This window comes from Tachypleus tridentatus, chromosome 13 (genome assembly GCF_004210375.1).
Source record: "Tachypleus tridentatus isolate NWPU-2018 chromosome 13, ASM421037v1, whole genome shotgun sequence".
NCBI lineage: Eukaryota > Metazoa > Arthropoda > Merostomata > Xiphosura > Limulidae > Tachypleus > Tachypleus tridentatus.
The window spans coordinates 166,198,892-166,270,980 of NC_134837.1; the positions used below are offsets into that span (position 1 = coordinate 166,198,892).

Sequence of the window (72,089 nt, forward strand, 5' to 3'; positions counted from 1 at the left end):
GTGATCAATACCTATCAACAATTTAAACTGGCAGTTATTTTATAGTAATAACTCTATGGTGGATTGCTTCTGATCCAACATCTACCCTACTTCATAGAAGTATTATAACATTAAAAGAATTGGTTTGGTTTGTTTCAATTAAGCACAGAGCTGGACAATGAACAAAATTTGCTCTGCCACCACAGTGTGAGTCCGCAAACATATCGCTGTGCCACTGAGGGATCGTTATACTAAGATATTTTCTGTTTTAAAATTGATATTGCGGTTTATTTGTTATTCCACAACTTACAGTTAAGACTATAGATATGCCACCGAAACACAGTAAACTTACAATAGTAAACTAGGTAGTCAAAGAGAGCTAGTGACATAATGGAATCTATGCCTAAAACAAAATCATATAAAATGGGAAGAATAAACACTAAAAAAATCATGAATTTTATAATATTTCACATGGTTAACCAGCTCAAAAAAATCATGATTTTTATTCTACATGGTTAACCAGCTTAAAGCTGGAAGAAAAAATATATTCAAAGTTTTCTTTGCTGAAAATAATTTGAATTTTTTAAACAATGTCTCTTATCTTTAGTCTCCTTCTTTCAAGATGCTACTCATGATTAGACGGACAATTATCTTTTGTTGCTCATGCAGTTCGTTTAGTGGTAACGTTAAACTAGACTAGGAAAAGCCACGGGCGATCTAAAGGAAGAAGGACCACTTAGTAAATTATGAAGAAAACAATGATTGTTCCACAAAAGCTTAGCTCCAGAGAGATCGATACAACACTCTTTCGGATTAAGTTAATCAAGACACAAGAGGAAGGAGAAACTGACAGACTATAGAAAAGTGCGACGTCAGCAACATCCTATCGCATCATTTTGTACCTTCCGGCAGGCGTCAATAAATTTCTGTCCTTGATGCCAGAACTGGGTAATGAACAACCCTTGAAACTAAGTTTTATAAAACGTTTAACGAATTTCATTGCTTCATTGTGTTATATAATATTTTTATTAACAAGTTTTGATTTTAATTCCCATTTGTTGTTATGAAACGGATTTTGTTAGTTCAGCAAGGTAATAGTAAGATTCGTTCCTAGGACTACAACAGAAATGTTGAAAGCAATCATTGCATGACGTTAAATAAACAAATATAAGCATGCAAGTCTTTACATAATACAACCAACACTTTGTTGATTTTAATTCTAAAAATCAAAAGCCAAGCATATTTCAACCTTTACAAATTCATATTTGACTATTTAACACCAAAAGTTAAGATCTGTATCGGTTTCATGGTTAATAACAATTGTGGACTGTCTCTGTATACTAACTGGTCTGTTTGACTATAAAAGTTTGTAAGCTGACTTTTGATTTGTTTGTTTTAAATTTTCGCGCAAAGCAACACAAGGGTTATCTGCGCTAACCATCCCTAATTTAGCAGTATAAGACTAGAGGGAAAGCATCTAGTCATCACCACCCTCCACCAACTCTTGGGCTACTCTTTTATCAACGAATAATGGAATTCATCGTCACGTTATAATGCCCCCACGGCTGAAAGGGCGACTATGTTTGGTGTGACGAGGATTCGAACCCGCGACCCTCGAATTGAAGACCTTCGAGAAGCTGACTTTTTAGGTTACTGACATGGAACTCTTCAAGAGGATAAAGTGATGATCTGACAATAAGTTTCATTTGATTAGTGGAGGCTAAGAAGGACAGTGGTTTTATTTTGTTTTTAATTTATTTTTTTTGTATTTTATCAATTGGCTTTCAGTTGTACGGGAGTGAATTGAGTTCCCTTATTCAGGCAGTGTGCTATGTGTGTCCTTTGTGTACTCAGTAAAGATGATTAAAAAATAAATTTAGTCATCAATGTTGAGACAAGTTGTGTGTGTTAGTGTTTAGTGTACATCTTAACTGCATTTGTGGTTCATTTGAACTTTTGTATATAAAGATATTAGTGCATTATTTAAGAATCTGAGATATGTATATACGTTTCTGGTTTGCACTTATTCAAACGCCTTTCTCGGTTCGTGAGTGTATCTAAATATGTGTCTGAATATCTGTGTTTGTTATTTATCGATCACGTAATCATTACATAACCGTTTTCAATTCATAGAAAACGACATCAGTGCTTTAGTACTCTCTACTAGGAGCATTAAAATCATAAGATTAGTGCTTAAGTATTCCATGCTCGGAAAAACATCCTAAACATCTTTAAAATTATTAAAAATAAAAATTGTGGATTTCAAAAAACTATAGTGGTTTATTGTTCCCATCTAATTTTTGATACGATAAAACATCTAGGTGAGAGATGTATTTGCAACAACGTTAGCTAAACCATAACAACAATGAAGTTTTTGATTGTTTGTAGTTAAGCACAAGGCTACACAATAGGCTCTCTGTGCTCTGCCCACCAATGTATTGAAACCAGGTTTCTAGCGGTGTAAGTCCGTAGACACGCCACTGTGCTACAAGGAGTAACAACAATGAAGAAAAAACACAAATAATTTGGAAGAAAATCATCACTTAATTATTTTATCAATGCATTCTTTATTATCTCAGTCCTCCCCTCCATTCTAGTATATTGACTAACCATAAGAATGAGGCAGAAAGTTATTTACATGAATAAATTGACTCGCTTATCAAAACAATGGGGTAAATTGTTGACGGTCACCTTTCGGCCCTTCTTGAAGAAAAAAAATCTACTCATTTCACGAGTAAACAAGATAAAGTTTCATACAGATCTGCCCACCAGCGGTATGTCTACGGACTCGCACAGTTAAAACCGAGTTTCGATACCCGTGTTAAGCACAACATAGATCGCCCATTGTGTAGCTTTGTGTTTAATTTCGAAAACAAACACACACATCCAAATACAGAGATTTACTTCATGTCCCTCGAAGGACATCTGTAAGTCTACCTGAGTTGCATCGAGAAATCCGAGGTTAAATCCCTGACGGTGGACGGAATGCAATAACATGAATACTTTTGTTTTTTCTATAATTTGCAAAGTTCGTAGATTTATTTCACGAGAGGTAGACTTTATTTTCACAATTAATCGACGTCTACATAATTCAGCTTGGTTCATTTCTTGTAACTGAACAAAATATCAAGCTGGTTCATAATGCTTTCGTTCACAGCACTAATAAATTACACAGTTCTGTTGTTACATTTGTTTATTTTAATTTGATATTTGCTATATAATATATTAAAAATATCATCATAAGTCGTGTTACAGTGTTACGGAATGTTGTGAATAAAATACTAATTTCCGTTGAATAAAATCATTAATACGTTGAAGATATGTTACTAAATTACATCACTTATACGTTGTTATTACATTTTCTGACGAGGTTATCATTAATTCTATTAATCTCAGCTTATTTGAAACGACGTTATAGGAAGGCTGAATACAAAACACATGATTATCAACACATCAACCAAAGACATTAAGAAACAATAGAGATAAACACACAGACATTACACCTTATTAAATAAATAATGTCACATACTGTAATCATTGCTTTTACTTTTAGCGACTGAATTCACATCAATTATTTCTTTTTCCTATATAAAATGAATTTTCATTGAGAATGTCCCTAATTTAAGTCGGTTCGCAATCAGCAGAAAAGTAAACAAAGGATCATTGTTATTTCAAAATCTCATTTGGAGATTTTCTGCTTTTCGTTTGGATACCGTTACAACGTTTCTATATTTAACAAAATGAATATTAATAATAAATCCCAAGACAATAAAATATATAACCTTTTGAAACTAAAACATATTACATATGTAAAATTATAACTAGCTACTTGAAATAATGGTCTAGGGTTTACAACGGGCAACGCTCTTTTCATGCAAATGACTGGAAATTTTCAGAATTGTAAGAATACATAAAAATTCTAATTTTTTTCTTTCATCAAAACATAGTATATTTAATAAAGAGAACAGTATCTTTGTTTGTTTCTTTAATTTCAAAAAAAGCTACACAAGTTTTACTTGCACTAGCCCTTCCTAACTCTTAAATGATTGGTTAGAGGGAAAACAGCTATTCGTTTAGCTAAACTTGTGAGACCGAAATAGTGGGGTTTGACCGTCATTCTTATAACGCATCTACGGCTTCAAAGTGTGGAGCGCGATTTATTTTTTATATTAACGAGACAAGTGCCACGGATTCTGAGATTCAATGGGCCGCGCTCAGTCTGAACTGCTGATCTAGTAAACCTGTAATCAGGCATCACGGATAAACGCGAATGTATCGAAACATCTTACACAGAAGTAACCCGAAGGTTATTCCATTCAACATCTTTCACCAGTACACTAATTACCGTCTTTCAACATTTCAGAATTAAAATTCTTTAATGAAATGTCTATGTGAGAAACAGGTAACATGTAGAACGTGTTAGGTATTATTTGATTCAGATGTTTGAAACATGAATGGGATGCAGAAACAAAAACAAATATGTTTACTGTATTACGATTCTACTTCTAAACAATTTAAAAAGGTGAAAAAAATGATTCACAACATTTAACTATGAATATGTTATCGTAACAGCATGCTCGTATTTGACAAATGAAAATATTTATGAACTATGTTGAAAGAATAATTCTGTGGCCTGTGTATTTCAAAAAAGTATTGGTTTCAAATCAGTATGTTTGACATATTCACCTATGTTTATCATCTTTACTGTAACTTTTAGTGTTCCTTTACTTTCAAAGTATTTTTTTTTTTGTTGGAGCATGATGCACCTCTGTGTCAAAGAAGTGCATATTCTTCAGTAAAAGAAAAACAAATTGCCCATAACAGGTTCAAGTAGGAATACAAATTAATCTGGCAAACACGATTCAGAAAAATAAAACAAGTGGGCAAAGCCATTATAGTAACGATCGAATTAATCCATAAATAACGAAGAGTTCACCAGCGGCAGTGGGATAAATTCCACTTACAAGTTCACAGTCTTAGTGTGTTAAATATAACCAATGCTAATCTTACAAAAAAGGCAGGGTTTATTGTCCCATTAGCAAGCCCAGTCATTTACAAATAGAAAAAAAATGCAAATGATTTTATAAGACAAATCAGACTCAAAGAGTTTTATTCACAACGAGATCAAATTCATGACCAAGATGAAGTCATTTAAAAAAACAAATCAGCTTGACACCAGTAATTAGTGCCAGTGTTTCAAGAAAAAATATAACTCATATAACTCTTGTGAACAGTGATTACGATAAAGATGTTTCATAAAACATTAATTATTTTATTCAGAAATACAAGAAAAACTTAATGAATTGGAAATATTTTATTTAATTAACTTTACTCCTACCACAGTGTATTTTGTTATTTACCAAATTATATAGCTGACAAGATATAACACCTATTTGTTTTAATTATAATGATTACGTACAATTTGCTGAGCCTTCTTGCTGCCATAGTCCACCTATTGTTGCAGAATAACAATGCTAAACTTATTGTGTTCGTTCTTTTGTGAACGAATTATTAAAACCATCTAATGTTATAGTTAAAAGTTGTGTGAAAGTTTATTTATATTTAACTTACTTAGTGAAATTGGTTACAACATCGGTTTAATTACACTTGATGTAATATTCTCATACACAAATCTTGAATAAGGACTTCGTATTACAGCAGTAATTATTTTTTTGCAACGTTAACTAGAATTACTAAGTAACTTTAATTAAAGCTATATAATTAGCAGTGATTAATAAGTATATTATCTTTAATGATTATTTCTATTCTGAGACACCAGGAAGTGAAGTGTCACATGCACAAACATGGCACTTACCTATATTATTTTAATAATGGATTACTTAGAAGAAAAGATCTGTACTATTATTGATCAAAGAGTGAAGTCATATTTTTACTTTTGCATTACATTTCATTGGCTCAGACAGATTAATGACTGATGATTGTTTTATTATTCGGAATAAAGATTTAAAGTGTTTTAATTTTATTCAAGTTTCAAGTGATATAGATCCAAATATTGAATTCGCTGTTGAAAGGGCTCAAAAGACTACACATTTCTTGAATATATTAATTGAAATATTTGATAATGGCTATTGAGAAAATGATACCTATTTTAAACTGACCAATTATCATGCTTATTTAGATTTTGGAAGTAACCACATTAGTGACGTTTAAAAAAAAACCTCAAGTATTTTAATAATGAGAATTGTACAGATTATGAACAGTAAAGAAAAATTAATATTAACTTAAATCAAGTTGAAAAATAAATAAATAAATAGGAAATATCCAGACCATTTTAAATTTCTTGCCATATTATATGGTCCAAAATCTGACTATGAGACCTAAGTGTTGTCAGTAGTTAATAAATACATCCTAAGGGTACCATGTTAATATAAAAAAACGTAAGAATCTGGTTGCTTCTCGTACATAGAGGGCTATCTGCGCTAGTCGTCCCTAATTTAGCATTGTAAGACTATTGGGTAGGCAGCTAGTCATCACCACTCACTGCCAACTCTTGGACTACTCTTACCAACAAATAGTGGGATTGACTGTCACATTATAACGCCCCCACAGCTGAAAGGGAGAGCATGTAGTCAAACGCCTTAACCACAAATAATGTTAGTGTTGTTGTGACTTAAAGGTAACATAAAAATGTGACCTGTATCTTAAGTTATAAACAAAATACTGAAAATAGACAACAGGATATTACTTAGTGCAAGACTTGTTATCTCCGTAACTTCGGTTATACTATAAACATTGTTGGAAACAAAACTGGAACTTTTGTGTTTCATCATCAAAATTCTCTCAAAAAGACAAAGCACGGTATCACGTCATCGGCGAGAATACTTCTCAAAAACCAAGATATGTGACAAAAGCCATCGATGTATCCCAGTCAACAGTGCCCAACATGATCAAGAAGAAAAAGCAAAATAAATTCCATAAATTAATCATATATATATATATATATATATAATTAATTAATTATTTGAAGCTTAAAAATCTTAAGTTGTTTTTCATTTGTTGTGAATACAATAGTATTTTTAAGATTATCATTTGGTATCACTGAATAACAGATGCTAAGAAGTTGCAGAAGTTTTAATTATTTCACCATAACCATATGTTAAATTTTTTTCAATATCTATTGAGTTACCTCATTTTATGATTAATTAAATTTTATCTTTATGATCATAGTAATAAACAAAAAAACGTTCCGTAATTTGTTTAGAAGTTATTATTAAACGAAAGACATTAAAACTATGCACGCTATTTCAAAATCCATTATCGCAGTTCGCTTATATGTTGTTTTTGTTTTAAAATAGAAAACTAAAATTACACTTATATAAGTTATTGTTATGAATAAACATGTTCTCTGAGCATTATATTATATAATAAATATACAGTGACACATGCTATATTCAAAACAAATTCCCACAACGCATCAATTGTTTTTTTTATTCGTTAATTTTCAATTGTGTCTTTTTAGTATATTATCGGAAAGAGTAGAGTGATAACCTGTAACTTACTTAAGAGTCAATTAAGTGTTAATAATTTCCCTTACTAAAGTGTGAAATTTTAAAATTAAAAAACTAGGGATGCTGAGAAACGTCAGATTTGTATTTTTATTTTTGCAATCTATTTACCTAAACATACGTTGTGTTCGAATATTTTAACTGTTTGTTTTGAATTTTGCACAAAGCTACTCGAAGTCTATCTGTGCTAGCCGTCCCTAATTTAGCAGTGTAAGACTAGAGGGAAGGCAACTAGTCATCATCACCCACCGCCAACTCTTGGGCTACTCTTTTAACAACGAATAGTGGGATTGACCGTCACATTATAACACCTCCACCTCCTAGTCATCATCACCCACCGCCAACTCTTGGGCTACTCTTTTAACAACGAATAGTGGGATTGACCGTCACATTATAACACCTTCACGGCTGGGAGGGCGAGCATGTTTGGTGCGACCGGGATTCGAACCCGCGACCTTCGGATTACTAGTCGAACGCCTTAACACACTTGGCCATGCCGGGCCCAATATTTTAACTTGAAATTTATACACAAATGTGTGGAAGGAACAAACAAAGCTATTGGCAGTTTGTGTCAAATAATACTGACACCTCAAATATATTTTCTATAAATAACGCGGGTACTTACAAATTAATTTGTTGGTTTTTGAAGCGAAGGAATTGACTTTATTTATATTTAGTCTCCCTTCTTCAGATTGACAACGTTAAAATCAGAGTTCTATTCCTCTCCGTGGACACAACAAATAGCTCTATGTTGCTCTGCTCTAACAATACACAAACACTTTGAAATTAATCATAACAATACGCTCTCCAGTAGCTTAAAAATAAGTCTGATACCTTTAATCGGGTTTCGATACCCGGGGAAGACACACCACGGATAGCCCATTGTGTAGCTTTGTGCTCAGCTGAAACAAACAAAACTCAACAGTGCAATGAGAAAATATATCATTTCGAATTCTTAAGCGCTCGTTCATGTGATGTTATGGTCTGTTAAACAGGTTTAATATCGACTTTATATGAAAGTAAAATAATAACGTTATACGTTGAAGAACTAAAAATTTTGAAAGAGTCACATATTATAAACTATATCCTTAATACAAAGTTAATAAATTACTAATAATATGGAATATTTCAAGAACAGCCTTGGTTAAATAGTGAATGCAATTGTCCTTCGTGAATCAATGTAAAAGAGCTTATGCAAACCTGCACATTTTTAATCAACGCTTTCAAAGGTCTGATATTATATATATCATGAGAATCTGTAGGATATGAAGATATAAAGTACACACCTGTTAAAGAAAAGCTCAGTTTTTTGACTACTATGTTAGACCATAGCCAGATTTTTTTTTTGTTCTTTAACTGATTTTTCTCAACCTAATGAAATAATTTACAGGTAAATTCTACTCTACACCATCACGCACTAATGCAATTTTAATAGCTTTTCAGCTTGGCATTGCCTAGTGGTGAGAGCATTCGAATCGTAATCTCAGGGTCGTGTTGTTCGAATCCACGTCACACCAAGCATGCTCAGCCTTTCAACCGTGGAGGCGTTATAATATATCAGTCAATCCCACTACTCATCGATAAAAAGAGTAGCCCAAGAGTTGGCGATGGGTGGTGTCTTCCCTCTAGTCTTACACTGCTAAATTAGGGACAGCTAGCGCAAACAGCTTTTGTGTAACTTTGTGCGAAATTTAAAACAAACAATGAAACAAACATTTGTTGCCAAGCATATAGAGACGGGGCAACTGATCAAATTTAACCTCACTCATGAAAAGCAGATTTGTAAGATATATCTACAATTGATACTTTTTGTGCCCGGCTACTTGTGTGATGTTATCTAGTCCGAGCTCATGTAAGACCCCTTGTAAGATTTACAAAATTAACAATATTGCAACACATTGTACCGTTTACTACAGTTTCAACTCATGAAGGGCTCACCTGCGGATAAGATTGGGTCGTCTATCTTTGTGGCCCTCTACTAATCAACATTTTGAAGCCGCTATATTTCCTCACAAATGTACACAAAGCGTAATATTTTACTAAACAATCGCAAAAACGTGTTCGGTTTACTTACATTATGATTTAGTGTATTCTTAGTACGGACGATCTGTGGAGAACCGAAACGGTCTTACTTCATGGTCTTCATCGGCTTATGTATGCTAGTATACTATGAAGGTACTGAACTTTAATATATACTATGAAAACATCTAGCTCTAAACAAATACAAGAAAAAAATTCAAAACGTCTGATATAATGTGTCACGCGTTGCTCTGATAAAATAAGAAACAATAAAAGCAAATGACTAAATGAGATGACATAACGTTTTGGAACAACGTGAGACCCATTGTTCCATTTCGGCTGTTCCTTCCTGTAGACTAAATTAAAAACAAAATAAATAAAAACCTTAACTCCATCCCTTCTTTTATATATTTATCAAGTTTTTACTAAATCCACTTAAATTTACTGCCTTTACAACACGCAAATGCAGTCCATTTCAAAGGCCAACATCCCTGTTAGAAAATGAAACAACTCAGCTGGAAATTACTCTTACCCATCCAAAATTTATATTTATGTCTCCTAGTCCTACTATTCTCACAGTTAAATATAAAAAAGACGATGCTTCAACACTATCAATTCCGTTTACAATCTTAAACACATCAGCCAGATCCCCCCCCCAACTATTCTCTTTTCAGGAGAAAATAATTTTAACGATTTCAACCTCTCCTCGTATGATAACCTCTCCATTCTAGGCACCATTCTAGTAACCGTTCTCTGAACCCTTTCCCACATTCCAATGTATTTAATAAGATAAGGAGTTAAAGACGATAAACATGTTCCAATTGTATCCTAACCACTGGGTGACCTGTATAATTAAATTATAACCTCTTTAAACTTGTATGCAGTGTTTTTGTAGATACAACCTAAAATTCTATTTGCTCTACCACCTGCAACATCACATTGCTTAGATGACTTTAGAGACTAGTCGACTATTACACCAAGATCCTTTTTCTTCATAACCTGTTAAAATTATCCCATTTAAAAATCATAATAACCTACATGCATTGTCTTGTATTTATTATAATCATAACCACCTGCCATTTATTTGTCCAGCTCACTAAATAAGCTAAATCCTTTTGTAAACCAGCAACATTCTCTTTACAGCTAGCAAAACTCAAGACCTTAACATCAACTGCCAATTTAAATAATTTAGTGACCATTTCTTTGTCTACATTTATTCTGGCCCTCACGATTACCTATTTCTAGTGAAAAACGTCCCTTATAGCTGCGTCCATGGCTTTAGCAAATAAGCCAGCCCCTACCAATTTAAATGTAAACTATCCATTACAAAAAGCCCTCTTCTTTCACTAAACTGATGACAAAAGTCGAACCAGCTAATCTGCTCATCCTTACATACAAGCCTAAGCCTAACATTCAGCTCAAGTGACTTACTTATATCATTACCCCCTGCATGCACCTCACAGACTCCATCTCGGCTAACCCCTTTTATTATATCTATTGCATTGTCAGTCATTTCTTCTATCTGAGCTCTTGGGTAGTATAATTTTCTTATGATCCACATCCTTCTCTGAGTTTTTTGTTTTCTTTCTCTCCAACAGTTCCTCATCTGCAGAAACCAAGGGTTGGAATCTGTTGCACAACAGCATACGGTCATTATAACTACACTCACTACTTTTTTGCTCTAATAGTACTATTTCTAACTTTCTAAAAGTCATTGTTAGCTAATCTTTCCTTTGCATGTAAAAGCTTAAGCTCCTCTTGAAATCCTGTTGTCATTTTCCACAATCTACACATCTCTTTATCTATTACCTTTAATTTAATTAAGGGTGTGTGTGTGTGTGTTTTCTTAGAGAAAAGCCACATCGGGCTATCTGCTGAGCCCACCGAGGGGAATCGAACCCCTGATTTTAGCTACTTTAATTAAGATAACCCCCAACTTCCCTACCAACTTACAAACACTACATAAAAATTTTACATCTTTATTAAAAACTTCCTTATAAGTACATACCAGTCTCGAGTTCCAAAATCAAGTCTACTCATTGCACCCATTATACCTAATAAACTACAGGTACGACAGAAAGTGTTCGTACCCCTGCGTCGGGAGTAGTTTTTTCCTCATAACTTAAAAAGTATCACGATTAAGATAATGAAAGTAGAGTATATTATAAATATTGTAATAATACGCATTTAGATAAATTTGTATGCAAATTGAACGACAAATAACTGTTTATAAACAAATAACCATAGGAGGGGCAGAAAGTGTTCGTGCGTCTACTTTAATGGTCAGTTGTGTAGCCTTTCAGGTGAATTACTTGGTGCAATCTCTTCTCATAGCCCTCCATGATCGTTTGACAGTACTCGACTGGTATTTTCTTCCATTCTTCTTTACAGAAGGCCTCCAAGGTTTTCGGATGACGCTGATGAACCCTGATCTTCAACTCATGCCAAACGTTTTCAATTGGGTTGAGATCGGGTGACTGCGATGGTCACTCCAGAACGCTTATATGTTCTTCTGAAACCAGGATTGCACATATTTCGATATGTGCTTTGGGTCATTGTCGTGCTGGAAGATCTAACAACGCCCAAGCCGCGAGTTCCGAGCATCATTCTTGATATAAGTGCCTAATATATCAACGTACTCTTCTTTTTTTCATGATTCCATTGACGCTGTGAAGGCTGCCTACACCAGAAGAGCTGAAGAAACCTCAAAGTATGATCCAGCCATCTCTGTGTTTAACTGCAAGGACGGTGTTCTTTGAAAGATTTCGTTCCCCCTTCTTACGGAAAATATTGCGAACATTACTTGGGCCGAAAAGCTCGATTTTAGTCTCGTCTGACCAAAGAATACACTTCCAATAGCTAAAGGGTTTATTTACATGCTTTCTTGCAAACCACAATCGTGCTTTTAAATGAACAGGCTTTAAATATGGAATTCTACGAAGACGGTATGCTTTGAACCCAGAAGATCGTAACATGTTCGTAACTGTAGAGGTGCTTACTTCAACCCCAGTTTCCCTTACAAGTTTTTGTATGTCATTACGTGTTAAACAAGGGTTCTTACTAACTTCTCTGAAAACCTTCCTCTTGGTTCTCTCTGGAATTTTGGTGGGGCGTCCGGAACGAGGGAGGTCAGCAGTTGATCATGTAAGCTTAAACTTGGCAATTATGCTTTGAACAGTACATTTTGGCACATTAAGTTGTGTAGCAATACCGGAAAGAGACACACGCGACTTGTATTTCACAATAATTCGGTTTTTTAAATCACTGGACAGTTGTTTTCTGTTCGCCATGATGATCAAGCAGATAATGACGGAGACGGCGCTATATTGCCGGAAGTAATTTTTTTGCTGGCTAAATTCCAATAATTATGAACCCAGTGTCTAGTTCTGGAATGGTATAATGTAGTGTATTCGCCAAACTAAACAAAATTTTTACGTGAATATCAGTTTTTTCACACGTTCTGAACTGTACGAACACTTTCTGCTCCTCCTATTTTTGGTTATTTGTTTATAGACAATTTATTTGTCGTTTACTTTACATAAAAATTTATGTAGATGTGTGTTAGTATAATATTTATAATATAGTATACGTATATTAGCCTCATAGTGATACTTATTAAGTTATGAACAAAAAACCACTCGGGACGCAAGGGTACAAACATTTTCTGTCGTAACTGTATGAAGGCTTAACTCCTACACTAGTTTTAATCAGGCCCGGCATGGCCAAGCGTGTTAAGGCGTGCGACTCGTAATTTGAGGGTCGCGGGTTCGCATCCCCGTCGCGCCAAACATACTCGCCATTTCATCCGTGGGGGCGTTATTATGCGACGGTCAATCCCACTATTCGTTGGTAAAAGAGTAGCCCAAGAGTGGGCGGTGGATGGTGATGACTAGCTGCCTTCCCTCTAGTCTTATACTGCTAAATTAGGGACGGTTAGCACGGATAGACTTCGAGTAGCTTTGTGCAAAATTCAAAAACAAAACAAAAACAAAAGTCTCAACCAATATATTTATGCTTATAATCTGAAAATAAATACTTAATACCAAATACAAGAAATTTATTGTTAACACTGCTACTATTAAGCCTAATATTTTGAAAACAAAATATTTTTTATCATTAGTTTGTATTTACGCTAAAATAATAAATGTTATCTTTAATGATAAAGAACTTAGGAAAATAACTTAATAAGTTAATTTTAAAAACAATAAAATACAATAAACTGGTATTGGATTATATCTACTTGATAAAGCAATAAATGTATCCTGTTTTACGATTTACAAGTTGAAATATGCCTGAGCCTAAAGTACCAGTACAGGCACTAAGAATATTTTAAGGCTATAGTAAGATTTGCATAACTGAATTTTGAGTTAAAACTTTGACTGTCTTACTTTTATTAATCAAAATTATCATATCTAATTATTATTGTGTTACATAACCCAAAATTGCTGCGTATTATTAATATCTATATTAACGTAATTTAATTACCTTTCAGAGATCTATAACAGCAGAAAAGTTTGACTTTTCAATGTTCTCCCTCTTCAATCGCATCCTACAATACACCACAATGGTAAAATAATAAACACCAAAAATAATATAATACACTAAACTAATAAAGTAACACACCAGAAGTAATATAATATACTGAATATATACCTTAATAAATACAATATGAAATAGCTGATTCAACACCTGTAATGTAACAATAAACACAATAGACAATACACCTTATAAAACAGATAAAGTAATAAACGATAAATTACTGTATATAATTTAAACGTCTAATAAATTATGCCATGATATACAGCAATAAGATAATAAATACAATATGTATCATACAACGCTGCATAGGTATCAGTAGATGTATTGTGCTATGTTACACAAATAACAAAATAACATATTCAATATGCTATGTCACGCAGACAACGCCCTAATATACAGCATGTGCAGTGTTACACTGCGCATTTAACAAAGTAGTATACAACGTACGCAACGTGCCACGCTACATAGATAACAAAATAATATACAACAGACTCAACGTGCCATGTTATACAAAATGACAAGTAACATACAACGGATATAAGGTATCACGTTACACAGACAACAAAGTAATATACAATACGTGCATGGACCACGTTACGCAGATAACAGTCCAATGCAACATCAGCAGTGTGCTTGCTACGTTACGCAGGTAACAAAGTAATAAACAGACACATCGTGCCAGATCAGAGTTGAACAACTATTCCAGGGCCCGGCATGGCCAAGCGTGTTAAGGCGTTCGACTCGTAATCCGAGGGTCGCGGGTTCGAATCACGGTCGCACCAAATATGTTCACCGTTTCAGCCATGGGGGCGTTATAATGTGACGGTCAATCCCACTATTTCTTGGTAAAAGAGTAGCCCAAGAGTTGGTTAGTGATGACTAGCTGCCTTCCCTCTAGTCTTACAGTGCTAAATTAGGGACGGCTAGCACATATAGCCCTCGAGTAGCTTTGTGCGAAATTCAAAACAAACTAATATTTTCTATGTTAGCCTTTTTGTTTACATAAAAGATTACGTTTTGTTTTCATATAATTTATCAATATATGACTGTGGAATATTGTTCTAAACATTTTATTACTCCCCGTATTGGGTCATTGTCTTGTTGGAAGATGAGTTTCTGCCAGACAAGTCATATTTCTGAGCAAACCAACAGTTAACATAAGCAATGTTCTACGTTACGCAGATAACAAAAGTAATAAAAAGCAGATGCAACGTGCTTCATTATGCAGATAACAAAATAATAGATGTATTATATCACCCTCCAAGGCAGCAAAGTAGTACATAACAAATGCAACGTGCTTAGTTATGCAGATAAAAAATAATAGATGTATTATATCACGCTCCAAGGCAGCAAAGTAGTACATAACAAATGCAACGTGTTTCATTATGCAGCTAATAAAATAATAGATGTATTATATCACCCTCCAAGGCAGCAAAGTAGTACATAACAAATGCAACGTGCTTAGTTATGCAGATAAAAAATAATAGATGTATTATATCACGCTCCAAGGCAGCAAAGTAGTACATAACAAATGCAACGTGTTTCATTATGCAGCTAATAAAATAATAGATGTATTATATCACCCTCAAGGCAGCAAAGTAGTACATAACAAATGCAACGTGCTTAGTTATGCAGATAAAAAATAATAGATGTATTATATCACGCTCCAAGGCAGCAAAGTAGTACATAACAAATGCAACGTGTTTCATTATGCAGATAACAAAATTAATAGATGTATTATATCACGCTCCAAGGCAGCAAAGTAGTACATAACAAATGCAACGTACACGCTTCACATGCAACAAATTGTTTGTTTGTTTTGAATTTCGAGCAAAGTTACTCGAGGGCTATCTGCGATAGCAGTACCTAATTTAGCAGTGTAAGACTAGAGGAAAGGCAGCTAGTCATCACCACCCACCGCCAACTCTTGGGCTACTCTTTTACCAACAAATAGTGGGAATGACCATCACATTATAACGCCCCCACGACTGAAAGAGCGAGCATGTTTGGTGTGACAGGGATGCGAATCCGCGACCCTCAGATTAAGAGTCGCACGCCTTAACACGCTTGGCCATGCCGAGCCATGTGTATGTCACACAAGCTACAAAGTTATGAACGACAGATGCAATGCTTCAGTTTACATAATAACAAAATATTGAACACTGGTTGCAACAAACTGTGCTAAGGAAAATAATGAATTTTGGATTCAACGTATCAAACGTAATGCCATGTTACCCAAATAACAAGGTAACAAACACTTGATGCAGTATATTGCAAAACAGGCATATAATTTAATAAACACTAGGTTAACATTACAAAGTATAGGCAACATATTTATAAACACCTGGTGCAGTATCACCAATAAAGGCAAGAATGTAATAGACAATAAATGTATTACAATGCTATAAAGGTGACGAATTAAGAAACAATTGATACAATATTACGATATATGGGCAACAACATAAAAAACACTAGACGCAGTACCACACTATACAGGCAACAACATAATAAATCCGAGATGTATTTACGAGCTATACATTAAAAAAATATGAGTTCTGGGAAAATAATTACCACGCTACATGGGCAACAATACAATACATCTCAGATGTAATTACCACGATGTTATATAAAGCTTGTCGTTTCCTTCAGGTTTGCCTTAGATGACACCATAAAAAGGTGCCGAACTCTGAGTCATACCGTCTACAACACTCGGAGTTAATATTCTTCAAGCAAACACAGAAGAATGAATAGGTCACATAGGTTTGTTTAGTTAGTTTATTTTGAATTTTGCGCAAAACTACTCGAGGGCTATCTGTGCTAGCTTTCCTTAATTCAGCAGTGTAAGACTAGAAGGAAGACAGCTAGTTATCACCTCCCACCGCCAACTCTTGGTCTACTCTTTTACCAACGAATAGTGCGATTGACCGTACCATTATAACGCCCCCACGGCTGAAAGAGCAAGCATGCCGGGCCATTTCATATAGGTAGCAATGTAATAAACAGTAGATGATGTACATTATGGGCTTAGGGTAAAAGGTAATACTGAACACTAAGACATAATTTAGAAGAAAGCCATTCTACCGTGTAAATTATCACACCATATAACATAAATACATTTCTAATTCTCAAAAGCATCTGTACACCGTGTGACCCTTTTTGCGGTAGGCTTGTTCGGTATATCAAGCGAATCGTTTCGATACGTTTAGATATAGTCGTGTTCAGACCAATTATTCAAATTCTTGCTCATAAAGATATAAAAAAGATACTGGTAACAGATATAATTTAGAAGGTTAATGTATTTTTGGAATAAATAATTAACATAGATTGTGCACATTGTATCACGCATGTGCAAGAAATTTTGAAAAGTAAAGCCATGTAAATAAAAACACATTTAAAGGTATTGTTTTTGTATTTCTGGATTGGATTAATTTACAATTATACGAAAATGCCGTTTTCATTATTTTATCATATTTTGAGTCTATGATTTTGTTTTCTTTCATTGGTATAAAAGTAATCAATTGCACTCCTTTATTCTCATTTGTCAGTGGTTTCCTGTCATGAAATATAAATCATATTTGAAACAACAAATAATGGAGCCCCTATGATTATATATATATATATATATATATATATATATGATTATTCACAATGTTCAATCGTAAAATATCAACAAAATGTTTACACGAAAATTCTAATCGTGAAGAAGTAATGATAAGAATTCTTTATTTTGTTCATTTCATCAGTGTCCATGTCCGTTTCTGCACAAAGTTAATCGTATTTGGAAAATATTTCAAAATAGTGCTCACAAAATTTTGTTACTCAACACTGTTTAAACATAAAAAGAATGTTTCATTCATGGGCTAACGTTTCACACTGATATCGGAAATATAGCCTTCAGAAACTTTGTTTTCCGCTTCCTTCTAAAACATGAAGAAAAGCAAAAACAAAATGGTTCCTCCAGCACTAGATGGACTGTAATTTTTTTCGGTCACATGACACTCTGTTTCAGCTCAGGAATGATTTTTATTTTCTAGTATGGTGATATCTACACTCTTGTCTTTGTTCTACGCTCTTCTTTCGAGTGAAAAATGAGTTTTCGAAACAAAAAGTGGAATAGGAGCAAGTAAAACGACAGATTTCACAAAAGTGTTCCTTTTATTTTCCTTTAATCGATTTTCGAACCATGAACATATTCCAGTAAGTGGGATTTACTGATTTTTCTTCGGATACTTTTATCGTTATTTGAAGACAAAAAAAAACAACTAAAAGCTGTTAATTTGCAGCTATCAGTATAAGTTTTGTGAGCTGAACTTAGAAACTGTTGGAAACACGATAACTGTTTACATTTTATAGATAAGATAACTATACAAGTGTGTATTTATAAATTATTGACGAAAAGCTAATTAATTAATGTTAAGCATGTGTTTTAATAAGTACTGTTTACCATAACATCCTTGTACAATTCACTGTTGTTTTATTCTGTTATTTACTCTGGAGATATTGAAAAACATCCACATATGTCAGAAATGTATACATACATGCAAGTACTGATTCTTGAAAACAAGCTAAAACTCAAGAACACAGTATCACACTTGTTTTAGTTGATATATTCTCTAAATTATATATGGTCAAGTGGTTAGGGTGCTCGACTCGCAATCTGAGGATCGTGAGATCGACTACTCGTTGCACCAAATATGTTTGTCCTTTTAGCCGTGGGGGCGTTATGATATGACGTTCAATCCCACCATTGTTTGGTAAAAGAAAGGTCCAAGAGTTGGCGGCGGGTGGTGATAACTTCCCGCCTTCCCTTTAATTTTACAATGCCAAATTAGGGAGGATTAACGCAGATTGCCCTCACGTAGCTTTGCGCGATATTCAAAAACAAACAAACAGTATATATATATATTCATTTTTTTGCATATTTTTCTGTTCAAAGTAGACTGTATTCAAAATAAAAGGGCCTGGCACGGCCAGATGGTGAAGGCACTCAACTCGTAATCCGATGGTTGCGGGTTTGAATCTCCGTCACGCCAAATATGCTCTCCCTTTCAGTCGTGGGGTGTTATATTGTGACGGTCAATCTCACTGTTCGTTGGTAAAAGAGTAGCTCAAGAGTTGGCGGTGTGTGGTGATGACTAGTTGCCTTCCCTCTAGTCTTACACTGCTTAATTAGGGATGACTAGCGCAGATAGCTTTGGTGTATCTTTGCGTGAAATTCTAAAAACAAACAAACAATTGAAAATAAAATAGTTCATCTCACTTCAGTCAATAACAAAATGCAAATAATATAAAAGGAAAGACCATTTGTTCAAGTCTATTCGAATTAATTTAAATATGAAAACAGCCTGGAGTAGAAGTTTTGATCTGAGTTGGATGGAGTGTTTTGCGAACTTAAGTGCATTTTGTGTGTGTTTGTTTTTCGTATAACAAAGTAACATCAGGCTATCTTCTCTGTCCACCGACTGATACCGAACTCCTGATTTTAACGTTATCCCACAGAGGGATCGAATTTAAGAGCCAATAAAATACTTTTTGGATATTCACGTAATGATCCACAAGGACTGTCTGCGCTAGCAATTTCTAGTTTGGAACTGATAGAGGGAAGGTAATAAGCCAAAAGTATCTACGATCTTGAGCTACTTTAATAGAATTATAGGATTTTATTGTCACTCGTTTTGTGCAACCAATGCTACAAAGTACGAAGCAGGATTTCTTCCATCTCTTTTTCATAGTAGGACGCGACCGATTGGCCCTCGAATCCAAAGCCCTGTATGCTAATGACTAGACCACACAAACATAAACAAATAGAACAACAACACTTTTGATCCACTTGCTGTCAAGAGATCGATTGTAAACTGAATATATTTGCATGTCAAATGGTGATCTTGTTACATAATATTCAATAGTATGAACGATTTTCAAAATGTTGCAACATTAACAATGTTTCGCTTATTCGAAAATAGCCTGCAAGATAGCACGACAGTACATATTGCTGTAAAGTATGTAACGTATAATTTAAAGAAATATAAAATATTTACAAAATCACGAACATTAAACAGCTTTGTTGTGGAACGTTGGCCGGCGCAGATAAGGTCTGAAAGGTTCATGGAATCCCTCTTAAAGATTCATTGCGACATATGATTTGATACAAGTATGGGCTAAAATAAGAAGACAACAATCATAATTATTTTCTTGTTTTATTTAGTTTTTGAGGCGAAGGTTTTAGGTTTTTCGATTCGTATATTAATTAACTCTTTCTGCAGTTTCGACACTAGCAGAACGAAACTTGTCAGATGAACACAGGATCAACACGGGTATTCTTTTACGTATTTATGTGGCGTAACTCCCCGCCAGGAGTGCCTGGAGGAGCTAAAATGCTCTGGAAAGTTACCTGGACATTATGGTGATTTATAAATAGGTTTGTAATGATTCTGAACTCGAATTTAGCATCAAAGTTTATGTTATTAGCCCTATTTGAGTCCTTGGGGATTCATTTTTCAAACTGTGTCCATCCTCTACTCACAAGTTAATGAGTCCATCACACGGACTCATTTACCACCGGTGAGACCTTAAATTTGTTTCTCTTTTTGGGGAAGTAACCTCCATTAGGATAACTACGGAAGTTAATGGGAATAATAGAGAAGTTTGTTTAGTATAGTGGGGCCTTTTTGGATCGTGAGGAGTCCTTTGAACCCCAGAAGGGATCACAAATATTTTATGCTAATTATGGGAAATCGTGGTTGGGGGAGAAACACTAGCCGTCCTACATATAGTGTATCTGATCTTGTGATGAGTTTGCGTTGGTTGAGTGAAACGTATGTACATTTTTCTTCGTGTGATATGGGAAAAGAGGGACTAGCTTGGACTTTGTATTTCAAATATTTGGGTTTTTTCTGCTAGTTCGTGAATAGCGAAAATCAGATTAGAGCCAACATCAATCGTAAATTTATGTTTTGTATAATTCTATAGAAATTCTAGATGTGTAAAATAAGTTAAGGGCTGAGATTTTCACCAGATCCCTAACTGGAACGGAAGGGGGTTTCTTTCAACATTTGAGGCGCTCGTTTTCCCTTAGTACATTAAAATCAACCCTGTTGATTCCTCTGGATAAAATATTAGATCCATCAGAGTGGCTTACTATATAAAAAGAATATTAGTACTGTTTATATCATATTCCTTATTACAGAAAGTCCTTTACGACTTCTCTTATTGTACTTTTTCTCTTAACGTTATAGACAAGATGTAAACATTGGTTTTATGCTATTTATGTTTTTGTTTTCTTGTTTAACTCTGTTTTGTTTTACCTTCATATCCTTTTATGAATTTTACTACATTTACTTTAATTTTAACTTTTTACCGGATGTTTGTCGCAGATAGCCTAGCTGCTTTGTGCCATAAAACACTAAATCAACCAACCAACCTTATTACATGTGTATTTCAGAGGAACTGAAGCAAATTAACCTTTCGTTTTCATAACTAATTGTGACAGAAACTTGACCAAATGTTTACAGTGAGCGACCATTTTACACAGAGGTCTTTCTGCTCTCTTTCATCTTCGTGGGTCAGCAACTTAAAACGCTAAAAATTTGGTTTCGATACCCGTGATGGCATAGATAGTCTATTATATAGTTTTCGAAAAACGAAAATGGTTCTTCTGAAAACAGTTTATTATTATGAATAAAAAAGAAAACTATTAACGATCTTTACAGTAAAACCAATAGCCAGTACATATGTAAAACAAATATTTTATATGAAACTCACTATGAATCAAAGTAGTAATTATTTTTTAGTATATCCACTAATTTAGTTTACGTCGGAACTACATTATGATAGAACTAGCATTCTCACTAGCAGATATCAAACTATTTTAATTTAATATTATATTTTATCAGCCAATCCGAAGTTAGTCATTGCTCAAAACTCACCGTGATGATAAACTCTGTTTTTCTCTTTCTTTTTCATGGTATATCAGTTATTATTGAAAAACTCGTGCTTGAAACTCACCGTTGCGCTCAACTTCGTTTTTCTTCTTGTTTTTTTACAAACTATCTAAATTATTATTGGAAAACACATGCAGCACAGCCTACGCAGTCATGTTACGTTAGTACTATGGTTGATCTATTAACTTCAACGTTGAAATATTTTTCTTTTTTGTTTATTTATTCAGAGTCAGTTAATAGTGATATTATCAAAAGCATATAATCAAGTTTTTCATTTAAAAATTTATTAGAGTGTTACATGTTAGTATATATAACAAAAAATTCAGTAACAGTTTAATCTTCTAAGACGTATTAGTTTAACATAAATAATTGTGACACTTTATTATTCTTCAACATTTATATAAATTTTGGATTTTTTAGTGGCCTGCCATCTGTCGACAACAAATAAAATATTATTTTATTCAATATCGGAAACCTTTCTGTAGAAATAGATTGCTAACCTCTGAACTATTATTAACTTCAGGGATGGACACAGAGGGGGGATGCATCCCCCCACTGGCCATACCAAAATTGTGTAGATTAATAGGAAATCAGAAATATAAAGTACTGATCATCTCAATTAGAATATTTTTGCTGTATGTTTACTTATAACATGTTATTTAGGAATATATGAAAGTTCATTGTCACATGCACAATGTTGTATGATTCAGTATAGTGCTGTAGGATTACTTGTAACTTGATATTTTAGAATAAAATCAACAAGAGTTCATAGTCATATACGTTTCTTTGTTTCTAAATTAATTCCATGAAATTTACGTTGCAGTAACAAGGAAAAGTTTACTTGGGGTCAGGTTTAAGTCACTGTTACTTAGTCGATCATATCCCCCACCAACAAATCCTGTATCCACCACTGATTAACTTATTAATAAAATATGTTTAGCTGCTATTCAGTAGTAGAGTCAAATAAAGAAAAGAAGAGATAAGCGAGATATAAAGGCATTAAACTCAGTATGTTTTTTTCTTCCTTTGATTCTTACAGAAAAGAAGTTTATGACAGTAATTGTATGTGATAAATAATAAGTAGAGAACGTTTCACCGTAACGCAGATAAGTTCTTCATTTACAGAATATATACATACACATATATATTCATATAATTTTGTTGTGTATGAAGTCTAACACTCAACAAGAAATAATTTTTATTCCTAAGTTTTTAGGCTTATTTTTATTATCCCTTAAGTTTAACAGTTTAAGAGCATACTGTATATCTTCTTTAAGCGTAAACTGTGATTACAGAAATAGCTTTATTTTTGTTACGTTTTTTCCACTACTAACTGCGTTTACCACAGAAATTCATTTATATCTCTGTTATTTTTAGATAGGCAGTTAAAAAAATATTGTTTACACGTTTTAACTTCAATTCACAATCAAGACGCTTGTGTAAGTGATTTACTGATGAATATTTATTTTAATATCGACATTTGTGTGAGTGAAATATATGCTTAGAAGTACATTTGTAGATTTTCGAGTATAAGAATCAACAATGTATAACGTATGTAAGGAAAATATTGTTGCCAACTTTCGAGAATCTCGATGCGACAAGAGATGGTTTTCAAAATATTGTTGGCTTGTTACAGTTAGTATATTATAAAACTCGGAAGCTATAACTGTGATAAACGCTGATTGATCGGGAAACTACAGATATTTGACCAGAAACGTTTATAGATTTCGGACATTACAAACCCTTTAACTTCAGTGAATTACCTTCAGACGCTAGTATTTCTACGAGGACATTATATATTTTCGTAAGGTACACGTGTGAAGTAGTAAGATAGAGTTCCTGTTATGTGACGTGTACCTGTCTATCAACATAGAATTAATTCGCTCATTGTGAAAAGTCAATAAAATATACAGTTCCAGACCAGATAGAAGACACAGTATTGTTTTTAACTTTGTAAAACTTGCATATAAATTAGTATTTGTAATAACCGTTATTACAAATTGTATTGTTGTTTGAATATTAAAATATATTTGTGTTAAGAAAGAAATCTGGGTGTATCAATCTTGTTGACAAATACCATAAATTTAATACATATCGAGATTCAATTAAATTCATTTTCAAATATCAGACTATTTGAAATCATAACACGTAACATGATAACTTGAAGGCTTTTCCGAAATAAATCTTAATACGTAATATTAATAAATCGGAGATCTGTCCTAGATAAATTATAATACGTAACACTTGTAACAATATATCTCAGCGTACGTTTGGTTACATGGTTATCATAATAACCGATTTTAATTACTTTAAACACCAGGTAAAATGCTGAGTACCTAACAAATCTTAAATACCTCCAAAGTAGACAAAACAATGAATACAAACACAAATCGTGTTCGTTTCGAACCTAACGGTTATAATAATAAGTTATAATAAGAAAGGTCCACCTTTTGAAAGTGCTCAGGTTATAGGGTTTTTATCTGTGATAATAATTATGTGTTAGCTACTTTCATCGATAGGAAACATAGTGATAATGTCAAGGGTTTGCGACCACCAATGTGAGTAACACAGAAACTATATATGACAAAACTATTAGCTACCTCAATTCTGTCACAGCTTCAGCTTTATAGATTGCAGTGACTGCTATACAAAATATGCGGGACTTCCAACAGTAGTCAACACTGTAACAGTTACATGTGATGAGTCTCTGGTGCTAGTTCAACACAGTTATACAAAAGTTCTGGGACGTTTGGTGTTAATAGTGCGGCTATTAATATCTCTTCATCTTTTATTATAAAATTAATTAACGACTAAGACAAAAAAAACTTAAGAACCTCTAACATTAGGCGACACATTCAGCACAACAAAAATCTTAGCTACATCTAACATGAGATTTAAACAGTGATTACGACAGAAACACTTCAAGAACCTCCAACATTAGATGAAACATTGAACACAAAAATCAAAACCACATTCAATATGTAATAAAACAGCAAGTACAGCAAAAACTTGAGAACCTAAAACATTTGAAGATACACTCTTTACAACAACAAAATTACATCCAACGTTAGATAACATATATAATACCATAAAAATATTAGCTGGAGAGGATAACTATGTCATATTAATTAAAATACTTTTTGAGATTTATTACGTAATTACGGTCTAATGCCATGTTACGCCTTGCTATATTTAACAACTGTGTAATCTGATAATCAATAGCTCTGTAGTGTAATTTCCATTGCAAAAGGCTACTTCGTGTGGCTATCATTTTCAGAATATACTTCTTCTCTTTACAATTTCCATAATAAATCTACTATACGAAGATAATAATATCCTCGTAGTCATTTCAACAACGAAATCGAAAAGAAATCGTATGGTGCTGCGTCCGTTATTTCTTCATACGGAATATCATAATACTCGGTTCATTCTCCAGCTTCTTGAGATATACAACAATTGGAGGAAGAATACTGGAAGCCTTATCCTGGTGGAGATATGTCCTGTTGGTCTCGTCTCCAAATGTAGATCCTTCTTGATTATGTTGCATACTGTTGCCTGAAGCACGTGGACGGCTTTTAACATTATCCTTTATGTTCGTTGATTGTCGCCTGTTATTATAAGACGTCTCACTTGGTTTACCAGAACTGAGATACGACTTGTTGTAAAATGTCTTTGTGAGTGGTCTCAGTACCCAAAGCTGATCCACATTCCTTTGTTTTCCAATACCATCAATTATAAAGTATATGTCTATTTTAGAAATTCTAATTCTACACTCTGAACACTCTGAGCGTATGAATATTTTGCGTCAAATATAGCTGTTACATTTCATTTTCCAAAGTCATCAATTTTTGACAGTATCATACTAGCTACGAACACTCAAACAATGCCAAATATAATTATGACAATCGCCACAGGTTTACTATCATACATCTATTTTAATATTGACGTTTGTTTAGGTTATATTTATATTTACAAATTACATAACTTATACTGTTAAATTTATATTGCAAAATTCCTGCCTATTGACTAAAGTTTTAAAAGATTCTCGAGTGTTAGAATCAACATTATGCGTGTGTATACAAACATTAATGTATGGTCAGTATTGTTGTGCAGGTTGAAGTTTCTTAAATCTCTCCTCACGCCTATTAATGTAATGAACACGGCGCGCCAAGAGACAGTAGATATAATTGGTTTGCGCTACTTAGTATACTACAAACCTAGGAGGTTATATCTGTGATTAACGCTCATTAATTTAGAACATCAGATATATGACCAGCAACGTTTGCAAATTTCAAATATACTCTTCAAAAAAAGAAACGCAAAAGGGTTATTTTAAAGAGAAATATATGTAATAACGTCACAAGCTCAGAGTATGTGATGTTACACGTGTTAAAGCACTGATTGTCAGACCAAAATGACAATAAAAATTGTGCACTTTGAAAACGGAGGAAAACATCGGATTTTTTGCCAAAACGCATTCGTGTCCAATAAATTTGTTTGAGAGATCTGCATGTTCTGCAAGTGCAACATGTGCAAAATCCCTATAAAAGTGACGGGTTCTCGGTTTCCATAGTTCAGTGTTAAACCACCGACACGCAATACAGTTACGCCAAGACTGACTGAAGCACAACGCAACAACGCCATTGGTCGCTTGAAAGCAGGGGAATCTCGATCAGATGTTGCCAGAGCTGTGAATGTCCACCCAAGCACCACCAGGCTATGGAATCGTCACCAACATGGATCAACTTGTGACTGTCCACGATTAGGCAGACCTCGTGTGACCACGCCCGCACAAGATCGCTACATTCGGTTACGTCACCTTCGGGATAGGACCAACACTGCGACGTCTACTGCCTCAACCATACCAGGGCTGCGTAGGATTTCCGATCAGACTGTACGCAACCGTCGACGAGATTTTTAGGCCCCATGTGCAACCCATCATGGTGAACGTCAATGACGTTTTTCAACATGACAACGCCCGTCTTCACACAGTTCGACTCACCACTGTCTTCTTGAGACACCACAACATCAACGTTCTTTCCTGGCCCTCCAGATCACCAGATTTAAACCCCATCGAACATCTTTGGGACGAGTTGGACCGACGTCTGCGACGGCGACAAACTCAACAGCAGACTCTACCTCAGCTTGCAGCAGCTTGCAGGAGTGGACAGCCATTCCACAGGATGTGATTCCTCATCTCATCGCTTCCATGGGCAGGAGATGCCAAGCAGTTATTGATGTTCATGGGGGGCATACTCGTTATTGACGTTGAGTGACGTTAAACTTCAACTAGTGAGCGTGGACTTCGCCTTTGCAGACTTTGGATGTTCAGCAGTAAATGTGCAAAGTTTCACACATGTCATACAGAACTACCCGGAATAAACTTGTTAACAATATGTCTCAAATTTTGCCTTTAGCGTTTCTTTTTTTGAAGAGTATATCATAAACCATTCAGCAGATTCAAATCACACATTGGTATTTTTATGAAGCCGTTATATAACTTCAGCGGTGAAAAGTTCGACGTGTGATTAACGAAAAACGCAGAGTTAGATAGCTTTCTGTTAATTGAATTGCATCTATATCAACTAAAAATTAACTCGCTCATCGTGACCCTCAATAAGATAACTAGGAAGTTCCAGACCAGATAGAAAACTCGATATTGTTTGTAAGTTTGTAACAACCGTTATTGTAAGTTTATTATTGTTTGTGTATTAAAATATATTTGTATTAAAAGAGAAACTGTGTGTATCAATCTCTTTGGCAAGTATCATAAATTAGATGCATATCGACATTAATTTGACCTTCAAAATGTAAATTACAATTTAACTCAGTTTCAGGCTACTTGAAATTGTAAGATATAACATAATAAACTGGAGAATCGTCCAGGATAAATGGTAATACATAACACAATAATACCATTCTACTGCATCTTTTTATCGGCTGTGGTTGCCATGTCGACTTTCTGATTTGTATATTGCTTTAATCTGCCGTTTCATAATTATACACGAAATACATAAAACTGCATACTGAAACAAACTAGATCTTTATAATTACAATAACGTCTTAATAGGTTTTAGTGTTATAAACACCACAAACAATCAGAACACTCTTATATATAATAATACATTTTGACAGAACTTAATACATACTGATTTAAAATATTTGTGGAGTTGGTTGGAATATAAGAAACTGTAAACAATATTGCATACTATAACATATTTACCGTTATACGTTTGTTGTAATGCCTCAACTTGTTTCTGTATAGCTTTCTTTTTTTGCCAGCGACGTATATTCTTGACTATGTATTATCTGTTCTCGAAACTTGTAGAGAATTCTTGAAAGTGTAGGAAACAATTATGCTTGTTGGACGAAAGCGTGTGAGAATTGTGTCGATAGTTCTAGAAACTTGCGTGATTCCTATAAAAAAGCGGCTAGCCACAGGAGGAGAATATTATTCGACAGTTAAGATTAGTGTCCCATAAGCGTACGAAGTTATAAGTTATGATTAAACTTTGAACAGAAACGTTATAGATTTCGAACATTACAAACAGTTCAACTTCAGTGAATTACTTCCGATGTTATTAGTTCTACAAGGACATTAAATATATTTACTGGAAGGCGTCGGCTTGCTTCTTGAGTGAGGCTAATCGAGAAAGCTGTCATTAGCTTAAGCGAGGTGCAACAGTATCAACTCAAAATTAATTTGCTTGTCGTAGACCTGGATCGTTTATAAAATATTTTGTTCTAAACCGGATATAAGACTCAGTATTTTCTGTAAGCTTGTAAATCTGTAGTATATAAACCATCATTTTTAACAACTATTAGTAGTAACAATTATTATAGATTGTATTGCTTTTTTATGTTTATACATAAAAATATATTTCCGTTAGATAAAGGAAATGCTTATATCAATATCATTGGAAAATGAAATAAATTTAATACATAGTAACATTTAATTAACTACTAAACTGAAATTTAAATTTTCGATAACGTGCATAACGTAATATGTATGGCTCGGCCCCGACATGGTCAGGTGGTTAAGGCACTCGACTCGTAATCCTAGGGTTGCGGGTTAAAATCCCAGTCACACCAAACATGCCACGGGGGAGTTATAATGTGACCATCAATGCCACTAGTTGTTGGTAAAAGAGTAGCCCAAAAGTTGGCGGTAAGTGGTGATGACACTACTAAATTAGGAACGGCTAGCGGAGGTAGCCCTCTTGTAGCTTTGCGCGAAATTCAAAACATACCAAAACCATAACATAATAAATAAGGGACTCGTCTGAATTAAAAATAATAGGACGTAACAAAACATTCTTATGTTTATTTGTCAATAAGGTAGCTCTCTTATCTTTACCTAATCGTGGTAGCAGCATCCGTTCGTATTTGAAAGGAGATGTAATTTGTGTGAACTGAAGTGAAAGTTCCCCTGACCACAGAATTTTGTAATACAGTTTCGCAAAAACGGTACATGTTCAGTCAACAGTAAACGTCACTCTAACACATGTAACAACCATAATATATTCTTAAGTAATATATATATATATATATATCATTGTATGAAACCAAACACAAAAAACGAACTACTGTTCATTAGAATGTTATGTATTTATTTTTTATGGTTACAATAGTTTTATCTAAGAAATTTTCATACTACAAATCAAGTGATTTTATTTCAGAAATTTTCAAACTTCACATTACAAATAAAGTGATTTTAAGTTAGAAATTTTTGCACTTTACACTACAAATCAGCTGATTTTAGTTTACAAACTTACACACTTCATGTTACAAATGAAGTGATGCTTTTTGAAATTTTTTACACTCTATTTCACAATTCAGTCTCATGAAAACAAAAAGTACAATACAACACATCAATCTTCTGGTAACTAACTTAAGATATTATTTACATTGTTTTTTTTATAAACAAACAAGCTTCATCTATCGAGTTCTTTAAAATAATCACAAGAAGAAAATAAAAATTATCGGGAGATTCGTATGGTTTTCTTCGAACTCAAAGTTTGAATCTAGCTGGAACTATTCCTGATTAATATAACAAAAAACTGAATGGTGGTTGCTGTTGGATACTACATTCTATTACACCATGTTAAAGGCATAAAACAAAAAGGTTAATACGTAAGATATTGATCTGAGAGTTGTTTGATACAAACTGGGAAGTTAAAACAACATCTTCAAACTCTCTCTTCTGGATGTTGTTTAGTTATCTCTTGAGGATCTTCTCAATAGTTTTTATTTGTTGCTTTAGCAAAAGACGTGCACATCCAGAAGATAATAGTGTTCATATTACTGAAAGCAAGACATGGAATAGATTTCATGATAAAGGAGGCTGGCAGATAATGGAATTCATGATATCAAAGTTATTAGTTGTTATAATACAAAAGGAATATTCGGTACCATGATATATATAGAAAGCTTGACAGATTATAATTTATTATCTATGATATAACAAGCGTACATCCTCGTGATTCAATGGTAAATATAAAAGCTTATATTGATAAACGTCGTATTTCGATACCTGTGGTGGGCTTTGTAAAAATAGCTCATTGTGTAGCATTACGCTCAATAATAAATAAAACATACAGCAGGCATAACAAACAGTGGATCTCATGACGTAAAAGGTACGACAGACATTGTGTTTTATGATATAGAAAGCATAATATGTAACAGGTATTATATAGAAGTAGACATTAACGTTTATGATAATAGAAAGCATGGCAGTTTTACATGTTATAACATAAATGAAGCGTAAGACATTTTATATTTCAAGACATAGAAAGAATGACATACATTATATTTCATTATATATAGCTCGTGACAGGTGTTAGCTTTCATGACAGACGACATGGAAGATATTGGTTTCTCTAATATAAAAGGCGTGGAAGATATTAGATTTTATGATACAAAAGGTATGACAGATATGTTTTATTAGAAAGAGATCGTAACATCTATTCGGTTTTATGATATAAAATGCATGGCAAACATTACATTTTATGATAAAATGGCATAACAAATATTTAATGTCACGATCTTTAAGAGATATGGCAGATATTAAATCTTGTGACATTGAAGGCATGAGAACGAAGCCTTTTGGAGGGCTACTGCCAAGATGAATAGTCCACAGATAAAGTTGTTCAGGTGTTTGTTTGTTTTTTATTTCGCACAAAGCTACACGAGGGCTATCTGCGCTAGCCGTCCCTAATTATGTAGAGTAAGACTAGAGAGAAGGCAGCTAGTCATCACCACCCGCCGCCAACTCTTGGGCTTCTCTTTTACCAACGAATAGTGGGATTGACCGTAACGTTATAACACCCCAACGGCTGAAAGGGCGAGCATGTTTGGTGCGACGAGGATTCGAACCCGCGATTCTCAGATAACGAGTCGAACGTCTTAACCCACTTGTCCATGCCGTGCCTGTTCAGGTGTGGCAGAATTGATTGTAATGACATGGCGAGGCTTCAAAGTTGTCGTAACATAACGTACTCAATCTTCTGCATTATTAATGACATGTTTAATAAAAGCTGGTCCTAACGTCTACTGAAATGTATGTCGTTTCATTTAAATGTAAGAATAACAGTTCATATTTTGTTTCACCCTTCAATGTCATTTGTGCTGTTCTTATTGTAATAATAGTGCAAACAGATATATTCCCTGTTAGAAGTAATTACATCATTAGACATTATTATAAATATAGGCATCAGAGAACAAGAAATTCTTTGACACCACGGTCGTAGCTGGTCTTCTTTTGGCGTTCACTTTTGGAGTTGGGAGAACCGGGCGTCCCAGTTCCTTCCATCCCCACTTGTCCAAGAGACCCATCGGGACGAACACCCGCCTCCTTCCTCATAAACCTCTCCAGTTTATCAACACAGGCGTCTTGATAGTCGTGGATCCACCTGATAGTAAACAATTCAAAGCATTTTCTAGAAATCGAATTACCTAACAAAGCAATAACTCATACATATAACTATTAAATTCTTAGGCCCGGCATGGCCAAGCGCGTAAGGCGTGCGACTCGTAATCCGAGGGTCGCGGGTTTGCGCCCGCGTCGCGCTAAACATGCTCGCCCTCCCAGCCGTGGGGGCGTTATAATGTGACGGTCAATCCTACTATTCGTTGGTAAAAGAGTAGCCCAAGAGTTGGCGGTGGATGGTGATGACTAGCTGCCTTCCCTCTAGTCTTACACTGCTAAATTAGGGACGGCTAGCACAGATAGCCCTCGAGTAGCTTTGTGCGAAATTCCAAAACAATTAAATTCTTATAAATATAAAGAAAACATTTTCTCAGAATAACAAATAAATTATGAAAGTTATCATATTTTTATATTCTGGTATTATCAACCACGTAAATTATATTCGATTTACTCATTAGTTGAAGTCAACTGTCATTGTTTTAGGAACTATGCGCGAAGCTAATCGTGGGCAAACTTCGCTAACCGTCACTAATTTTGGAGTGACAGACTAGAGAAAAGACGGCTATTCCAACAATAACTACCATCAACTCGTAGGCCATTCTAATCATCATTCCAACAGATTATTAACGCCCAACATAATTGCAAAGGGAGACGTTTTTGGCAGTAAAGGGGCGTGATCCACAGTCCTGAACTGGAATGTGGTTAGCATTTTTATATAACAGTTTTTTTATATGAATAACAATGGTTGCATCCAACAGAAGCCTCTATGGAGTCAGCAAAGGATAATATTTAATTGAAAACCAAGTATTTTCAACTTATTATTTCTTAAATAAGCTTCCAGTAGTAAGATGGGAATATCATGACGCTAATAATCGGGTTTTGACATCCGTAGTGGAGACAACACAGATAACTTCGCGTAAACTTGCACTTGACACAAACAAACTTATCTCAAATCTATTTAGGTTAAAATGAAAAACATCTTGTAATTGTCAAAAAGACTTAAAACATTTGATTGTGCTCAAAAACAGTCTAATGTTTATATAAAGTTTCGCAAAATTAGCATATTTTTAATCACAGCATATTAACTACTTTTTCCTGTCATTTTTTTTTATTTTCTTTGATTATACATAAAATTAACTTTCAAGAACTTTTTTTTACTTTTGTTTTAAATTACTAGATGGCAGGACATACCTAACACCGTTGAAAGAGCAGACAGTCCTCATGTCATCAGGTAAACAATCGGGTTCCGGCCAATGAAAATTGTCGATGATAGGAATGATAGTGCACCGACTATGAAGAGCCTCTACTATTTCCTTTTAAACAAATCCAACAATTATTCTTAATGAATGCATAAGTTATTTGTTCAAATAAAATAACTATAATTATTAATTGTAATAGACAAAGCATTCGCATGAATATCGGGTTAACATAGAAAATCATAAAAGATAAATGTTCGGGAGATAAAAGTACCAGACAAAGAAGTTCAAACAAATTTTAAGACAAAGAAGATTAGTTCATTAAAACTCATCACCTAAAATAATCGTTTGGACCGTTCCTTTCACGAACGTGTTTGTTGTTCACGAATGAGATTCAATAGGTTTTAAGTGTTGACAATGACAACGTAAGTTAAACACCACTAAAAAAAAGGAGAGAACACTAAACCTAGTCTCACAGTTAGTTGGTACACTGAAGATTAGAATTTTATATAGAAGAATAGAGGTTTTTGTACATTGATTTTTATATAATATTCATAGTTTCACTGAAATGTTGTTAGCTGCTCGATTTGGCGTCAACATTGAAAATGTTCTTTCATTAGTTTCCTGTGTTGTGTTAGATTGTGATAAAACATTGAAAATAAACTAACAATTTCTGTTAATCATTTAGCATATGAAAAGGCTGCAGTATGAACATTTTATACCAAAAGCCTTGTCACTTTAGATTATTAACTACATCACACCAGGACAACGTCTCATCAATGTAATTATCTAAACCCAACGTGGTATAGATTCCGTAAGATATATCTCGTGCGTATTTAGTTATTTGGAATTAAGCGCAAAGCTACAGAATAGGACTCTCTATGCTCTTCCCACCACGGATATCGAAACTCCGTTTTTAGCGGTGTGAGTACACAGACATACCGTTGTGCCACTGGAGGGCTCGTGTATTTAACTCATTCATTGAAGATTATAGTTTACAGTTGGTTCGTTGACGTGGGCGGAATATTCCATCAATTGTCATCTCATAAGTAACACCAACTGCATTGAAATCTGGCGATTATATCGTATGGTCGTTGATGAAAATGAACAGAAAACATGTCATGCTCTTCAATCCAACAGCCTACGACATGAACGAGATTAATTGTCACATTATTGCTTTAGACAAGTCGTTATACATCACGAAAGAACTGTAAAATGTGGCTCGAGAATTTTCTCCACATCATGATTTTATATTCAATAGCTTGCACTAGTGGAACACACACAAAAAAGTCAAGTACATACAGTATCTTACTTCATATGTTTACTTTATCGTGTTTAGAGAAAAGGGTGAAAAGTGATTTAATAGTCACCACACGTTTTCAGTTATTTACTGTGTTCTCATGTTTCTTACAACCGTTGATAGACTTTGCAGACAAATATTTTTGAACGGCAATTGAAGTAAATTGTTTTTATGCATGACCACTTCTATTATGCTTCTCCGAAAATGAAAATATTCTTTTGTCTTACCCATTGCCTTACTGACTGATTATAATGTAATTACATTTTCGTTCGAACATTCATCTGCAACATTATATGGTCTGTCTATTTTGCACGTGCAAATGTATGGAGTGATGTAAAATGTCTTTATAAAGTCATAATAAAGCAGTCAGCATGCGTAGTATGAAAATAACACCCTGACCGATGTTTCTATAGCAATTACTAATTATTGTTAAGTATTGTACTTATTATGTTAATAACTAATCTTCCACAGGGGAAATTTGTATAATAAAAACTTTTGACAATTCTTATACATATGGAAACAATTATTAGTTAACTCTATACACTGTCTTGTGAGAAAATGTCAATAAATATTGTAAGTAAACAACAACATTAGTATATTCAGTAATATCACTTACTTCTAACAAAAGACATTTTAATAAAATATTTAATGTGTTCAGTCGTGCTAGGTATCATGGTATAATATTTACCCTATGAACCCAGTCCTTACACTCGTTGTCATCTTTACAACGATCGAGAGCATCCGGAGTTAAAACCAAGAGGAAATTCTTTGCTTGACGTATACTATTGATTAGGTTTCTATCAAACTTTCCAGCCTCCAACCTCTCCACATCTATGAACACAGAAAAGCCTCGAAGTTGGAGATGAACCTTCAAAAGACTAAATTGTATTATTTTGTTAATAACGTCAGTCAACAAAACTAAAACACAGTAAATATATATAAGATATAATCTTAAAATATTAACCAAAATAAGAAAACAATGTCTCAATAACCCAAATCTTAAACATGACAGAAAATAGCACGTCATCAATATATATATATATATGTATGTATATGCTTTTTTTTTGGTTATTGCTAAGTGCATAACTAAAACATGAGCTAATTTCAATTTTAGCGATTTAAGCCCTTTGAACTATGGCTTAAGTGCCGGGGAGCAATATATATATATATATATATATATATATGGAGTATTCAGTGATGTATCGAAAAATAAAAATTCTATAAAGACCTCAACAAGATATACGAAGCCTTTTGAAACTCTCAAAAATAGTAAGGATAAATATGTGGTGCCATCAATAAGCAATGAAAAACACTTGTAAATCACAAAGAACAGGAGATTAACAGTGAACATATCAAATACAAAGGAAAACGTCTTATATCTTTCACATTTAAATTTAATCATTAAAAAATGTAAATTATAGATTCACTTTCCCAGTCCAAACCTACTAAGACAACCACAATTTGGGAGATGTCACATTTGTAGCTATTGGTTAGGAACGACATTTTCTGTCGCTCATTGGCTGACCACATAACGTTAAGAATATAATTCGTTGCGTGACAGTGTTCTTGTGTACGTATGGTGAATCTGAGTAAATAAACCTTCACAGGAAATGTTTTGATTCTAGCCAGTTTCGCTCACAGTATGAATTATTTCGAGATCACATTAATACGTCAGAGAAAAATTGTCACTTTTTCTTTATATTTTATTTTTGATATATGGTGAGGCGAGCACGTGCTTATGTAAAGCTCTTCTTCTGTTAAAAAATAAATATTTATGAGTGTTACTTTTGAGGGTGCTGGTTTTTATTCAGATATTTTAGTAAATGAGTTGAATTATTGTACGATGTTCAGTGTAAATGTAGTGTGCAGTATATTAAATTTCACATATATACCTTCAATATAACAATTTATTTACTTCGTTAGGCTTACGTGTATTTCAGCACATGAGCCTAACCACGTCGAAGAAATACGATTATAATATACAATGCAATATTTATCTCAATACATTTTTTTCTATCTTACAAATTAAAGTTAGTCTAAAGAAGCATGCTTCTGTTGTGCCAAATTACGGACACAATGTATCACCTGTAAAACCATTTTTTAATCGTTATTTTAACAAATTATTATTTTTTTATTGTCAGTGAGTATGATTGGCTCGAATTTCACTTAATTATGTATTATTTAAGTCTTAAAATTCACTTGTTTGTCTTTTTTAATTTTGGGCAAAACTACAAGGGCTATCTACACTAGCCGTTCCTAATTGATCAGTTAAAAACTAGTGGAAAGGCAACTAGTCAGCACCATCCACCGCCAACTCTTGAGCTACTCTTTTATAAACATATAGTGGGATTGACCGCACTTTATAATGCTCCCACGGCTGAAAGATCGAGCACGTTTGGAGCGACGAGGATCAGAATCTGTGATTCTTACATTACGAGTCAAGCGCCCTAACCACCTGGCCATGCCGGGCCTAAAAGTTCATTTATTTAGCCTGACCACTGAATGCTCGCCTACTGTATCCTGTCAAAAGAAAAACTATACTACATACGTATACATGTAATGCAACTTACTTTGTTAATATCCCCGTCACACCAAACATGCTCACTAGTTCAGCTGTGGGGGCGTTATAATGTGACGGTCAATCCCACTATTCGTTGATAAAACAATAGCCCAAGAGTTGGTGGTGGGTGGTGATGACTGTCTGCCTTCCTTGTAGTCTTTCACTGCTAAATTAGGGACGGCTAGCGTAGATAGCCCTCGTGTGGCTTTGCGCAAATATCGAAAACAAACAATAATACTGAACACAGAAAGCTAATACATAATAATTGTACTTCTTTATTGACTCTTTATATTAAACAAAATTATAAATTAATCATATTTTATTACTAACTTTTGTGGCTAAGATTACTTTTAGTAGTTAATCACTACGCAAAGTTTTTATTTTGACTTTAAATAATTAATTGTCTGTCACTGTGAGCTTTTTTTATTGGCTTTCCCATAGTTAAAAATTTAAAGTTAATAATGAGCAACTAATATTTTGTTTTCAATTTTAATAGTTCATCAAATACACTTATTAAATATCACTTGTTTGCATTATAGTTAAAAATGGTTAATCAGTAATATTTTAGGCCTAATAAAATATTGTTACTAGTTAATCATCAAATTATTTTTTATTGATTTTGAAAGATGAAAGGTAATATTAGGAGATATGTATAGAGCATTAATATAGCCAGAAGGGTTCAGCTACCACTGGTTATATTTACACATTTACCCTGATATAGTCAGAAGATATCAGTTATCACTGGTTATATTTACACATTTACCCTGTTATAGTCAGAAAGGGTCAATTACCACTGCTGTATTTATATATTTACTCTGTTATATTCAAAAGGGATCACTTACCACTGGTTATATTCACACACTCACCCTGATCACTTACCTTGCCAGCTGCGAGCCGTTTGATCGACGATAGCTGATGAAGACGTCTAACGTTTTGCTGAGACTGACATCATCAACGTTAGTGGGTGAATGAGTTAAACCTGTTTGATTAGAAAACATGTAAAAGATTGAGGCAGCGACGTAAATGAGTTTCTTTAATTCCAACGTGCGCTTAGAAAGCTTATAACAAATAAAATAACACAAACATGACTACTGTTAGATGTCGCTCTGTTTGTCGAAGAAATAAATGACTTTATTCAGCGAAACATAGCAGCTAATTTTGTTTCTTTTTCTTCTCTGTTCTCCACAATAAAACAGCTTCTAATAACGATTCATAAACACAACACTATACATTTTACTTTGTTTGTTTTTGTAAATCGTAAAACGTATTGAAAAATTACACTTTGTAAAGTACGTAACTCATTTTCCACTCAAACATCCAATTGTTAGTTTGCTTAAATAGAGAGGAAATGAATAAGATATAAAGCAGTAATATGAAATAACGACGTTACCAAGTGAACTACAATATGTGGAACTATCCTTTTCCAGCTGTCTCTTCCACAGTTTACTTGTACTACTTTTTCTTTGTTTTTCATTTACTTTAATCGGATTTTATTTACAAATTGTTTCTAAACTTATCATTCACGTCATTTCAGACAATAGCAGAAAATATAAAATGAAAAAACAACCTCGTACAATATACGAACCTCAGAAACGCAGGTGTTTATTCAAGACTGAATAAAACATGAGGTAAGACGCCCGATGTTGTTGTTTTGTTTTTTTCACATTATGATATTAGAAATGTTATTACAACATTCTTTCTGTATTATACCATACACATGAACGTTTTTCAAAAAATACGCTATTGGAGTAAATTGAAATGTTTTTATTCATTAAGAAATATAACAAAACAATTTGATTAACGTAAGAACAATTCATAAACAAAGTGAAACACAGGCACCACTGACTTTGTAGCGTTCGCCAGATTTTTCTTCTGTGAATACTGTTTTGAATACCACATTCCTCTTCCAGCTGCTCTTCCATCACAAAGGGAAGAACATCTACTGACAATCCGTTCTGAAGCATTAAGTAGGTATACTGGCTGAATTCCGGACCAAGGTTGTGCAGAACACTGCTGAGGTAGGTCATATCACAAGAAGAGTAATCCGCCTTCTTTTTCAGCTGTAAAAGTTCTCGTGAGAACCTATAGAAAGACCAGCAACTTAAACGTTTTCCATCATGACATAAAAAACCTTTTAAACTGCAACCTATTTTATAGTAGCTTAAATAAACAAGTAATAGCATTGTCTCAGAACATATGTCGGAAAATAGATTACTATGGGAGATTAGCTGTCACAGAAATGTAAAAACAATAGTACCTGAAGTCAAAAACTATTATTATTAAATACAGAACTTAGTAATTACGTGTAAGATACAATAACTCATTAGCTAAGGAAGATAAATGTTTTTTTGGTTTAAAGAGAAGGGAATCCTGAGATTAAGTACAAATAGAAATCAACAGTTTAACAGACAACTTGGGAATTACTTCTAGTCCTCTTGTGTCAAATTTAATGATATAATATTTGTTCTCGAAAAAATCAACCACACAGAAATAAATATCGCAGCACAGTCCATGTGGCGACACTCAATATTTTCATCCATGAAATAATTTATTTGTTCAAGTATTCATAGAGACTTTTCAAAGTCATAGATCACACTACTAGTATTGCTCCAATCAATAACGAGAATGTTAGATAAAAATCTATTACTGCAAAGAAGTTGTTTTAAAAGTTCTCCATATCGATAAAAGTCTCGAATTATTTAAACACCTTTGCATACAGTAAGTGTCAAGTAGTTTAAAAAGCTCCATGTATAACATCTGCCAAGTATACGATAAATATCGGTCTAATACATTTTCATGCATTTCACAGTCCCTTGTGGATTTTTAAGAAATAGAAAAATGTAAAATAATAGTATTCCAACCAAATAATTTTGTTATATCTCTTGCCGAGGTTGGCTTTCGTCAATCCACAGCTCTTCAGGATGTCTGGGAAACAATAAACACAGTAGTGGTCGGAACACTACTTATATAGACCATTTCATACAATAACTGTTGATATACTGTTATAAAACAAGTCACAATTCTGACTTGTTCACAGTGGAAGATCATCCCTTATTGAAACTTCTGTTTTATAGTTTATTAATATGTGGTTCGGAACTTTATATGCTTCATGTGGTCTTTTGCATTTGAAAGATTAAACAAGACTGCAATGCAAGTGTTTATAAATAATGAACAATAAGTGGCGCCGACCTTGAAGTTCTAGAACTTGTTGGCATGTGCAAAGTAGTTCAAAAAACTCTATGTATAGACAAATGTCTTTATTTGTTTGAAAACCTTTATTTAGATCACCTGCGAATTAGTTTAGAAGCTCTATGCACAGCTAGCATGTTTCAATTTGTTTAAAAATCTCTACGCACACAATTTGTTAAAAAACGAACCTGGAACTATTAGCCAGTAATAGATGAACATTAGATGAATGTAACACGTAGATTAGTGAATGCTTTGTATCTTATACAAACGATGTTTTCAGGAAGCCAACTGTTATATTACGTATGAAGTGAAGGAGGAAAAACATCAATGCCATACACACAATATTAAATGTTATTATGCATATTCATAGAATACATTAACTTTCAGTCACGTAAAGCAAAACGTCATAAACATAAACGGGGTTGGCAGCGTTAAAAGAAGACCATAGGGAGATACAGCTATACACGGGTCATCTTTACATGATGTTTCAACATTAAAATTTACTATTACATTGTGAAATGAATATTTCACTATAATATTACTGAAATTGAAAGTTACATATTTCTGATTGTTAATATGCAGTTTGTTTATCTTAATATAATGGTCCAGTCAGGATAGCCATCATTGTGGCGTAAATAAGAACCAAAGACCAATGTATAAGAAAACTAAGTTGAGTCAACAAAGACTATTTAAAGACTCTCTTGCATTTTGCAGTGTAATATTAAGTTATAATAGTCAAAGTCCTATGAAGACAATCTATGTATAGCTGTATTACCCAGATATTATTGTTTGCATTATTTTTGGCACAGGCATCCCTACACCATTTTACGTTTATGACGTTTATGACTGAAAATTGGTGTACTTTATGAATGGCATTTTGTTATTAGATAACCTGGATCTATAGATCTTACAATGGGAAGCTTTATCCTAAGGCTTATAAACTACACACACACACACACGTATATATATTTATATACATACAAATACACATGAGCACTGTGTTTTATTTGTAACTAATTTGTCTCTGACTAGGTCATCTTGCAAGACATTTGTATGTTATTTTGGTTCACAAACTGTTTCACATATAAAAATATGGAAGAACCATCATAGAGACAAATCATCTGTCAAATCCTTTATGCCTATTTGGAACACTGCATCAAATTGGAGCACACCTCTGTCTTGCTTGCTAAAGGAACACATCCACTTTATACCCCCATTAGGAATTATTCAATCCACGACCTCACAAACTCAACTGTTTTCCTTCTAAGCACAGTTATAATATTGACCTGATCAGTTCTGTAGATAATTGTACGTGAAACATTGACTGTTTGAGAGAATCTTATTATCGGCTAAGAATACATAGCAGCGAGTAAATCAAGGGCATAGAACATTACATCTGTACGTTTTACTGAATACGTTCTACTGCAGATTTAACTTATTACTTCAATACTATAATATAAAATGATATTCCTAATAAAAATATTAATCCACAAAAAATTGTTAAGGCCACGTGTGGCCTAATTGTAAGCGCGTTGCACTATAAATCTGAAGTTCTATAATATGCATTCTGTTGTCACACACACAAACAAAAATCCCACTCTTCACTTTTTGGCCATGACTAAAGTAGTGAAAGATTTGATAATGAGTGCTCTTGAGTAACTTTTGACTAATGAGTGCCATGACTAGAGTAGTGAAAGATTTGATAATGAGTGCTCTTGAGTAACTTTTGACTAGTGAGTGCCATGACTAAAGTAGTGAAAGATTTGATAATGAGTGCTCTTGAGTAACTTTTGACTAATGAGTGCCATGACTAGAGTAGTGAAATATTTGATAATGAGTGCTCTTGAGTAACTTTTGACTAATGAGTGCCATGACTAGAGTAGTGAAAGATTTGATAATGAGTGCCCTTGAGTAACTTTTGACTAGTGAGTGCCATGACTAAAGTAGTGAAAGATTTGATAATGAGTGCTCTTGAGTAACTTTTGACTAGTGAGTGCCATGACTAAAGTAGTGAAAGATTTGATAATGAGTGCTCTTGAGTAACTTTGACTAATGAGTGCCATGACTAGAGTAGTGAAAGATTTGATAATGAGTGCCCTTGAGTAACTTTTGACTAATGAGTGCCATGACTAGAGTAGTGAAAGATTTGATAATGAGTGCCCTTGAGTAACTTTTGACTAGTGAGTGCCATGACTAAAGTAGTGAAAGATTTGATAATGAGTGCTCTTGAGTAACTTTTGACTAATGAGTGCCATGACTAGAGTAGTGAAAGATTTGATAATGAGTGCCCTTGAGTAACTACCTTTACTCATGTTTTTCAATTAAGGACAACTAGAGCAGATAGACCTTTTATAACTTTGCCTGAATACTTGAATCAACCTATAAATTTACACAAATATTAAGGATTAAGGTCCAGTACACTGAAGTCAATGTGTAATATTCAACAAGTTATCTGAAACATATAATTGTACATCACACATGCACAAGAATACTGAAACTTTTCAACAACAACTGAACAGTAAGTTTCAATGCTTTTAATGCTGTAAATTGGTGTTCGATCTCCACAGCAGCTGCACTTTAAATGAATGAAGATGCAACTTTGTATTGACATAAAAACAAGCATTTCGGGTTTCACTTCAAAACGTTCATTAAAGTATTCAGTTGAGCAACTCATATAAGACTGTTTGCTGCCTTACCTACTTTTATAAATATACTGCTGAACGTATTTCCTATTATAAAACATTTTAGATTTTTTGTGCCTTTGTAAGGTAATATAAATATTTTTTTCCAAATATCAGCTCAGTATATAATTTACCTAAGCTTAGTACATTAGGGTGAATGTTTTGTTTTTAATTTCTCGCAAAGCTACACGAGGGCTATCTGCGCTAGCCATCCATAATTTGGTAGTGTAAGACTAGAGGGAAGGCAGTTAGTCATCACCACCCACGAACAACTCTTGAATAATGGGATTGACCGTAACATTATAACGCCCCCTATGGATGAAAGGACGAACATGTTTGGCATGAGTGGGATTCGAACCCGCGACCCTCGGATTACGAGTGAAGTGCCTTAACCACCTGGCCATGCCGGGCCTAGGCTAAATGGAAAATTTCAGAGGCTATTAACAAGATATATAACACTTGCTAGTGCAATACAACCTTTTGTGTTTTAAGGGATAGCGAACCCTGGGATTTCAAGCTGAACACTAAATCAGTGAGCTACACTCCGCCTTACTTTCATACAGCATTTGTGACACACACAGTCATTATGATATAATAAACCAATTGTGATAGTCATTTTAATATAACATCACAAAATTGTGAGTGTTACTGTAATATGACAATCCCAAAAGATAATAGTCAGTTTAATATAACAAAAAATAGTCACTTTAATATATGATGGTTCAAATTCAAGATTGTGGGATTCATTTAATATAACATTACAAAATTGTGGCAGTTGCTTTACTATAACATTCAAAAATTGTAACTGTAACTTACATTTACATTGAAAAATAGATAATGTCTCATAATGGAATTTTAACAATACATAACAATGAAATATGCAGTTTTGTGTAACCGAGGGCATTACTTGTAATTTTTAAAAAATCAAAAAAATATTCACATTAAGTGGAGCATTTGTATTAAAATTATTATCTGCATTAAGTAATAAGGAAAATAACTTAAGCTTATATCTAAATGGTTACTTTCTATTTAACTCTCATTCATTTGATCTAATAAGATAAACGTATCTAACATTTAATAGACGTATTTCCGTAGGGTCTTCGGAAATGTTGTTTCAAGAGTAAATAAAACCAAAATTAAAAATAATAAATATCTTTATTTTTTTCTTTTGAAGTTCACATACAGAATGTATAATTCTTCTCGCAAATCATTTTTGTTTGTTTGTAATTAAGCAAAAAGTTATACAATAGGCTGTCTTTGCTTTGCACATTACGGATATCGAAACGCGAATTTTTTCGTTGTAAGTCTGCACGCAGACATACGGCTGTGCCACTCGGAAGGAAGAGGGGCTCTCGTGATTTAAGGTATGAACGCGTTTTACTTCTGTCACGACAATACAAGTTACAATATTAAGTGTCCCTTACGTGAAGCCCGGCATTACCAGGTAGTCAGGGCACTCAATTCATAATTTGAAAATTGCGGGTTCGAATCTCCGTCGCACCAAACATGCTCGCCCTTTCAGCCTCGGAGGCGTTATAATGTTAAGGTCAATCCCACTATTCGTTAGTAAACGAGTAGCCTAAACGTTAGCAGTGGGTGGTGATGACTAGCTGCCTTCCTTCTAGCCTTACACTGCTAAATTAGAGACAGCTAATGTAGATAGCACTCGTATAGCTTTGCTCCAAATTAAAAAACAAAGAAACCAACAAACAAATCCTTATGTGAAGTCGCTGACAGATTAATAACATGTTTCTGTACAGTGGTGCAAATTGTTAAAACAGGTGACCTTCTTTTGGAGAAAACATGAGATTAATTACATCATACATTTTTTTTATTTTTCAATTTGTGCGTGTGTATTTTTTTATAGCAAAGCCACATTGGGCTATTTACTGATTCCACCGTGGGATTTTCATTTGGACTTCATGATCACTATTGACTTTTTCGGACCAAAAATAAAACTAAGTTGTACCTTTTTCTTAATATTCCATTTTTGATACCGATGTCGTTCCTCAACATATCTTCTGTAAGTTGCAACAACAAGTCACCATCCACCTGGCTATTCACAAACTCTTGGCTGCATTCACCGAAGCCAATCTAAAAGGAACAGAAAGAAACTTATTTTCACTATATTAGATAAACTAAGCATAGACGACAAAATAGTTATAACATCGAAATAAATTAATAAATATGAACACATTTTCCAATAAAAGAAAATATTAGAGCTACGAGACAAAGTGAGGACTTACTGACACCAAATTTTGAATATCTGTGTTGCACTTTATCTTAATATACACCAAGTAGTAGTTAATCGGCATAAATCCTCAAATAATACATCGCATAGTTTTATAAACATACACATACACAAAATCAGAATTTAACAAATAATTAACAACAAAGGTACTAAATCTGTATATATTATGAGTTTTTCATACTCTAACTGGCTTGTATATTGTGCAATTAGAATTATTCCAAGTATTAATTTTAATTATTGGTCTTTTACTCAGAATTACAGAAATTAACTTAGATTTCATTAGATGCTAATAACGAATAAAACTAAACTGTACTTATTAAAGTGTATATTATTTTTATCTTTAGTTTGCTTGGCTTTAAAAGTTATTCAAATAGGCTTAAATAATTTCATTGTGGTACCTACGCATGATCGGTCGTATTAGTTAGCTAGCATATATGTGTAGGTTTTAGTCAGAGACATAGATGAACCGATCGATATAGACCATTATAACCATATATATCTCACAGTTGATAAATATTTGCTTTAAATCACCACTTAAGTGCTAGTTTCAATCCTGCTATTAATCTAAGCTCTACCACAAAGTAAGGGCATAGAGTTTGGACCTTACTTTTATGGCAGATTCTAAGTTTAATGGTATAACGTCCTAATTTTAATGTCAACTGTTAATTTAATTTCTGGTTTCGATCTTCCTTTTAACGACGTGTTCTAGCTTATTGTAGTATTAAAGTCTAATTTCACTCTTCACTGAAATGGTAATAAATGTCTTGTTTCGATCGCTACCAATTGAAAGAGATAAAGTTCTAAATCAGTCATCTCGTAAACAGTGAACGACATTAAACACTATTTTTTTAGGCCTGGTAGAGCCAGGTGTTAGAATTACGACATGCAAATCGCGGATTGGAATTCTTGTCCTTTCAGCCGTGGGGTGTTATAAAATTTCGATCAATTCCAGTATTTGTTGATGAATGAGCAATATAGGGATGGCTAGCGCAGATAGCCCCTGTGTTGCTTTTTGGGAAATTCAAACCAAATCCTGTTTTTATTCTTTTTATACGTCGATTATTTTTACTTTAACGGTACAAAGTATTATGTTCATCCCAACTGTGGTGTCCAATCCCAATCTAACAGTTTAATTAAGTGTGATTTTGACTTTATTAATGACACAAAAAATAAAAACACAGAAAAATTAAGAATTTTTTTGGCACAGGATTGAAATCACATTTAAAGTTATACGTATTTCAATACTTTCTCTAAATTTGGGGATAAAAACTAAAACTCCTAGAATTCATTAGTGAAGATCACGTACTGGAATGTACATCATCTATATAAAACAATCTGCTTCCCCAGTGGAATTGGTCGTAAGATTATAACACCCCCACAGTTGAAAAGGCGAGAGTTTGCTGTAACGAGTTGAACACCCAAAACACCTGGGCATGCCGGCCCGTCTCTTAGGGGTTTTCAAAAATTAGAATAACGCATAATAATACATTCCAATCACATTATACTTGTCATAATCATTAGCGACGAGGCGTTTTGCTCAATCCAGAGCTCTTTAATCTGGATGGGATACAACAAACACAGAAGTGGTTGGAGCATTATTTACACAAACTGCTTGATACATTATTCTAATTCTTAAAAAAACTCTAACAGATTATATTAAGAATGTGGTGTATAAAAACGCAATAGGCCGAACACTAATATCTTATGACAAATATATTAAGTGTTCTTTCAGATGACATGAAGTAGCTATTTTTGTTAGTTTAAAAGCCTCCAACTTTTAAGTGCATTTTATCTTTATTTTGATTTATAATAAATGTTGCTACTCGTAAAGAATCAGTTTTCTTTATTTGTTACTCACACTTGAACAAAAGAAATAAGGTCCACAACCTTTCCTTTCTCTAACCTACTTACACACTAATTTTGGTGAAACATATGAATACCAACTAACTGTGCACAGTAATGCAGAATATACCGAAAGCAAAACATTATTACCATGCGAATGACATTTATAAACTCAAATGTCTCATTGGAAGCTTTTCGAAACATTACAAAGCTTCATACAAGGGCAACGTCCACATTTATGTTTCTTAGAGCAAACCGTTAAATAATCTCTAATTGTACGAAACTAAACATTCTTTTATTCAATACTTTTACTTGGTATATGGATTTATATTTTTTCCTATCATAATCACATGAACAATACAATATATTTCACGTATCAACGGTTTGACTTTAAACTGATGATGGACATTTGAGCGGAAACATATTCCCATATGGAACGTCAGAGAAACAGCTTTTCATTGGACGGTCGTTATTATTTGTTATAGCGGTATTTGTTATGTAACTCTAGCAAAGTCCAAAACACATGATTAAAATTGATAGGTCAGAGGTAAATTTATGCAGTTCATTGCAACGGGCATGGCACAGGTAACCCATTGTGTAGTTTTGTGTTGGAACTAATACATCAGAAACGTGTTATTAAAATAATAGTTAGTGGGTCGTTTTTATTCTTGTTTTAAAAGCATAAGGGTTATTTATATTTATCATCCACTATTTAAACTTTCTTATTATCTATTCCAGCCTCCTAAAGAGCTGCGTTTTCTTATCTGTTTTAAATTTTCTATTCTTCATTACATTATTTGAAATTGACTGTTTTATTTATTCTGGAGCTTGACTTCTTCTTTCTTATCACCAGTTTAACTCTTTCTGTTCATCTCTTTACATTTTCTCATCATTTATTTCCTTTTGTAGTATCTTATTTTGTACTTATGATCAGGTGTTTACATTAACTCAATAACTCCTTACGCCTTACTTGTTTATTCCTTACAATTCACTGTCTAACCCTTTCTGATTACTTATGCTGCTTAGAAGATAATTAATTTGTAATTATTTACTAATCCATTATATCACAACACTCCTAGTGTTAGTGTTATACGTGCGGATTAGCTCTTGCTTAAAACAGTTCAACCTCAACATGCTAAACGTGCACATGTTGAACATAATAACATATATCAAGACATATTTTAATTGTTTAATTTATTTTTTAACGTACTTCCATGTTCCACAAAAAGAAAAATAAATACGTGCAAGTTTTACTGTTCGTCTTATTATTTAGTGTTTCATACCCAAAAGAATAACATATGGACGCATAAGCTCCACCTGTTTAATCTGCTGTTTAATGTGTCCGATGTTTTTCAGAGTAAAAGACGTTGAGTTTAGCTTTATTATTATTATTATTTATTAAGCAATACTTCATTGTTTAACTTAATTAATGTTCTACAGATCTAGTTTGATATCACTAGTTCTGTTCACTATTTAACTGACCACTTAACTGAGTCCATGCCTTAAAGAGTACAATATATTTCGATTGATTTTACCTGTTTAACCCACTGTTGAACATCTTCCACGGTCCATAATGGAACCTGTTGAGATAGTTTATGAGGAATCTCTTCACCAATCAAATTTAGTGCTTGAGCAGCATATTTTGAAGCGATGGCGTTCGGAGAACTGGCAACTCTCTTTAGAGCACCTATTGATCCAATATCGTGAAATATCTAAATATATAATTTAATATGTGTTATTTCAAATGTGATATTCATATCACAAAATTTGTAAGTAAAATAAAAATGTCTCTCTTACTATAGGAATTAAATAGTACACAACTTTCAGAATATTTTTCATTGTATTATTTATTTTTAAAACTCGTTGTTTAGTTTTGTAATGTCTGAAAGCAATACATCAGTTTCTCAATGCTCCTTACTTCTGTATTTCCTAGTTTTTTCTTGATACCAGCTTCCACTGCAAAATGAAAAGCTGCTAAACTACGGGCTTCTTCCCTGTTGCTGTCGAGAACTGGAACCAGTCTCAAAAGCCACTCTTTGGACTGACTATATATGTGTGTCAGTGTTTTTCTGACGAACTCATCAGGATCCTTGCTAGAGACGAAAGGCTCCACAAGGTCCAATGTTCCTGAACGTAGCACTTCAGCTTCGATTTCCTTATTGGTTACTAGTGTAGTGATAGCTAAGCAGGCATAGTACTTTATGCTATCATCATAACTGAAAGCTAAAGGGAATAGCCACACAGGAACTTTCAGTTTTGTCATTGCTTGCTGATTATCGGGTCCACCAAAAAGAGAAAGGTTGGCTAAAGCTCTGGCACAGTGGCGTAGAGTGAGCATGTCTATGTGTCGACAGCCATGAAGAATGGCATTTAATCCTCCGAATTTTATTACTTTACTACAAGCTTCTTCCGAATGTCTGAAGAGATTTTCTAAGATACTAGTACCAATCCTTAAAGGATAGATAGAATTAGTTTTGCAGAAAGAGCATGCTACGGTTACCACATCCCTTAGACCATTCTCTACAATGTAGGATCTATTAGAATCTGTTAAACAGTTCTCCAGAAGTTGTGCACTAGCAAATTTAATACTTTCATTACATAACTTACAGTTGCTTATAAGAATATCCAGTCCACCTTTAGTCCGAAGTATGTCACACAATTTATGACCTAAATCATCTCTATAAAATGGTAAATTCCAGGTTTTTTATTATCATTTTCGACATAACCAACAACATTTCTTTAGCGTGTTCATTTGATGTTTGTAAATGTTTAATACAGCTTTCCAATCTAGAACAAAATCTGGTCATTGCTTTGTCCACCTCAGACGGTGATGATGGTAATTGAAGAACTTTGAGATCATCGTTAAAACCTTCAATGATATCATGAAGAGCATCCTGAACTCTCCTAAAAAACGGTTTATCATCTAGAAAGGATATGATTGGGCTTTCAATTGAAGGTGATAACGACCTTCCAAATCCTACTTCTTGGAAATGCTGGTTGGTGAAAGTAGACTTGGTGTTACTAGATAATTTCAGCATTTTTGACGAAGATACTTTTGTCTCGTGCTGTAATGAGGTCTGTGTGAAAGATTGACATTCGTCTTGAGTAGTTGTAGATAGTTTTTCTGCAGTGTACTCATCTGTTGCCAATCTATGGGAGGAAGTTGTAGCAATCTTTTGTTGTTGGTGAATATTCTCTCCAGTCTTTGATTGTGCCTCATCTTTTTTAAAAAACATTCACTTTCTCAGGAGAGTACCCATCTGTTTCCAGAAGTGACTGGTCTGTTGTAAAAGAATGTTTATCAACATAATATAAATCATTTGTCATAATCCGTTTCAAGTTTTTATTGTCAGTTTTAGCTCTCTCGCGGAAGAGACTACCTGAATCTGTTTTAGACTTTAAGGAAGACAACATTTTCTTTTGTTCAAAATAAAACTCTTTTTCTGGAAAAGACTCTGAAATGTTGTTCACATATTGGGATGTTATCTTTTTCCTTTTATCGTTGTTGCTGTTGGGAATGGTGTGAGAAACTGCATAAGCATTTTTAGTGATGTTTTGTTTTCCTTGATTATGTCCATTTTGCTTTTCCTGAACTTCTTGGTTAATTTTAGATTGTATCATTTGGGTCCTCTTTTTGACATTTGAGGTTGAAGTTGTAGAGGAAATGTTAGAAATATTTGCATCATAATATCTGGAAGAATTGGATGAATTACCCATTCCTTTACTAAGTGAAGACATACTGTTGTTCATCTTGCTTTTCAACGTGGCATTATTGTCAAAGAGTCGGATTAACGAACTGACATCAGTCTCGGAACAAGTCTTTTGGCAACAACATTTTGAGGAATCAGGCATCTAAATAAAATACTCATAAATTTAAATAAAGCATCATAAAGAACAACTACATAATATTCTTAGAAATGTAACACAATGATGCTTAAACTTAAAATTTAGCTTAAAAAAATATCACTCTTTACAAATATTATACAACCTTGTCATAAATACTTAAATATCAGTGGAATTTGAACAATAGTTGTATTCAAATAGAAATATATATAAGGCAGTAACTTTATCCGTTACTCTAGTGAGAATATTTAAATTTTATGGCAACTATTCATTATTAAAAACCATTCATAGTAAAGTATTTGATGATTTTTCACATTGTATGCACTTTATGCAATCAATAAAAGTAAATCTCATACAAATATGTTACTCCAAATAGTTATAAATTCACAAGATCAGTGAATATTCTTGATTTAAAGAGAAAATATACGATTTTCTTTAAAACCTCTAACCAAGTAATGTTCGGTCAAGATTAGATATATAAAGAGATGGAACTAGATAAGTGTGTCTCTCGAAGTTTTAAATGTGATAAATGTTATTTAAATTGTTCCACATGCCCAATTTAGAGCAAAATTTTTCAAATATACGTTCGTAAGTGCATAAATTTTCAATTATTCAATTTTAAAGATTTCGTTATTTCAAAGATGTAATTTTGTTTTTATAATTTAGCAAATTAAAACATTTCATGAGCATTTAATGTAATCTTTAGGAAACGTCATTGATGCTTGCATTGATTATAGTTGATTTTTGAGTTGTTTCATTTCGTAGAGAAAAATATTGTTCGGATCATCTACAATTATTACATCAAATAATGAAATATCTTTAAACTTAAGAAAAAGTGGGTTGCACTCTTTCTAATATAATTTCATAGAAAGCTTTTCATAATGGTATTACAATAATTGGTTTCACTGAGTGTGCTTATTAATCATCATTGTTCTAAATAAATATACTTTGCACTTTATGAGTAAAGGATACATATTTTACTCGTAAGTATCCACTGGTAGGACGGTATTAAGTTTATTGATTTACAACGCTAAAGTTCGTAATTCGATTTCTCGTAGTAAATACAGCAGAAAATCCAATACGGTTTTACTATTAAACTAACTAACTAATTAAAATCCTTATAAATACTTGTAACTAATTTTCATCGCGATCCAAAAGAAAGAAAGACTTTTTTACAATCCAGATGAAGTCAACAGCAAAAGAAGAAATCAAACTAAACATACTAGTTCTTCCTGGAAAATCACATAGGGCCGCCTAGGATATTACGTGATACACTCCAATTTCTGAAACAAGTACACCAGAACAGATTAAAAGAAATACCTGGGGGAATTCAAGTTATTCATTATATATGTATACTTACCCTACAACTTCCCTCCGAAATCGAGACAAACGTTAGCTAATTATATAATGACTCTCTTTAGCGTTTTGCCCATCTAGAATGTAAACGCGTTTATTAATAAATTAAAGTTACGTACAGTGTTAATTCTATCATTTATTTTACTGCTATAAGGAATCAATGTATTTTGGTATGAATTACAGCTTGCTGTAAATAGTTTGAAAACCATGCATATCTTTAGAAGTTTGAACTTATATAACGGAAGCTTCAGTTTTACTAGACTTTTCCACTAATAACAGTTTGAACTTTAACAATATGTACCGTCTTTCTTATGCTACGATTACCTGACCTCTAGTGCGCTTTGTCCTAAGAATAACTAAACATTAATTAGTTTTCTGACAAAACTTAAGGTTTAACTCATTTTGATTAGTACACATACATAATCACAATGCTATTATCATTACTACCGTATAATTATCATTAGTTCAGTTGGGAGATTACAATTCATTATCATATTTAAAACATTCAAGAAGCCTTATTAACACACTGAAATAAACGCTGAATCCATCAGAATGCTTATGGAAATACTGTTGCCATCAGCTAAATTAAAGTGATCAAAGTTTATTATTAACCATAACACATTTATTTGCTAATCATTGTATGCATAAGTACACTTAATGTACAAGAAATGGACCAATAAAAGATGGTCGAGTACATATTCTGCCAACGACTTTGCTGTAAGCACAGATTCGAATATTACTTCGAGAATAGAATGTTACTCATTAGCACGAAGTGTTCTCAATCGGTGTGAAGTTGTTCGAAAACAGCTGGTGGTGAGAGGTAACTAAACTAAAAGGTGGAATTCACCATTACACCACAAACGGTAGAATGAGTAAAACTGGAAACATATGCTACTTATCGATTTATATAATTGCTAATTATTTATAAACAATTAACGACAATTGTTGGGTTGTGAATCAATGCACAATATCTGCAGTGAAGCATCGTAGAGGATAAGTAGAAGTTGGTTCTATACATCACCTAAAGATACTAGTGACCTACTCAAAACTGGTGTCATCCTGACTGTCCACAAATGCTCGTAGAGTTCTGGTTCATCGTGTCATTTTCGGAAAGTATCTCAGTGTGCTAAGATTCATCTTACAGCAAGACAATGGTATTTAGCAAGCATACAGTAAATTCGGTGGAATAATATCTTGACAGTAACGAAGTCCACGAAACACTAACAACAGTTTTGTTTGCTTCCAATTACAAGATAAAAATATTGAGGCTGTATGAGCTTATGAAATAACTGGGAAGGTCAGACGGCAGGCCAAAATCTTGGATGAATTGTGGTAAATAATACAGAACATTTGGAACACTATTTCTTAACTGTTCTTCCATAAACTATACGTCATCATGAAAACAAAGTGTAACATTCTGTGTAAAACAAAGGGTTCAGAAAAAAATTAGTACACTTTTTCCTTTGATATTTTCAGCAATAATTTTTTGTATCAGTAATAAATTCAACATGTAGTTGTCATTACTAGTTATTTGTAACTTCTACAAACTTATCACTTGTTTGCTTCTTTAATTATTTCCGATACCACATGTGTTCAAGTTTTTCTGTTTTTCTTAAAGCATTCTACACATTACTTGTTAATAAATTAATATTTGAGATATGAAGGGTGATCATTCAGGACATACATTTATTCTTAGAGGGTGTAATATAGTGGAAAACAAAAAAAATAATTTATACCATCTGCTAATCAGTGGCAGTAAAATGTTACTTATTCATTTATCGAGTAAAAAAGGGCATTTCAACTGAAGTATGTTGACAATCACATTAAAGTCAAAAGAAAAGTCAGCACATGTTGCTTGAAGTAGACACGTTTAATATATTCCAAGTCTGATTCTGTAATACTTTATCAGGAGATATAACTCAAAAGCGCAAATTTATTATGTAAACCTTTGTACTTTGTCCCGAATTCTTTATCTCTGCATTTTAAAGGTATGAGTGTTGTATACGTTACCACATATTTGTGTTTAATTATACAATTATTTGAAAACTTAGTTATGAATACTGAATAAATCCAAAATGTATTTCTCCTTTTTTGCCTTTTCTGTGCATATATTTGAAGTAGTGTGCTTTATTATATATGGCTTTCGAATTAAAACCTTAAACAAATATTCCAAAACAGGCAGAAGTGGGAATTCTATAGTAATGTCAGATTACCAGAGACGTGGAATCTAAACAATCACAGCTAAGAAAACGTTTTTGGATGGCATATATATTCCTCAATAACAGTTATTTGTATGAAGATTTTTTGTTCATTTTGCTTTTATTCTCTGTTTAGTTCGTGAAATCTATTTTTTGTGAGTTATTATAAAGCAGTTTCTGCTTTCCTGAGGTGAGTTACTTGATTTTAGTCACAGCCTGTGAATTCATCATTAATAGTTTATTGACTAATACTTTATTCGTCTTCTTTGGAAATTGGCCCGTCATGGCCAGGTGGGTTAAGGGGTTCGCCTCGTAATCTGAGGGTAGCAGGTTCGAATCCCCGTTGCACCAAATATGCTCGCCCTTTCAGCCGTGGGGACGTTATAATGTTACGGTCAATTCCATTATTCCTTGGTAAAAGAGTAGCCCAAGAGTTGACGGTGGGTGGTGATGACTAGCTGCCTTCCCTCTAGTCTTACACTGCTAAATTAGGGACGGCTCGCGCAGATAATCCTCGAGTACCTTTGCGCAAAATTTAGAACAAACCAAACAAATCAATCTTTGGAAATTATCTCATACAGGACCGTTATGTTACTACGTGGCCTCCTTCATGCTAAAATCTACCAAACTAAGTCATAGAAACAATGTTATAAACTAGAAATTAAAATACCCCTTTTCGTTACACAAAACATTAGTGGTAGTCAGCCATAAAGCCACATAGTGGGTCATTTGTTAGTGCGTACAACGATTATCAAAACTTAGTTTCTAGCGATATAAGTCCCCAGACATTCCGCTGTGCCATTAAAGAGCACAACATAAAAAAACTGATACGAAGGTTAGGATTACAGAATATGTGGGATTTTTTTCTCGTTGGTTCAGCGCTGGCCTCATAAAATATAATTTCACTCATGTTTTATTAAGTATTACTGTATGTTTCCAGATAACACCATTGTACCGTTTTCTAAATTTATAAAGGTATCGTTATACACTAGATAAATATCACGTCGAGGTACTACTGTTTTCCTTCCACATTATAATCCTGGTTATTGGATCAGTAGATGTCTACCCGTTGATTGTGTGCTAATCCACAACTACAAGTTGTTTTCGGTTCTTTTATCGTTTTACTTGGATGACCCACAGATCACGACAAATTATTTAAACTTATATCAGGATGTCGTTTTTTTGTTTTTATTTTTTTCGCTAAGTTATTGCTCAACCATCTTTTGTTAAAAATGTATCTCGGGTGATGATTACCTAGGAAGATCGAAACGTTCTCTGCTTTAATAGTAAAAGTGTAAATACCCATATCAGCCGTTCTGAAATACATTTTTATTTCAAGTGGGTTTTTCGTCATCAAGAATCTTTTGTTAGATATGGGATAAAGATAACTAAATTTAAGAACACTCCCTATTCCGTTTGATTTGAATCTTTCAGTTTGAAATTCAATGTACTTAATCAAATTACTATCATGATTTTACGAAAAGTAAATACCTCTAAAGAAGATAACGATACATGCAAGATTTGTTTGTTTTTGAATTTCGCGCAAAGCTACATGAGGGCAATCTGCACTAGCCGTCCCTAATTTAGTAGTGTAAAACTAGAGGAAAGGCAGCTAGTCTTCACCCCCCATCGCCAACTCTTGGGCTACTCTTTTACCAACGAATAGTGGGATTGACAGTGACATTATAACGCCCCTACAGCATAAAGAGCGAACATGTTTGGTGCGACGAGAATTCGAACCCGGAACCCTGAAATTACGAGTTGAACGCCTTAACCCACCTGGCCATGCCGGGCCTTCATGTAAAATCCTCCATATTAAAAACAGTTTTATTTATTGCTTCATAAAGTTGTTTTGTGCTTTACCTTGATCGGATCAATATATTTATCTATATTATTTTCATTTGGCGATCCTTCTCTTTATTTTCTTACCAGAAAGATAGAAGTATATAAATGATTTTGCGAATTGTGTGGTTTAAGGAAATTGTTCGTGTAATTTCTATATTGGTGTGTAGGATGTTGTAAATGATGTAATAAACATTGTTCCAGGAATCATGACAACGACAAACGGATTTGTTCAGATAAATGTTGTTGTCCCAAAACGCACAGTTGTAATAATTGAAGTGATTCTTGACTAAAATTTTTATTTACTGGTTAATTCGGGTAAGCTTATAATTAAGGTTGTACTCGCGACATTGCTTGGTTGGTATTCATCCAACATCTCCCATACCTTCGACAGTTTTGTACGTATTTATGTCAATCTCTTTTTGTACACTACACATATAGTTTAGTTGTCAATCTCTTCAATACTTCTATGTCTTTTTAAAGGCTTTTCTAAATTTCTGTTCATGTTCTTATAATTTAGTTTGTGATTCAACTGTTGAAATTTTTTACAAAATGCCACTTTTTTGTTGGATTTATAGCCATTTTATCATTTCATCTCGCTGCTACTACTCAACGTTAAGTAGATTATCTTGATGCTAGTAGCTAAAGTACCCAACTTCACTCGGGTTATTAGGTTAGGTTAATAAGTGTTTATTTAGAACCAATTTTAACAAAAGTATACGATATATTTCGTTGCTAAGCAACATGACATAAAAGCCATTGTTTTAACGTATTATTACTAAAACGCATTTTTCTGTATATTAGAAGTTTTCATATAAGGAACTAGTTCTTTTCTACGTGGGTTTTCGCTAACTTAACTCAATAAAAAGATGTGCTTGCGCGCTCTCACGTGGATAAGAAAAATAATAATACCAAGGTGTACATCTTCAAGATTCACATTGTATGGCGGCAAAATTTCAGGTCAAAAGTATCCGGTTTCACTTGAGAATATAGACTGATACCGTGTGTATTCTGCATACATTCTAGCATAAAAATACAACCCAAAGGCCATGATTCTAACACATTGTTACCAAAATGCAATGACTTCTCTGTATATTAGAAGTTGTCATATAACGAATCTCTTCTTTTCCATGTGGGTTTTTGCGCTTGCTTGCCCCACAAAAAAATGTGCACGTGCACAAGAATGGATAAGTAATAATAATACCCAAGTGCACATTCTCAGGATCCACTTAATATTGTTGCAAAATTTCAGGGCAAAAGTACCTAACTTCGCTCGGGTTTATCAAGTTTGTAGTTTGTGTGTTTTCCGAAATCATTTTAGCATAAAAGTATAACCATTATATCATGTTCTTAAGTAACATGATGTAAAAGACATTATTGTTTTATATATTAGAAATTGTTATATAATGAATTATTTCTTTTCATTGTGGTTTTTCACTAGCTTGCTTCATTAGAAAGATGTAGCTATGTAATATCCATGCACTCACCCTCAGAGTACACTGAATATGGGGTAAAACTTAAGGTTTCTAAATTTTTCCTCTTGGAGCTATCTGTCTGGGTATGATTTCTATTCATAATATAAGAAACAACTTCGATTCTGTGTAGTATTTGCTAGCTTGTCTCATTAAAATATGCGCACATGGATAAGATAAGCAATAGTACTAACTTGTACACCATTAGGGTCCGCTTAGAAGGGGTGTAAAGTTTCAGATTTCTAGATTCTTTCGTCACACTCAGATAACCCACTTTCTTATTATGGAAAATTGCTTGTTTATTCATTTTGAATTTCGCGCAGAGCTACAAGAGAGCTATCTGCGCTAGCTGTCCCTTATTTGGAAGTGTAAAACTAGAGGAAATGCAGCTAGTCATCACTACCCACCACCAACTCTTAGGCTACTCTTCGAACCCGCAACCCTCGCATTACCAGTTGAGTGCCTTAACCACCAGATCATGCCGGGCATAGAAAATTGAACAATAACACATACCAAATGTTAAATAATGGAGTTTCTCTAAATTATTAAGATACTGACCCCCTACACACATACACGGACTTGTGGATAAATATAACAACATAATTATATTATTGATTTAGAAACAAACTAATTTTAATGGTAACAAACGTATATACATGTCCTGAACCAATAAAAGTTAAGGTTAAGTTTCGGAACTCGATCTAATGAAGTTATATTGATCTCATTTAACACTAAATCTTATGAAAAGAATATTTAAATGAGAATAATGCAGTTGAACAGCTTTTAAAGTGTAATTTTGAATGTTTACTGTAATCATCTCGTTTAAGTCGTTTGATAAATTATATATTTGGTATGGCTGTAAGTATACGATTTAAGATCAAACATCACCTTCGGATAATCTGAAGAGAAGATTAAAGCCTAATAAAAGTATAATTTTCAAATATATGTGATGCATAGATTATTTCACACGAAAAACAAGATTAATTATAGAACATTACCTATTCGTGCAAAATCTTCATGTAGAAAGTACCAGACTTCGCTCGGATTATTAGATTGGTAGTTTGCATTCTGAATTCATTTTAGCGTAACGTATAGCCTATATACTTTGCTGTTGAGCAACATGACTTAAACGCCATTTTTATATGTTAGAAGTTGTTATATAAGAAATCATTTCTTTTTTGTGCGTTTTTTCGCTAGCTTACCTCATTAAAAAGATGCGTATACGTCGTCATGAGGGGATTTCATTTCTGATTTGCCATGCTATTTATCTCTGTTAACAAACTAACCGGTTATAAATGGACAGTGCTTAAATTAGAAATTAAGAACATAGCTGATATAAGTGAAAACTGTTTTAACTAGAGGTTAATAATCAGGTATTGCTCACTTACACCTAATTCAGTGTAAATTAAAACCAGTATTGCAGACAGTTTAGAACCAGAATTCTTTCCTTACTTGATTTTTTGCTTTTTTTGAAGGTAACATTCCTCTGAAAACACCAAGAGCGTTTTTCATCGCGAAGTTTCGTTCTGCTTTTGAGTACTTCTAATATGTTAGTAATATTCAAAATTTTGATTTATAAATTAATTGAAGTAACAAATAAATAAATGTCAGCAGATGTAGACTGTTTGCAAAAACCATAAACTTGATAAGAAACAAGTCACTCACAAGTTCGTCTCGGTAATACTTAGTACACGAATAAAATGGCATTTTAAATACTGAGAAAACGTTCCATAAGTTATCTGAAAAATGTTTCACATATCTGTTTTATAAAGTTCCACAGTAAAAAGCATGTGACGTGCCTTATCTAATCCAAATAGATTAGTTCACTTATTGTCAGACACGATAGCGTACCTGGATAGTGATAAATGTGTCAAGATATAAATTACTTAAGAAATAAAAAATATCAGCTACGTTTATTTCATCGTGAAAAAATTATGTATATGAGATCAATAGTTCTGCTTCGTGACAGCGTCTGTGGATTTAACAGGCCTAAAACCATATAACAATATGTCTGTCTAAAATTTATTTATGCTTGCCAACTTTCTGTAGGTTTTAAAGTATTTGAAATTATTATGGAAATACATAAATGATATATATATGTGTGTGTACACGGGTCAGAAAGAAATAGCAATTGTAACAAAATGAACATTCTATCAGTGTTATAGAAAATATAAACTAAAAGCGAATAAGTTGTAATATTTGCTTTTAACTCTTTAAATATTCTCAAAAAATATACAATTGTATGATACCAAACATTGTTCCAAATGTCTTGTATTACTCCTCACAATTGAGCTATGTTGCTTCATTGCCGTATGACCTTCTCAATTTACACATAATTCCATACAGTTTAACATATACTTTGTGAAGTCCAAGTCCTGGTTGCGAGTATTCCATCAGCCTATTTTTGTTCCAGGTATCATTTCACTCCATTTTCTGCATTGTTGACATCACCGTCTTGCTGCAAGATAAATTCCTCCCCAACAGGTACTTCGTTTGATGAAATGACCTGATAGAGTTGTTTGTTTTTTAGAGCAAAGTCACATTTGATGTGCCGACCGCAAACAGATAAACCCCGTATTTTAGCATTGTAAAGCAGTAAACTTACCGATGTCCCACCATGGGGTCAAAACAGAAAAACAACCAATAATGTAGTTTGTTTCTTTTTCTAAATTTATTTTCACGGTAGTATAGTGAGTACTGGCGAAAAGCTGTTTACATCAGAGCAATTCAACGCTCGATAAATAAGGTAATTTAAATATCAGTTCTCATAACATTCAGTCAACATGTTCATTTATCATAATCAGTCGTTTTATTTGTACAAGGACAAGGTATATTACGAATTATTTAAAAATTATCTATTTTTATAAAGTTGAATGGTTTCTTATTGACGTTTCATATTACTTAATTGTTATGTTTGTTTGAGATAAGCACATAGCTACATGGAGACCAATCTATGCTTTGCCCACCACGCCATCGAAACTGGTTTCTTCCTTCGTAAGTCCGTATACACACCGCTTCGTCACTAAAAGGAAATTGTTTATATGAATTGTTCATTAACATAATATGTGTGTGTGTGTGTGTATAAATGTGTGACATAAGCATTGCAGCTCCTCTTCTATTGAAAATAATTTTTAAAAAATTCCAAGATGTTTGAATCGATTTTATGGCCCTAAACACGAAATTTTATAAGGAAATTAAAAATAAATTACTATTACAAAGTTTATTTAATAAAACAACCCAAGTAAATCTAAGGTAGCATACAGCATACAATCACTAATCAGTTACTTTTGTTTTCTCTTAACCTCAAATTACACAGATGTGTTATATTTACACTGCCCACCGTAGTTATCGAATCCCAAGGTTTATCTCTGAGCAACCGAGACGCACCTATAATAAGAAACTATTAATTGCTGATGTAAGAGTTTACAAGAAAATACATTGAAATAATTAACTTTACAACAGAAACTACACATTTAAGTTGATGTCTTATTACATTTTACACTACATTTAGGGTTTTCAGTTTTAGTTCAATGTGAATGTTATGATTTAAATAGTTTATATAACGCGAGAGTTAAATTTAGTTATTTTTAGAAGTGATAGTTTATCTCAAGTTTATTTACGAAACCGTTTACTAATCATACGTTGTTAGTTAACTAGTTATGAATTGGTGATTGTGGTATTATTGGTTATATTAAAAGAACCTTCCCAGTTTTTCTCTTTGTCTCACTTGAGTATGATTGCACCATATTATCTAGTAGTGTGTAGAAGTACAACTGCATGTCGAAAATTTAGTTCTAGAGATAGATTTAGACTGCATGATTGTAAGTTTAGCTATAAAAAGTGTATAGTGGCCATTTTTAAAGTGTAACTATTATAGACTGTATTGTAATAACAGAGTAGTAGAATAATTCATTATGTAAAATTGTGCATGGAATTTGACAAAAAACAGACAATAATTTAAAGCTTTATATACAACTGTTATTACCAACAGTGCAACGAACATTTTCATATACGTTTGCCTTGTTTAAATATATTATTTTGAAACATGTGGATTGTGTGCTGTTTGTTTATTGTTGAAGTTTATCGCCAACAAGTCAAAGCACATACCATAAAGAACCCGGTCCATGCATAAAACTGATACATATCTTAGAGTTCTTCCAACATATCGGTAAATACATTTTACATTAAACAAGGTTGGTGATCGCTTTTTTGGAGACCTTCAGTGAATTCAAATACGAATCTCCAAACTGAAATTTGAAATGAAGTAACTGTAATCACTAATGTTTATTACACAAATGTAAAATAATTACAATACATCAAGCATTGTATAATATCAAGTATAAAAATTTACTTTACATTGTATTAATATAAATTAAACTTTATAATAATACGAAAGAAAACTTGTTTAATATTAGAAACAAATATTACACCGATGAATCAAAATGCTGTTTTTCGAAATTTAAAAAATACGAAGTCTTTAGTGGTTTCTAAATAGCCTAAAACACACAATATTGCACTTTTGATTGAAACAACTGAAAGCAAATATAAAAGGAAAAAAAAACAATATTGGCTTACAGTGGACTACAAAAGTTTTGATTAATTTTAACTTTGTTTCAATACATGGGATGATCATGGATATGGTAAGAAGTACCTTTAATGACATATTATTCTGAGTAAAGCTCTTGCGATTTCTTCACAAAAAGAGTTTGAAAAACATTTAATGGTTTTTAATGGTTCGGGAATACTCTTTTAAAAACGATTGATGATCTTTGCATAATTCCATACTATCCATATCATTAAAACCTTTTTTTAAAAACATTATAATTAAAGATCTCTAACAATAGAAGGAGTCCTAAATTTGTCATTAAGATATTGGTGAAGTGCAAATCATCTAAAACATGTAATTCTAAGAAGTTATTGCGATTCCCTTTCTTTCCATGAAAAAAATTCAGGTCTTTTTTCATGAAATTTCTTGCCTTAAGAGATAATTTTTAATTCATTTCGACAAACAGCTTTGGCTAATATTATGGCTGATGTAAATACACTCTTAATGTATTATTTTAGCAACGAGACCAGTTGTTTCATTTGTTAAATACTGAGAACATTTCTTTGTTCGCCGTTGTTCTTACATGTACCTAGGTTCCTGGATCTCATTCAGTTAATAGTTTATTGTTGCTTGGACAATAATCATGTTATCACACTTTTTCAATAAATATACCAGATATATGTTCGTATAGTCGACTCTTCTACATTTTATCTGCATTGATTTCGAAGCCAGCTCACATATTACTATTTACACGAGTCAAAACTGTAATTCAAATAATTCAGTTATTAATGGATAAATAATTACAACACTTAATAATTTGTCAATCTATAGCCACTTTGGCTGACTGGACTCCTTTTATTTAACCCCACTATGTCTAGAACCTTAAAATTTTAAATTCTACTGACTTAATAATAGTAGCATTCTAGATTAAGGTTTCTACTTTAAAATATTTAATAATGTTTTGATTTCAAAAGTATAGCTAAGTATACAGATGTTCAGTCAATGAAGGGTCACATTAGTATTTTGTCTCCTGACCAACAGCCAGTGATATTAGTTATGCTTACTGAAGTTATTACAGGAAATTTAGTTCATCACGTTACAAAGTTATTTTTGTTATATATTTCACGTTATACTTTCATCATTGGAATATTGTCCAATTTTTTTACCTTTCATTGCATGAGATCCACCAAAGCGCTATACCTTGTGTGGATGTAATAATGATACATCCTTACACTGTGCTTTGACTCTGGGTCTTAAATTCAATTTAAAATAAGTTGCTTACATATAAGATAGTTAATTGCATCTCTTTAAAGGTTTTTAGAGGGCTTTATATTGAACTTAGATGTTTATTTGGAAATATTTAAAATATTTCTTTCTAGAGCTCTGCTATTCATATTTTACTACTTTGCGAAGTATAAGATGATTATTGTTTGGTTTTGATAAAAAATAGATAAATTTTATACATTTCATTTTGGGATTATTCGTTTCTATTCACGACATTTAAATTACAGACTTTAGTATATGCAACTAACAAAGCATCTTTCTCTCAACCAGAGGTGGATGACTGTTTTGGAGTAAGAGGACAAGAAAAATAAAATTCTTGAACTTGTTTCTTGGACGTGTTGCTCAAGCTGTTAGAAAGACAAACCTACCGTTTATAAATATGAAATCTACATGATGATAACTTACTGAAGTTGAGAGTTGTGAGTAGTCAAAGATGGTGCGTGTTTGTCTAAAATGAAGCACAAAGCAACCCAATGGGCTCTCTGTGCTCTGCCAACTAGGAATATCTAAACCAGGATTCTAGCATTGTAGATTCGAAGACATACGGCTGTGCCACTCGGAGGGGAGGCAAGTAGTCAAAGGAACAGTGTTTCGACCTTGCAGTACCGTCTTACATCCACGGTTGCCCATTTCTAATTTATTAACACGTTTTGCTTCTCAAATCAAATTATGTGATCTTTCACTAATAAACCAGAGAACAGCGTTTCGACCTTCTTAGATCATCTTCAGGTTAACAAAAAGAGTGTTTGCACTTACGTATATCGAAACCAGAAGGTCAAAACGTTGTTCTCTACTTTATTACTAAAAGTGTTAATACTCATACCAGCCGTTATGAGATATATTTTTAATTCGAGTTTCTTTCCATCACTAATATGTGACCTTTCTTTGATCTCTGGTTGAAGTTGAGGACCTTGTTCTTAATATTCTGATATGCAGAGAGGCTACTACTACTAATACTATTGTCCTTGTCAGCACAAAATCTATTTTTGAATACTAAAGCAGTATCTTTGAGCTTGATAAATGAATTTATCAAGGTCCATCGTGATCGCATACACAGTTGTTGCACAGGATGCAAGTCAGATAACAGGGAAACTTATACATGTAGATAATCAAGAAAATAATGATGATTGATTATGACATGCTGAAAAGTACTAAAGTTCCAGTCACGGTCAGTGGGGCTTGGAACTATCTGCTTAAGATTTATCAAGCTATAGTGTGAAAAATAAATGCAATGAGGAAGGAACAAAGAAAAAATAAAATAAAGTTGAAGATCGATCGGTTACACATCAAGATGTACTGTCATTAACTGTTACTGATGCAGTCAGTCATAATGTGGTCAATGTTTGACAGATTTACAATACTGATCGTTATATCTCATCGTAAACGACATTTTGTATACGTTTCACATATTCGGATAAATCCCTTGTCTGACTCCTTCCACCAAGCCATTTTGGGTTGAGGGAAGAATCTTGTTATGATTATATATATTATTCATTACTTTAGTATTTTTTGTTTTTTTTAATTTCGCGCAAAGCTACACGAGGGCTATCTGCTCTAGTCTTCCCCAATTTACCAGTGTAAGACTGGAGATAAGGGAGCTAGCCATCACCATCCACTGCCAGCTCTTGGTCTACTCTTTTACCAATGAATAGTGGGATTGACCGTGACATTATAACGTCCCCACAGCTGAGAAGGCGATCATGTTTGGTGCGACGGGGAATCGAACCAGCGATCCTCAGATTACGAGTCGAGCAGCCTAACCACCTGGCCATGCACGGTCCATTTTTTAATAAATGTGAATCCTATGTTCTCGATTATTGCATTAGACTCAAACATAATATAATAATCTTCTTCACAATGTTTTATTAATTCGTTACGTCACTTCTACTCTTTCCTAAATAAGCAGTCTCTGTTTTAGTGATATCGCTTTATAATTTTAGAATTTATTCAGTTATTTTTAGGAGTTTTACCCAAAAATGTAAAATAATCCATAGTTGTGGCTTAGAAACGTGAGGCTTAAAATAAGACAGTTTAAAATATATAGTTCTAAAATCGGGAGTGCATAGTACAAAAAAAATAATGATTATATTGGTTATTAAAAATTCGAAGTTCACTAAAATCATAAAATTTCCTTTCAACGATAAGTTAATATAAGAGATACGAGCAAAACTACTTCCTGAAGCGCAATGTTACGCAAAGATTTATATGACAAATAGGTCTGGCGGATTTTTCCTTGTTTAAAGTTGCTACTTCAGCGCTGAAAGAAATTTCTCTATGTTCGGCTCAGAAACTTAGGATTAAAACAATGAAGTGACAATTATAAAACACCGTTTTACACGGAAGTCTTATTAAGTCAAAATATATAAACCATCACAATTACAGAAATATATTCTTGAATATGAAATGGAACTGCAGCAGATCAAGAGTAAACTTTCAACAAACAGTAAATTGCAGTAACAATTCAGATATACGATTATATACTATGATAAATAAATTCGTTTGTTTCATATATCGCAAAAATACAATATCACAAAACGGTGCTCCATTGACATGTCTCATATTATTATTTACTAATATGAATCTGTAAGTAAAAATCATTTTTTTTTATATTTGGTTTATATGCTTTATCTTATGGAATGACTTTATAGTGTCTGATCAAATAAATTATTTAGGGGGGGGAGGAACACACGTAGAAAATTAATTTCTATAACATGTTTATTCAGACTTATCCCTCGTATCCCAAACTTCGCTACGAAGATTAAATCAACTTATTTTATTTATGCGTTTTTCTTGTAGCAAAGCCACGTCGAGCTATCTGCTGTGTCCACCGAGGGGAATCGATAACCTGATTTTAGCGTCGTAACTCTGTAGACTTACCGACGTTCCAGAGGGGGACATTTATCAAACACGTGGATAGAAATGTAAAATGTAATTCAACGTCCACAAAGTGACGCTAGAAGTTGAAGCTTCAAAACTGGTACTACAAGTAAATCAGGTTTCGATATCAGAATGAAATTAGTGTTAGAAAAGTAGATGTGGAGTTGTGCTTCATCCATAACTTAAAACTATACACTTGTGAAAGTGCTTTACCTATAACAAAAATGTGTTACTTACGTTTCCACTTCAAATATCTTTTGTTTTAAAACAAACATATCACTGTATATACTAAGGTTTATTTTTTTAGTTTTGAATTTCGCGCAAAGCTACTCGAGGGCTATCTGTGCTAGCCGTCCCTAATTTAGCAGTGTAAGACTAGAAGGAAGATAGCTAATCATCACCACCACCCACCGCCAACTCGTGGGCTACTCTTTTACCAACGAATAGTAAGATTGACCGTTACATTAGAACGCCCCGACGGCTGAAAGGGCGAACATGTTTGGTGCGACTGGGATTCGAGCCCGCGATCCTCGGATTACGAGTCGAACGCTTTAACACGCTTGGCCATGCCGGGCCATTTATTTTTAGTATGTAAACTAAAGTCAGTGTGACCAACTTAGGAAAGTGTGTGTGTGTTTTCTTATAGTAAAGCCACGTCGGGCCATCTGCTGAGCCCACCGAGGGGAATCGAACCCCTGATTTTGCGTTGTAAATCCGAAGACATACCGCTGTACTAGCGCGGGGGCACTTAGGAAAGAAAAGAAGAGAAAAGAAATACTTGACGGAGAATCAATCTACATAATAAGCAGTTTATGTCTTTGTCTTACACCGTCACCAGCACCTTTTGTTGCGAACTCGAAAACTAATAAGAAGAGTTAACCGGTCAGAGGTAGCAAGAAGAATATTCATCAAAATTCAAGGTGAGTTTTAATTTTGAAATCAATTTAAAACAAATAGAAACTTTATTATATTTTCAGTTCATATTATCTTCCATTCGGTTAGTTAAATCACAAAATCAATCCGTCTCTCACCACAAAAACTGACGTGTTAATTATTTCGCCTTCAATTACTGCGTATGATTCCTTTTTCCTATAATTTACGTTAAACGTTAGACAGTGTAATCAGTAAGTTAGTTTACAATTCATTCGCTTTGTTGAAATTAATTCCTAATTACAAAATAAATTTTACTATTCTAAAATAATTAAACTCCAAACAAATTAAATGAACTTTAAAGCGGATACAATTAATTGTGAGATGTAAATCAAACTGGCAGTTCTCCTTATCTGTGCACACATAAAATGTCTCCCAGTGCCACAGCGGTATGTCTGCGAACTCACATCGCTAGAAACCGAGTTTCGATACCCGTGGTGGACAGAGCACAGATAGCCTACTATATAACTTAATTCCAAATTAACAAAGTCTACATAACTTCAAAATAGATACCCCTATGAATGTTGAAAACCTATGTTCATAACATTTTAAGTTGTGAATAAATGTTAATTAATAAATAACAAAAGTGGAAGAAACACAACAGGTAAGAAGACAGCACTTAGTTAACTTTATGTGATCTTTTCCAGATGCACTTCCAAAGAAAAATTAAGGTAAAACTTAATGATTTACAGTTCCAAATTCTGATGACAGTCACTGTAAATACTGTATGTACAAAAAAATAGTATGAAATAAAAATGTGATTTTTAACGTGATTCAATTTATTTTAATTATTAGCAATTTTTACAACGTTTTCTTACAACCCGTCACATTAGTTAAAAATGTTTTGTTTAAAATGCAACTGAGGCTATTTATTCTATGGATGAATGGTTTTGTAAATATGATAATTTTACGAACCGATTCAATGAACGTCGAGAACCAAAACAGCCGAAATAAAGACTATCATTTATGGCTAGACGAAACCCAAGTTAACATTTCATCCCTAAATGCCTGTCAACCACTCCCCATTTCATTTTTATATACATTAAACAATTGATTGTTGGTCATTTACTCTGGGATTTGAGTAACTGATCGTTCAGCTTACATTCATAGAGAATCTTTGCGTCTTTACAATTCATGACATTTCAGTACAAAATAATTCTACAGACACCATGAACAGATCAGGGGTAGCCTGCGATCGATCATGCAATATTCTCTGATAGCATTGATATATAAGGTTCTGAGGTATTCTTGACTCCTCCTCTGAAAGAGCTAATTCGCAAATATATTTTAGCTGCTTAGAGTTAGTTGAGAGAATGCAACGTATATACACACACCAGTGAAAGTACCCGTCTTCGCTCGGGTTATTAGATTGATAGCCTTTTATTCTTAACGCAATTCAGCATAAAAGTGTAACCTATGTACATTAGTTGCTGAGCCACATGACATAAAAGCCATTGTTGGAACGAATTGTTAGCAAAACGACTTTTTTATATATTAGAGGTTGTTACATAAGGAACCACTTTGTTTCTACGTTGTTTTCTGTTAGCTTGCCTCATTAGAAAGATGCGCACGCACATGAATAAGTATAATACCCAGGTGTACAGCCACTTAGTATGGGTGCAAAATTTCAGGTTTTTTGCTCTTAGTGATATGGCGGTCATATATTCTTTGCTATATGGTTTTTCGTTAGCGTGTCTCACAAAAAGATGCGTTCGCTCACCAACGTATACACCCATAATGGGCTACCTCTGCTCTGCCCACCACGAGTCTCGGAAACCAGCGTATAACACTGTAAGCCCACAGACGTACAGCTGTACCATTCGGTGGCTGGGATTTGGCATATTCTGTATGGTATAAGAATAAAATGAAGAAGTAATAAATGTTTTGATCTGTTTATGTTGACACGGAAAGAGATAATCATAACTTAAAGAATTTATCGGTTTACGTTATACTGAGAGGACTGGTTGTATATTTTCTTCTGGTTATTAAAACATCAAAGAAAGGATGTTTGTCATCTTTATCTCATTTTGCTTTAAAATTAATTAACGTTGTTGAAAATACTTTCAAAATCACCTCTTTTGTTTGGCCACAGTTAAAATATATCATCGACATAACCAAACCACAGAATTTTGTTAAAGGTTTATATTTATAGAAGGAAGTAATTCGGTTTCATAATATTCCATGAAAAGGTTGCAGACTGTTGGAAACAGTAGATTCCCATGGCCACTCCGTATTTTTGTCTAAAACACTAACCAAGACAAATAAATATATTCTTGTTCACACAGATATCAATAAGAAGGATAAATGTTCAGGTACTTTTCTTTTAAGAAATTCTATGGTTTCTTGAACTGGTGTGTTAGTAAATAATGCTTGAACGTCAAAACTTAATGCTCTTTCCTTTACTTAACTCACTGCTTTTAATTTTGTTCGCAAAATGTACAATGTTTTTGATGTGCAATAATGAGATTTTCCCAACAAATGGACATAGATGTCCTGCTAATAATTTAGATAATAGATATGTGACAAAATCCACGTTAGAAATTATAGATCTCAGCAGACAGTCTTTTTGTGCGTTTTGGGTAAACAGTACAAGGAAGCATTAATATCTTGAAAAACCACCAATAATTGTATGCAGTTATCTGCTAAAGTCAGACATTTTCTGATGTAATGCATTGAAGTTTATTTTTGGTAAAACATACCCGTCCATAATAAGTCATAATTTTCGCTTATAAACAATGTTGTCTAAGATAAAGATTTGGTTCGTTTTATAATTACAATATCGTTGTTCAATTTCAATTTCAGAAATGCACTGGGAAGAGAATGAGTTGTCACATTTATTATTATTATATAATGCACCTGTTATGTAATTCGTTAGGTGGTCCATATCTTTACTGTTGTCCTTGGCTGAATTAACAGCGTATAATATTAAGTCTATATTCATGTTCACATTCTTAAAGGAAAAGAATAATTTATAACCTCTCCCTCTATATATAGGTATGTTTGTATGTGTATATATATATATATATAATTATGCATATATACGTTTCCTCTCTTTCATTCTAAATATAAGATTATTATAATAAATTTACGGTCAGAACATACAGGATTACTTCAAATATCTACAGAACCGGGTACCACTACTGCAAAATAAGATTGTCGGAGCTAGGTTACAGCTTGAAATGTAGCGAAGTTACAACACGTTTCTGTGAATGGAAATAAATAGTGAAAAGTGCCAGAAGGACATGATACACATCGTTAGTGATGAAACGATTAATTTAGTATTTCAAATTTAACTTATATCGTCCTTGATAATAAAGAAATATCGTAGTTAATTTTGTTTATCATATAGATAAATAAGTTTTACATGACACCAGTTCGTCATTTATAAATCACTTACATGTTATAATATAATTTGTCACATGAATATTTTATTTAAATAAAGTTATAGTTTTGTTAATTCAGTTTTATTTTGATAAATGATGGGTTGCGTTTTCCACTGGAATTGTTTCTTGCAAACATAAAGTAATCTATAAATAATAACGAATATGATTCAAATATAACACATTTAAAAACTAAATATAATATCTGTTAAATTATATTTTATTACTTCTGATATTGTGAAAAATTTATTTACGATAACTAAGTATAACAACTACAGAGGTCACTCTTCTAAAACCAATGAATTTAAAAGTAAAATAAGTAAAATACTTAAATTATAAGTTAATTTTTGTTACAGAGTCCGATCGAACATGCAAGTCAGTTTCATATAATTTTGATCATTCTTGTTCTTCAATACCTAGGAATTTTCTTGGTAAATAAAAGAAAATTTAGAGACAGCTTTAAATTAGTAGTTGCGACTTATACTGTTCACTTGTTCCTTTTGTGATTGTTAAAAGAGAGGGTTTCCCTATCTGAGAGAAAGTATTATCCCAAATGTACCTAGTTTGTATTCCTAGAGCAGTCCTCGATGGGCTTGCTGATTTCATATCCAAATTCAGTTCATAAAGTAAACATTGAGAAAAGCTACCATTTTTATCCACATGCTTTTGATTTTTGCATTTCATTTCAGAACGATACATTACAACACGGAATATAACTGCTAAGACCGTGATCATGAGCATTACCCAAAGCAAATAAACAATAATAGCATCGTAACTTTGTCTATCTATAGATAACTCCATGTATGTCTTGTTTCCCAAATCGTTTTCGGAGCCTACAGCCTCAACATCGTTCACATAAAAGGTACTGTTTGTACCTCATTTTGGGATAGACGTTTTTTACTAAACTTTTCTGTATAAATGACATCAAGATTTTGAAATATTAAATCTTCTTCTCGGTCTGTATTAACAAGAAAAGTACTAAGCGTAAAGTTATTTCTAGTATTTTTACCGGTGTCCGTGCTGTACTCAGTTACAATGGTGTTCAGATCTTTAACTCTCTTTATCAATTTGAGTTTTTTCCCAAAAATTCGTAGAAAATAATACCAAGGACCATTCAAAAATACATCTTCGGGCATGCCTATGTTTTGTACAAAAAACAAAGAAAAACATTAACATGTTATCAATTTACATTAAATAATTTAAAAAAAGAGAGAGTAATCTGAATATTACATTGATGTAATGTATATATCACATATACTGATGAGAACAGCATACGAATACTATAAGTTAGAGTCATATTCCACTCGATCTATGATTACCTCAAGAAAAATGAAATCATTTAATAGACTGTTCAGAGGCTATATGTGGCGGATAAAATATAGATCTAATATTCTAGAGTAACACACTTTAA

The 72,089-nt window shown here is 33.4% G+C and overlaps 1 pseudogene across 1 annotated transcript; it reads right to left on the bottom strand.

Annotated features, from left to right (window-relative positions):
* Positions 1–29,591: 29,591 nt before the first annotated feature.
* LOC143238838 (NAD(+) hydrolase SARM1-like) lies at positions 29,592–59,376 on the bottom strand (annotated as a pseudogene). Its single transcript, XR_013020799.1, has 9 exons — positions 59,114–59,376; positions 48,869–50,802; positions 48,486–48,662; positions 44,827–44,951; positions 38,834–39,069; positions 37,867–37,966; positions 35,116–35,305; positions 33,123–33,244; positions 29,592–31,914 (listed from the first exon to the last, which is right to left on the bottom strand). The product of XR_013020799.1 is annotated as an NAD(+) hydrolase SARM1-like (transcript).
* Positions 59,377–72,089: the final 12,713 nt, after the last annotated feature.